Source organism: Nuphar pumila, chromosome 2 (assembly GCF_984573655.1).
Source record: "Nuphar pumila chromosome 2, dmNupPumi1.hap1.1, whole genome shotgun sequence".
Taxonomy (NCBI): Eukaryota; Viridiplantae; Streptophyta; class Magnoliopsida; order Nymphaeales; family Nymphaeaceae; genus Nuphar; species Nuphar pumila.
Genome location: NC_143250.1, coordinates 73,248,369 through 73,301,209, shown reverse-complemented (window position 1 = coordinate 73,301,209; position 52,841 = coordinate 73,248,369). Strand labels below are relative to the sequence as shown.

The 52,841-nt window shown below is 39.0% G+C and overlaps 1 protein-coding gene across 1 annotated transcript; it reads left to right on the top strand.

The window, feature by feature from the left end:
* Window positions 1-7,475: 7,475 nt before the first annotated feature.
* On the top strand, window positions 7,476-21,620 carry LOC149845757 (putative serine/threonine-protein kinase WNK5). The gene is made up of 9 exons (XM_089989295.1): window positions 7,476-7,580; window positions 8,550-8,587; window positions 8,724-8,951; window positions 12,820-13,043; window positions 17,801-17,958; window positions 18,412-18,772; window positions 19,683-19,856; window positions 19,945-20,043; window positions 21,169-21,620. Exons 1-9 carry the CDS (start codon window positions 7,476-7,478, stop codon window positions 21,618-21,620), a joined length of 1,839 nt encoding a protein of 612 aa, XP_089845421.1.
* The last annotated feature ends 31,221 nt before the right edge of the window (window positions 21,621-52,841 follow it).

The window sequence follows — 52,841 nt, the reverse complement described above, 5'->3', positions numbered from 1 at the left end:
AAAGTCATTCTCTCATCTTCTTTCTCTCTCCCCTCTCTCTCTCTCTCTCAAAATAGTGAGACTCCCACCATAGCCGACCTTCCTTCTCTCCACTTTGCTAGTGTGTAGGGTTGGGTACCACGTGGGACTTCATCCTACATGCCCAAGCACGAGGAGATCCCTCCATTGTTCCGGTAGCATCGAGGGTGAGTTTTCTTCCACCTTCCATTTGCAAATCCTTTGTTTTCGTTTCAAAGAAATATATGTGATTGTATCTTCTTCCTTCATGAAACCGGATTTCCCAAATGCATGTGTGTGAGTTGCATGTGTATTAGATTTGTGTGTTATTCCTTATATTCAGTTCATAGCACTTGTGTGAGATGTGTCACATGCACACACTTATGTTTCAAAATATATATATATATATATATATATATATATATATATATATATATATATATATATATATATATATATATATATATATATATATATATGTATTTTGTCAAAACGAGTTTCTCGAATCTAGAGTTGTCAAAGATACCTTCAAAGATTTGATTGTATCTCCCTAGATACTAGTCAAATTTTGGTATTCTTGGACATTCTGTAAAGCTCAGACCTAGTCCTCCAACTTTGTAGCTGAAGACATTTTTAGATTTGGAATGAAAAGTTCTCTAAGAGCTTTGTCAAAAATATAGTTTTTGCATGTATTGGATCTTTCCCGAATCCAGAGTTGCCAGAGACACCTCTAATAAATCGATTGTATCGCTATGGATGCAAGTCATATTTTGGTATTTTTGAACATTCTGGAAATCTCAGACTCAGACCTCTAACTTTATAGTTAAAGGTTTAGCCTGATTCGGTATGCAGGATTTTATAAAATCTCTGTCAAAAATATAGTTTTTGTATGTATTGGATCTTTCCCGAATCCGGAGTTGTCAGAGATACCTCTGATAAATCGACTGTATTGTTCTAGATACAAGTCAGATTTTGGTGTTCTTGAACATTCTAGAAAGCTCAAACTCAGACCTCCAACTTTGTAGTTAAAGGTTTGCCTGATTCGGTACTTAGGATCTTCTAAAATCTCTGGCAAAAATATAGTTTTTGTATGCATTGGATCTTTCTTGATTTTAGAGTTGTCAAAGACACCTTTGATAAACTGATTGTATCTCCTTAGATATAGGTTAGATTTCGATGTGCTTAAACATTTTGGAAAGCCAAGACAGATTCCGCCAACTTTGTGGTTGAATACTTTTCCGGATTCGGTCTGCAGGGTCCTTTAATTCCTTTGTCAAAATGTAGAACATTTAAATTTTTTTTAGTCCTTGTTCAGTCCAGAACGGCTTAGACAATGTCTCATAATTTCAGGATTTCTCCTGACTCCAATAAAAATTTGATTGGTTTAATTATGTAGAGAGCTAAGAGATAACTCTAAAACTTTTGTGTTTAGGGCTAGGGCTGAATCTTTGCCTAAACATCTCAAAAATATCAATCTTTATACTGTTATAGGAAGTCATGATTTTCTTTTAACTTGTTTTAAATCTCTCTCCTTTTGGGGCCGAGTTGGGTGCAGCCCAACTGAGACACCAAGTCGCTGAACTCAAACGTTCTAGTTAAGCTTGTTTATCATCTAATATGATCAAATTGGGATTAGCCAACAAGCGATATTATGCTCGTATTGCTTTGATTTATGTACGCTTACACACTACATGAGAACAATGTGACATAAATGTTATAACGCGAATGAGTACTTTCACTTGCATATCATGTCACCAAACTTGGAGTAATTTCATGAATCATGTTGATAATTCAAGCGTTCTAGCCTTTAATGAATATTTGATTATGTTTCGTATACGTTTGCATTGATCACACGATTCACCTTTAGCACTTGATCTGTCTCATAAGTATAAAGAGGACTCGAGGCACCTTGTAAGGGCGTATTTGTCAATGAGACTTTGTGGAATGCTAAAAACTCTATGGTGAGTTAGTGTGGGCAATAGACCCTCCTTGTGAGTTGAGCTCACTTATGTTAGAAATGTGCAGTAACCCATACTTTCTTTTTTATGAATATCTCATGCAATATAATTCTAGAGAGGTCTTCCTTTGGTTAGATAATTAATAAAATATTCATTGTTGAATGCTAATGGTAATCATGTTAGTCGCTTGATCACGATCACACTGCTTATTTTGATTATGATGCAAGAGTTTCACCTTCCTTGCTCACTTGCTTAAATGATTGATGTACCTGTCTAAGTATGTTGGTGAATGACGATGTCGTTTATTACTTGGCATTGTTCCTTTACTGGTTCTTTACTTGTTGCAATTACACTTATTTAATCACTTCAATTATGTTAACTGTCTCACCACGATGCACATATATGTTCACTTGTACATATGCATTACTTGCGATATCTTACCTGATCTGTTATGATAAATTTGCTTATGTCGTTGCTTTGATTATTTATGTTTTTGGATGGATATCATGTTATAAACACTGTGGTTTTCGCAAATGGATTGTCGTGGTTGATTTCTCACCAGCTCGCAAGAGTACTGACTCCGTTTTATGGGGATACATGTGGTGTTTTCTCGGTGTGCGATGGAGCTCGATGTGCGGCGGAGGGCTGAACCCACACTTCTAGAACATTGAAGATCTTGACAGTTGTTTTGTAAAAAGGAAAATGTTGTATCATCTTGTAAAATGTGATTAATAAAATGTTTCTCCTTGTTGTTTCCTTTGTAACCCACCCAAAGTTTCCAGCAGTTTTTCCTTGTGAGTTTTTTTGCTTTGCGCAATGTTATCAAAAAAAAAAATTATCCTGAAAATCTAAATGATTTTTCAAGCTGAGATTCTAGGGTGTTACAAGTGAATTCTGGGGCGTTACAGCCCCGCCCCGCCTCATCCCCATTTGGACCGGGGACGGAGGGGGGTGGAGGTTAAAATCCATCCCCGTGCGGAGATGGAGGCGGGGGTGGAGGTTCTAATTTTGATACAGGGCGGGGGTGGAGACCTTGTCCCCCGCCCTGGTCCATTGCCATCCCAATCTGCAAGGCCTAAGTCAGAAGGGAAACACGTTTTAGATATTTAATTTTTTTTATTGAAAATAAAGATAGATTTTCTAAATATTTTCCCTCGCTAGCTAACACTCCCGATATGAAATCAGTGGCATTGGCTTCAATCTATGTCACAATGACTTGGGAACTCGAGGATGCAAGAATTGTATTCGACTTGCAAGTTCAAAAGTCAGACACGAGGACACAATTTTTTTTAATGTTTAATCAATAAAAGACTATGTTTTAAATGTTTTAACATTAAAAAACAGCTTTTTATTGAAATAAAATTGATATATAATAAAATTAATTTAAAAAAAAAAAAAACAATTCCATACGTGTTGGTGTCCCAGTTGGCATGTCCAATTGTGTCACCAGGGATACTTAGCCAAAATGGCATGCCCCTGTGACACAGACTTCAACATTAGGGCTTGACTCCGTCCAACTGCAACAGGAAAAACATATTCATGTTTAGGCGTTGATACGAACCCTACAAATGTAGGTAAGAGTGTAAGGAGTCAGGTTTTGGTTTGCACTCAGGTAGAACAAGACCCAGATCTGATTTGAGATGTTAGTCTCGGGTTCAAACTCGGATCCAATCAGACCCACCATAAGAGAAATCATACCTGAATCCTATAAGAATTACATGAACCAAATCCAAACCATACCTGGTAAAATAAAAAAAAGTTATCCTTTTTACATTGAAAAAGAGTGGATCTTTTGTTGGAACTCGAGTCAGTTCTGGGTCTGGTATTAAATTTTACAAACCATATCCGGCGCCATATATTAATCAGACCCTTCGGCTCTGACCTGAATTCTAATCGGACCTTCTTATTTATCACCAAACCCTGATCATATACGGTTTGGTATGGGTCGGGTCAAATTTCACAAACCATACCCAGCTCCATATTAATCAGACCCTTCGGGTAGGACCCAAATTTTAATCCGACCTTCTTATTTATCACCAAACAATAAGAAGAATTCCCTATTTCCCTCAAAACCACTTCCCCTAAATTCCAGTATTTGATTTTTCCCAACTCCTTGCAAATCCCTGCAAATGCAGGGTCCCTCAAAACACAGCCTAAAGGAATCTGAATGATGAAAGCAGAAACGACGTTCACTTGTTGTTTCTATAATATGACAAAATCACAAGCTTAAATTTTTTTTAAAAATATGGGCTTTAAAGGTAGCTTGTTTTATTTAAATATAAAAATAACAAAATTATGTGCAAAGAATTCTTAATTACGATTAGGATCACCAACTTTGTTCAGTTAGCCAAAGACATTTTCTTTATGCTTTAAAAAAAAAGGGACTAGCCAAGGATAGACATGTCAGGGTAACACCTACACCTAAGATTGAGTATAATATCAACCAGTCAAGTGGGGGAAGCATAGATATTTGAAAAATATGGGAACAATAATGGCCCCTTGAAAAATTAGTATGAAAGGATAATAAATCAAAAACAGAAAAAAAAAGAAGCAAGTCTTTTAAACTGTCAAATGCCAACCCATTGTTGAATTATCAAAATGAAGTTCTTGAAAGTTGAGGGAATGAATTAATATATCTTTAAACCACCCTGGTTCTCAAAAACTGATGGCAGTGGACAGAAGGAAAATAACCCTAAAGACAAAACCATTCCTTTTTTGGAAGCTTGTAGATTTTTTTTAATCTTAGGTAGCATCAAGCCTGCAACATCCAGCTGCAAATGTTTTCAAATTGCAACATAGCATTTTTCAACTTGAGAAATAGGGATGACAATGGACCGGGCGGGGGACAAGGTCTCCAGCTTCGCTTCTTCTCAAAATCTGGACTGCCATCCCCGCACGGGTTCGGATTTTAACCTCCATCCATGCCTCCATCCCCGCACGGGTTCGGATTTTAACCTCGATCCAGTGTCATTCTTAAAGAGTATTTTAGCATTTTACCAAGGGGGATCCAAGACGGAGTGGGGTGGGGCAAGGTGTGGTGGAGGAAAGAGTAAGTCCATCCCCACCTCTATCCCCGTTTTATATATGTCCTGTTTCCCCAGTCCAAACGGGATGAGGCGGGGCAAGGCCCCATTTTTTCCTATCCACTGCCATTCCTAGCTGGGAGTTGTGAAAGTCTACAATGTCCAAACCAATGGGTATCAAGATGACTGGTTCGGCCACATGGCCTATCAGTCCCATCGCATTTGATTTTCCTTGTTCTTTTGGATGGAAATTATTTATTTTCATGTTTTCTTGTTCAACTGCAAAAAATGAAGTACCCATTTCAATAAATAATAATTGACTTTATTATATGACAAGGCTGCCCCAAAATGAGTCAATTATTGATGGTGTCCAGAGCCTAGTTTGACCCAGCACAAACCGGGTCCCCTTGATTTTCCCATGTAGCCCTTCACATAATTGGCCAATCAAATGGTGCATTTTACTGGTCACAAATATAAATACATGAAGGTGCCCCCCCCCCCCCCCCCCCCCACCCACCCACCCACCCACCCACCCACCCACACACACTCTCGGTAGGAACAAAAAAATAAGATCTTTTTTTTTACCATGTTTTTTGTTTTAAAAATATATAATCAACTTAACCAAATTTTAAGTCAAGGGGTCTGGCTTAGTAAGATAGGAATTAGGCTGCTGGGCAAGTGGTTTAGGTTTAAATCTCATGTGCATCATCCCTTGCACAGGCCAAAACATGAGGACTCCTTTGGCCCAAGGGGTAAGCTCGCTACCAGGACAATGACTGTAAGTACAGCAGGTAAAGCAAGTGTGGCTAGACCTCTAATTTTGAAGGTGTTTTTTCCATGTAAATATAAAAAAAAAAGACAAATTTGCTTGATATAAAACCAGCTTAAATATATAACCTAGAGAAAAATGCACTAAATGTCATCCATTTGGGAGAAGGTTCTGCTGACCCTTTTTCTATTTTCACTTGTGTCTGGATCAAGTGTCTTGGAACCAAGCCAATGGGTTCGATGAGTTGGCCTTGAGCTCAATATGTTTGCTTCTAGTTGAAGTCAGGGATGTCAATGGATTGAATTTTAATTGATATCGCACCGAATCCAATTGATTTGGTAATTAAGCTGAAATCATATATAATTAGAATCAGATGTGGATATAGTTTTGATTTTTTTGCTACTCAATCGATGGATATGCAGATTTGATGGATATCAGAATTCGGTTACATGCAAAAAATCAGATTTGGTATGAGCTCTTCACCATCTAAATCTGAATCCGAATCAAATTTGTTATCACATCCAATCCTAATGCCAACTGTTTTGAAGAACAGCAGATAAAGACTCATATACAGATCCATGTTCTTAAAACTTATCCGAAATCAATGTGATCCAAATCATCATTAACATGGACTTGAATAAAAAAAAACCATAAAATCCTACGTAAAATCCTATTTCTTGACTGGGAGAGGGATGCACTTGTGATTTGCAAGCACGAAAGTCAACGTGGTCATTTTCTCCATTATTCAAAGCTCGAGGATCATCCAAAACCATGGGCCATATTTGCCATTTATTTTCAACATTTTAATTATTAATTTCTCATCCTGGACTTTGTTTTCCGAATACCTCTCTCTCTCTCTCTCTTTTATATATATATATATATATATATATATATATATATATATATATATATATATATATATATATATATATATATATATATATATATATATATATTTCCCTGCACACAAAGATCTCCACGCATCCCTTCCTCTCTTGTCGCCTGCCCCGTCTCCCACCACCACTAGTTTCTTTTTATTTAGCTTTTGTTTTTCTATATTTTAGTTTTGTTTTCTATTTTGTTCGGTTCATGGGTTCAACGTTTTGTTGATCTTCATGAGTGATAATGTTGATCTTCTTTCGGCTCTTCTTCTTCTTCGTCGTCGTCGCAAATGAAAACGAAAAGGCCTGGCCGCCAATTCTTCAAGTACAGAGCCACCCATCTTAACGTACCCGTCTTTAACGATTAGTTCTCTTCTCGTTTATCGACTCCCCGCAGAAAATAACCGAGGAAACCAAAGAGTTGGCCTACAGAAGAAAGCGCAAAGAAAGAACGAGAGAAGGAAAAGGTAGAAGCGATCTCCGGGTGTGTTTGGATGATAGCTTTTCTCGACTCCAACGATATCTATCTATCTATCTTTCTCTCTCTCTAGTTCGACGACTTCTCTCGCTGCGTGGTGGAGATGGCGCGGATCATGCTGAGTATCGAGTACTCGAGTCTCTTATGGCTCCTCTTCGGCGTCTTCTCCAAGGAGAACCACGATGGGAAGCCTCGGATATAGCACCGACCCTTCCCCTGCTCCCTCCCCTCTTCTCTTCTCATCTTCACATCCTTTCTCACCGGAAAATAAATAAATAAACCAACTCCCTTTGACTCCTCTTTCCTGCTCCGCCTCCTCCGGCGACGACTCTCGGCCCTCTCCGACGGGTGTTGCGTTCGAGTGTCGATATGTTCAACCCAAGACGGTTCTGTGACGACGGTGATGGTGGTGGCGGCGGCGGTTGCAGCGATCTTGGCTATGCCGAGACCGACCCCTCCGAACGGTACGGACGAGTAAGTTCCCTTCTTCCTTATTCAATATGTACACGGAGAGAGAAATCACCTCAGGAGTAGAGACCTAGCCGGGCTGATTCTGCCTGCTGTACTTACCGCCGCTGTTTGCTTGAAATGATGAAAACACCCTTACGAGGCGGTTTTTTTCTTTTATTATTGTGGCCATTTTTATGTTGCGATGAACTTGCTACACGTAGTCTACATAAATGACTCCGATCTTCTGGATGGGATTTGTGAATGTCACCAAGTTAACAAAACGTCACAAGTTCGAAACTTTCAGGCAGCGCCTCTTGCCGAAAGGTCGAAGCTGGGTGTACTTTTCGATGTGCATGGATCTTAAGACCAAGAAAAGGCCGGTCAATGTAAGATCGGTGACGGGGGTTTTCCTCTCCAAGTATCCAAAAAAAATATTGGCCAGATATTGTAAATCTTTGTAAATTTTTTAAGAAGCTTATATTTGATTTGCAAAGGTAGTTTTAGAGTTTTTATATATATAGATATATTTCTCGAGCTTTTTTGAAGAATAAAAAATTGCCAATTTAATCGCGAAATTATCCTCAGCTGGGTTTGTGAAAATAATCACTGAAACCAAGTTTTTAAGGGTATTTTGGGGATGGTTAGTGTGATGGAGAAGAGTGAAGGGTATTTTAGTCAATTTTCAAAACGTCAACGTCACATCTTGATCGGGGTATGCGTCGTAATTTGGCCACTGGAAGAACAATTGAAGCTCTCCATTTTTTTTATTGAGTCATAAAATGACTAAAAACACCGCTGTATTGATACCCTCTGGAAAAGAGTAGTTTTGTCAAACAAAGTCAACAGCCACCCTTGACTCATCCAAAATGACGAGAAAGTCGTTAGACTATCAAATAAAGACATGCGCCCTCCGAATATTGTGTTTGAAATTACAGAATGATTGAGGAAATTTTAGTCATTCAAAGTTCTAATTTTTTTTTCCCTTGAGTGCAGTTCAACGACGTTCTCGGCAAAGGAGCGACGAAGACCGTGTACGTCTTTTCTCTTTTGTCCTTCTTTTTCTTGGTTTTTTCCGGCCTTCTCCGGCGGGGTCTGTGAAGTTCTCCGAGAGGTTTTAGTGTTGTCTGAGTTCTCGTTTTTCTCGTGGGTTTGATCGTCTCCAAACAGGTACAGGGCGTTCGACGAGGTGACGGGGATGGAGGTGGCGTGGAATCAGGTGAGGTTGGCAGACGCGCTGAGGTCTCCGGAGGAGCTGCAGCGTCTCTACTCGGAGGTGCACCTGCTCAGCACCCTCGACCACGACTCCATCATCAAGTTCTACGCCTCCTGGATCGACACCAACTCCCGCACCATCAACTTCATCACCGAGATGTTCACCTCCGGCACCTTACGAGGGTAGGGTTGCCCTACAATCTCTCTCTCATCACGTGATATGTCACAAAAAGAATGGTACTTTTTGGGTATTAGCGCCACTTGGATGGTGAACTTCGTTATCGAAAAGCCATGTGCCTCTCGACGTAATTACATGCGTCACACTCGACAATCTAATGACACCAGAGATTAGAAAAGACACGATACTCCATCACCACCGAACATCTCACTATTTGGTGTTATTGGAAGCCCGAGCTATAGAGTATAAACCACCTTTTTTTCGTATTTTTTTAGATAAAAACATTTTGGATGTGATTTACAAGGTTTGTTTAGTCGAAAATTAGCTTTGAATAATTTTGAGTGTGACGTGTAAGCCGGATTTTTAGGGTTTCAAAATTCAACAGTTTATAATATACTGAACATACTTTTCGATCAAAATAACAACAACAACAACAACTACGCCTTCATCCCAAAACAATTGGGGTCAGCGATATGAACCAAAAAAGAAATTCATTTTGGGTCTTCCACATGAATCCTTTTCCTCCAATCATTTCTATCCAACGCCATGTCCTCGGTGAGGTTCAAAGCATTCATATCCTTTCCTATCATCTCCATCCAAGTCTTCCTAGGCCTACCCCGACCTCTTTTAACTAATATATTTTCCCATTTCTCCAACCTTCTAACTGGAGCATCATTAGGCCTTCGCCGAATATGTCCAAACCACCGTAAACGATTCTCTCTCATCTTATTTTCAATGGGTGCAACACCTACCTTCTTACGTATCTCTTCGTTCCGAATCTTATCTTTTATTGTATTTCCACACATCCATCTAAGCATCCGCATCTCAGCTACACTCATTTTTTGAATATGATGTCTCTTGGCAGCCCAACATTCCGTACCATATAGTAAAGCGGGTCTAATAGTCGTCCTATAAAACTTTCCCTTCAACTGCAATGGCATTCTACGATCGCACAGCACTCCAGTAGCACTTTTCCATTTCATCCACCCAACCTTTATCCTATGATTTACATCTCCATCAATTTCTCCATACTTTTGAATGATGGATCCCAAATATTTGAAATAATCATTCACCGGTATATCTTGCTCACCAAGCTTCACTACACTCCCATCACTACTTCGTTGCTTACTAAACCGACATTCCATATATTCAGTCTTACTCTTACTCAACTTAAAACCTCTAGCTTCCAATGTCTGTCTCCATAATTCTAACTTAGCATTAACCCCAGCTCTAGACTCATCAATCAAAACAATATCATCAGCAAACAACATACACCACGGTACATTTTCTTGAATTGATCTCGTAAGCTCATCCATCACTATCGCAAATAGGAAAGGGCTTAAAGCAGATCCTTGATGTAACCCAACCGTTATCGGAAAATTGGTTGTCACCCCTCCACAAGTGCGGACATTGGTTACTACTCCTTCATACATATCTTTAATTATACTAATGTACTTGAGAGAAACACCTTTCTTCATCATTGTCCACCAGAGAACGTCCCTAAGTACTCTATCGTATGCCTTCTCTAAATCAATAAAAACCATATGCAAATCTTTGTTCCTCTTTCTATATCTTTCAATAAGTTGTCTAAGAAGATGTATAGCTTCCATAGTTGAAAATAACATAGCAAACTCAAAATTTGAAAGAAAAATTTAGCTTCGATCAAAATAACATAACTCAAAATTTAATCTTTAACAAACAAACCATTTTGCTCACATCTATGTGATGAGATTAAGTTCATAAAGCTTTAACCTATGATTTCGAAAAAAATTGTGCTTTTGATACCAAATATTAGCCAAAAGATGCATCCTATTTGAAAGGAAAATAGATCAAACTGAATGTAATGTAGGACTGTCTTGTAGAAGTAGTAATTTTTCTACAATAATAGTATCATCAGAACTAAGTTTAAAATTTCTTGAAATATCTGTTGAAGTGTCTTATCATTTTGAATATATATATATATATATATGTGTGAAAATATTTGCTACTAATGATGGTAAAGAAGTAGTGAACTAAAAATCATAAGTGCAAATTGTATCGACTCAATCTAACCACATAGATGCATTGAGCATGGTTTGTTTGTCAAGGATCAAGTTTTAGATCACGCTTTTCTGATGTAAAAAACATGAATTTTTGAGTTGTAGAATTTTGGCACATTGTGGGTTCATTAATTTTTTAACCCTTTAAAAACCTAATTAATTATCATAATCACATGATTCAAAACACCTTCCCTACTAAACCGACCATCACATCTGTAGCATTTGAAAAAAATTAAACTTAAAAAAAAAAAGAGTGTTTCTACCTTCCCCAAGGAGAGTTGGGATAGTGGGGTGGGGCCTTGGCTGCTAGAGGGACCGTCAAAGTTTGATTTCCATGAGCATCGCCCCTTCTGCACAAACCAACACATAGCATAAGCCGCCCCAGAATAGCGGTCTTAGATTTGGAGTTTTACGCAATTGGCATGATGACCGCAGGTATGGCAGACTGGACCATGTCTTCATGCCAGGTGCGGTTTTTTCGGGTTATAAATTCCAAAAAAAAGTACTTTTACTCATTAGTTACTTACCAGCCAATATATATATATATATATATATATATATATTAGGGCAATAATTTCATAATGCGCTCAACTGCTACCTGAAGTATCAATTTGTCTCTCTTGTTTAACACTTGGCTTAGGATGAAAACCATCACAAAGAATATACTTCGATACATTCATGTGCACTCCTAAAAAAAAGAGCATAATAGTCTCTGGAACCAACCAGTCATGGATGGAGACACACCAACCATTTTTCCAGCCACATGCACGTTGCAACCAAGGAATCGGGTGAACTATCGAAAACCCAATTGAAACCATCCAGAATATCAAATGAAAACCAATACATATATATATAGCAACTTGCATGCAAGTGGTTGCATGGTGGACGAGCAGTACAGTAACGTGCCAAGTGGTTCCTTTGTCACTATTTTATAATCTCTTTTCATGGTTCACAAACGCACACAGAACATGCACTGATGAACATCGGTGTCTGGGATAAGGCATGGAAACGGAGAGCAGATCGGCTCATCATATTGCGTATAACCAATTCTTTGGTGGTATTAATTCCCAACCGCACATTTCAGTTGATGGCAATGTGTGTGAGCCCCACTCTCTCAGTTGCCTGGTTAGATGCACGGTTGAGAATGAGTCTGCTCTCATGGAAATGTCATGTACCTTCACAAGAATAGTTTCATTCAGTTAGCCTGTGAGCACGTAATATGCTTATGAGCAGCGTTGGATACGTATACATGGGAGCAGGTTCAGTGATAGGCAAAAGTAATCGGCCCAATCACTGACAGCCACGCTTTTTTTGCGAGGTAGTCGGTCTGATCACTGTAACATCTATAAATCGGTACTTAAGTGTGATGCTGCACCTGATAGCCCACCATCTTGGTGGGTGATCAGCACACTAAAAGTATGCAATCGCATTGCACCCTTATTATAAGTATGCATCTAATTATAGATAGGGTTACTAAAATATGTTTATTGGTATGAATCAGGATTTTTATAAGTTTTTTTTTTTCAAAAATTTTACCCCACTAATGTGATCTAAACTCATGGTTTTATAGAAACAGTTTCTTGGATCATCCAATTAGGATGTATAAGAAGGATATTTTAAGGGTTAAAAATTAACAGCTTAAAATTTTCATAAATATTCAAGTATAAAAAACCAAATTTTTGATCCGATTAGGATGATCCAACAGTTGATTCCTAGCAAATGGACCAGCCTGATAGATTTGCAAAACAACTTATGAAAATCTCAATTCATACCAGCAAACATATTGGATTGGTAAACATATCAATATTTTTATATATACAATTTCCTGGTTCAGATACCGGCAAAAGTACAAGCGTGTAGATATCAGAGCCATCAAGAACTGGTCCAGGCAGATACTCAAGGGCCTCGTTTACCTCCACAGCCACAACCCTCCCGTGATTCACAGGGACCTCAAGTGTGACAACATCTTTGTCAACGGCCACCTGGGCGAAGTCAAGATTGGAGATCTCGGCCTAGCTGCCATCCTTTGCCAGTCGCAGGCTGCCCACAGTGTCATAGGTGAAATCTCTCTCTCACTCATATTATGCAAGGTGATTGCACTCTTTTAGTGTGCTGCTGCAACTCATCACGCACTATCTTTTTGGATATAGTCTGTTAGCTATTGGGGCTCAACTAGGGATGGAAGGGGACCGAGGGAAAACGGACTAGGGATGGCAGGGGACATGGGGAAAATGGGCCCCGCCCTACCTCTCCTCGCCCAGTTTGAACCGGGGATGAAGGTTAAAATCCATTCCTGTGCGGGATGAAGGCGGAAATGGACTTATGCTTTTCCCCGCCTTGCCCCACCCCACCCCACCCCCCCACCCCCATCCTTCTAAGGGATGACAATAGACCAAAGAGAAACTGGGCCCTGCCTCACCCTGTTTGGACCGGGGATGGAGGACATGAAACAGAGATGAAGACGGGGTGAAGGTTAAAATCCAACCCGGTATGGGGATGGAGGTTCGGGTTTTAAGACGGGGTGGGGGTGAAGACCCTGTCCCCCGCCCCCACCCCTGTCCATTGCCATCCATAGGCTCAACAGAAGATAGTGGTGTGGGGTTCGTTCGGCATCGCCCCTGATGCGGGTGGCCTGCGTCGAGACAAAGAAAACACAGATCACACTGTGTTAAGCAGAACAAAATACAGGGGACACTTTATACCTGATCCGGCCATTGTCGGGCTGTGGTTACCGGAGATGAAGGTCGGCTGGAGCAGAGGAAGGTGATGGCAGTTGAGGACGAAGGGAGTTCTCTGCTCAGCCGGGCTGCAGCCACCACAAGCACAGGCTTCCTTAGGCAGCCGGTGAGTAGACCTATTCCCTGATGGATGTGCATTCACTACACTTCTGTTTCATACATTATCACCTTATGAGGATCGCTCATGATACTTTCTATTTATAGAGCATAGGGTGGGAACGGTTTGCGTAATCGTCCCCCCTTATCCTATGCTAGATTATCGGAATGGATCATCCCTGATGTGGGGATGTATCCACATTGTGGATAACCACCACGTAAATTGTGGTGGTTAATCCAACATTCTCCCACTTGATCCGACAATAAACCTTTTCAGGAATTGTGGTGGTTCTCGTCTGCTCAGAAACAACTGTAGACAGTTGAAAATATGAACAGTAGCACCAGAATCAATCCACCAACTATTTTCAGGAATTTATAATAAATTACATTCATGAAAAACAAATAACAAATTACCTCTCTTTTTCAATCACTTCTTATACTTTATGCAATCTACCTTCCTGTGTCCCTTCTTCTTGCAAAAGAAGCACTTTATGGGAACAAAGTCGAATTGCTTGTCTTGGGATGACTTGTCCTCAGTTGGCTTCTTCTTAGCATTTCTTTTAAATGCATTCTTCTTTGGTCCTACCTTAGAGCCATGAGAAGCCATATGTGCACTTTGCATCTTCTCTCCTTTCAACCTTTCTTCTTCTTCAACACACTTGGACATGAGTTCATTGAATGTTCATTTATCGTAAGAGATTTTGAAAGGTTTATACTCCAAAGGTAAGATGTCAGAATCAAATGCATTAGGAAAGAGTCAGAAATGGTCAGCTTCATGTCATTCAGCTAAGACGCTATGTTTCTTATTTTTAAAATGTGTTGGCAAATATTTTTCCCTCTAAAACATTTTATAGTTATAAGCTTTGACATTAAGCACTGGCTCTGACCTTGTTTGAACTCACAAACTGTGCTTCAATGACATTCAAAAATTCTCTCACTATTCTGCATTGTGGGATAGCACTATGAATATTCTTAGTCACTTTAGATTGCAAAAGCAACAAGCTAAGTCTATTCGAGTGCTCTCACTTTTCAAAAGCAATCTTTTGATCAACAGTTCTTTGATTAGTGAGGACAATGGGTTCATCTATTCTTAGGGCTAGATCTAAATCCATATACCCTAATGTAAAAAGAACAATTTATTTCCAATCACTAAAGTTAGATCCATCAAAAAAAGATATAGAACTTGAGCCATCTAAAATCACAAGACTAGAAACTGCACGATAAAAGACATGCATCAGGAAGCATTCGTACGAGACTAACACTTTAGTTGAAAAAGTAAAAGAATAAAGGCCCTTAATATGCTTATTTTCAGGCAAGTGAAGGAGGTCATCGAAGTCCTACTTTGGTAAGAGCTTCGACACGCGAAACCACTTCGCCTACCAACCATATTCGATAAAACTAAAGTTCTTATGAAGTTAGACCATCGACACAAGGTACCTTTGGATACACATGTGTGATGTATCTCGGCACATTTACCTTATTTTACCCTACTTAAATTTCAAACACGATAAAACTACTTTTGGGTCATTTATCGTTTCATGAATCTAAGTACAACATTAATATTGGCTAAAAAAAACTGTATGATAGTATTAATACTTTTTGACAACATACGTGTATTTAATCACTTTGGTGACATGAATACACTAAATCATCTAACTATCCTTAATGCCAATATTGAATATAATACTTTAAACAAGTTGTAACTTGATGCTTATGCCCATATCCATATCAAAAAATTGGTAAAATGATAAAATTAGACCTTGAAACGTGCATCAATTTATTGAATCGGTTCTCAATCCTTATGAACTGACTATAAAACCTCTGAAGCGATCCAAAAAACTGGATGAAACCGACCATATGACCCATGAACCGGTCCGAAAACTGGATGAACCGGTCATATGACCCCTGAACCGGTCCTAAAACTGAATGAACCGATCAAATGACCCCCGAACCGGTCACAAAACTGGATGAATTGGTCAAATCAAGCTCTCAATCGGTTCAGAATACACCGAACCAGGTCTGTAACACTCTAAACTGGTCTTTGCAGTAGTGAACCAGTCTCAGTTGTCTGAGAACCGGTTCTAGAGAGATCCATATCGGTTCAGAAACAGGTCGAACCGGTTGAACCGGTTCATACCCTGTTACAGTTTATTCAGATCTGGTTCTGTCAGACTGACGGATCCAGAACCATATAATCTGGTTTTAACCGGATTTTGGATCAGTCACTGAAAGAACCGGGTCCGGCTTACCAGGATCCGATCCAGAGAATGTTTTCAGATTCAGGATCTGAGACCCGAAGATCTGAATCCAGATCCGACCCGAATCGATATTATGGGTCAGTACGGGTCTGAACCGCAATCCGATCCAAAAGGACTCAACAGATCGGTTGCGGTTCCAGAGAGATCCAAATGGATCTCTTAGACCCGACCCGAATCCAATCATCATATTGGGTCAAGGTCAAATGAACTTCAGATCCATTACCTGAGAACCGGATCCGATCCAAAGGAGCTTTTATGGATCAGATCATAATATTGACTTGATTCGGATCCAAAGGGTTGCAGATCATGGGTTGAAACAAAGCGGGGGGCCCCACCCAAATCCCAGATCTGATCCATATAAACTTTATGGATCAGATTCAGGTGGGGTGGGTCTGGTTCAGAAATTGAACCCGACCCAAATCGTTTAAAAGAAGCCTTATACGCGAAATAGGGTTTTTCAAACCCTATTTGCATTTTCTTCTCTAGTCGCAGAGGGGAATGGTTGTCGTCAGCCCCGGCGGTCCGGCAATCCCACGATTGTCGGCGATCCGTAAGGCAACCGGTGGAGTTCCACCACTATCAGTGACCTGATGGTCACTTTCTTTCGATGATGGAAAAAAAAACCAACCAGTGATGCCGGTTGTCGAGCTCCGGCGACTTGATAGTCGCCGAAGGAAGCGGAGTCGACTCTGCAACACCCAGATGGAGATGGAGGCCACGGGTAGCCGACACACCCTGCTCGATTGAAAACCCCCAAAATTTGAGGTAAGCCTTGTTTTTTTTTGTTTGTCGCCCAACAGCGACCAGCTGCAGCATCGCCTCATGGCGACCTGTATTGCCGGATGACCAGAGCACACCCTGCGCAACGGATGCGGGGTGTGGGCCCATAACCCAATGTGGGGTTCGTCCGACGTCGTTGTCTCCCCTGATGCCAGTGGCCTGCGCTGAGACAAAGAAAACACAAAGCACACTATGTTAAGCAGAACAAAATACAAGGGACGCTTTATACCTGATCCGACAATTGTCTGATTGTGGTTATCGAAGATGGAGGTCGGCTGGAGGAGAGGAAGGTGATGGCAGTTGAGGACGAAGGGAGTTCTCTGCTCAATCGGGCTGCAGCTACCACAAGCGCAGGCTTCCTTAAGCAGCCGATGAGTAGACCTATTCCCTGTTGGATGCGCATTCACTACATTTATGTTTCATACCTTATCACCTTATGAGGGTCGCTCATGATACCTTTTATTTATAGAGCATAGGGTGGGAACGGTTTGTGTAATTATTTTTCCTTATCCTATGTTGGTTTATCGGAATGGATCATGGTGGTTAATCCAAAAGGTGGGTGATCAAGTGCAGAGGCACACTTAGAATGTACAATCACCTAATCTCAATTCCTCTCTCTTTCTATCTCTTTCTATCCCTCTATCTCTCTCTCACTGCTGTGATTTCTGATTGTTGTACCGAATTCAATTTGATTATGTTGAGAGCAGTTCTAATCATATTATATCTTACTGTTTTATGAGTTATATTCAATCTCCACGACACATCTCACTTGATAGAGATATATGTGGCCCCACCCACACAGCTATCAAGTTAGATGTGTGGTGGGGATTAAATGCAACTGATGATCGTTTATATGCAATATTGCCAACTTTGTTCCAGAAGAAACAAACATGATCAAATATCTCTCTCGTAATAACACAACTAATTTGTGCTGTGTCTCTAGGGACACCGGAATTTATGGCTCCGGAGCTCTACAAAGAAGAATACAATGAGTTGGTGGACATATATTCGTTTGGCATGTGTGTACTGGAGATGCTCACTTCCGATTACCCCTACAGCGAGTGCGCCAACCCTGCTCAGATCTACAAGAAGGTCACCTCGGTAAGATATCTTTTTCATTTTCCAAAAAAAAGGGCCATATTCGATATCACCAAAAGCTGGTGATGCTGAATCTGAACCGTGCACGTATCCTACATTGTGGACCCCACATTAGGAAATTGACAGTTTCTGTCAAGATGTGGGGATCAAATTCACTATCACCAAAAATTGATCAGTACCACCGCGGGGTCATGACCAGCGTGGCCCGTGTGGGTGGTTGTAAGGGTGCTGAGATGAAGGCACCCGATCAAATCCCACTGGCGCACAGTTGTGCCCGTACCTTTCGGAGGTAAGCCGAGTAAGGCAGGGTGGTCGTGGGACTTCACCGGGGTTTACTGCACTTCGGCCAGGTTCCTCGTCATAAAAAAAAATGATGTGGTTGGGTATGATTGGATCTTCTCTCGTGAATCACTGATACCTTTGTCCCTGACCGTGATGGGTCATGTGGTCATCCAGGGGAAGAAACCGGACGCATACTATATTATAAAGGACCCGGAAGCCAGAAGGTTTGTGGGGAGGTGCCTGGAGAGTGCTCCTAACAGGGTGCCAGCAGAGGAACTGCTGCTCGATCCTTTCCTCCTTTCGGACGACGAAGGGGTGCCGGAGTATTCATCAGCGAGGCCTCCTTCCGACAAGCCACCGTCTGCGAGTCCGCGCTTGGCCCCAACTCCGGTGCCCGAGAAATCAATGCATGCACCGATCCTGCCTAAGACGAAGCCACACCATGCGAACCCTGCGAGCACTGATATGACGATCACCGGAAAACGGAACCCCGACGACACCATCTTCCTCAAGGTCCAGATTGCTGATAAAGATGGTAAGAAACGATTGTTTTAACTACCTGTACATTATACCCACTTTCGTCTTCTTTCCATATTCCAAAATGAAAAAAAAAATGATAAGTGTATTTTTCAAAAGTATCCAATAAACCACGAAGGGTTCATTCTCAAAAAAGAAAAAAAGAAAAAGAAAAGAAAAACAAAAAGAGAACAGTTGAGGACATACACAGCTGAATAATAACTCATAAGGCTGTTAATGGGTCGGATCCTTGTCTGTAAGGATCCTGTAATATAATTTAGATCAGGCCAAGTAGGAGCTAAAGCAAGTAACAAATCTTGGTATTAGAATGTTCTAGGCATGAGAAAATCTTGCGATAAGTTGTAAATATTTGTTGTCCGGCTAAAATCGTCGAAAATGACCACATATGTATGAATTTTAAAATATATAAAAATTACTTTGTTTTCAAAATATCACCTATTCTTTAAAATATGATGATATTACTACTTTTTAAATGGTTTACATTTAGCCCAAATTAAAAAAGCTTGAAGAGAATTTTAGAATATAAAAATTGAGAAAGTGTTAGCATTGTGATTAGAAAAAGATACTTCGAAATAGGCTTATTCTGATTTTAACAAGACTTTCATTGTTTTCCGAAAATATTGCAATGCAATCACAATAGTTTCAAGATATCACAAAATTTGTAACTATAATCTAAAGTTAATTCATGAGGTTGGCCATTTTTGTATGCAATTTAGTTTGTCAAAAAGCATGCTCTATGCGCGTACATTGCTTTCATTTCATAGAATTATACCAAACCGTATGCTTGCACCTAATTCCCCATCAAAATGCCATCTCTTGTGAATCACTTAATCATTTAATTGTGTAATCATGTGATCACAATTGCTATTAGCAGTTAAAATATTCTTTTGTGCACGAAATGGATGCAGGTTGCGTAAGAAATGTGCATTTCCGGTTCGATATAGTGACGGATACTCCCATGGAGGTGGCTGTGGAGATGGTGAAGGAGCTTGAGATTTCAGACCGGGAGCCATTGGACATAGCACGAGTCATCGAGGCTGAAATCTCTGCCTTGGTTCCCGATTGGATGGACGATGCGCCCTGCCAGAGACCACGAAAGCTTGAACTTGGAAGATCAAGATTCTGCCATTGATCTTGATTATGATTCACCTTCTTTCTCTGATTTCCAAGGCCATCGCCTTGTTTTTTATCAGTTGCCGAGGCAGATCATTCCCGATCGACGACAATCAGGAGGAAAAGATGAGAAAACTCTGGTTGATTGGTTACAAGGTATATACATCCTGATGAAATTAGCAAGATCACGATTTTCAGCTGGATCATCAAGCAGCATAAGATGGTAGTGAATTAGCCATTGATGTCATGTATTTGATGATGCATGTCTCCAACATGATATGGTAGCTATTCAATTGGGCTCATAGCATATCAACCGACTGTGTGTCAATGCAGATAGCTACCTTCATTTTTCTATCAGAAATCATGCATCTTTGATCAGATACATGATGTTGGTCGGCCTTCATCTTAAGGGTCTTGTGCTAGAATATCTTACATTTGCTCAGTATGGGCACATTAGCTATATATATATAATGATAATGAAGAATTTAAAGAGAAGAAAATTGAACAAGACGGCTTTAACGTGGTTCGGTCCTTATGACCCATGTCCACGATCTGAAAAATCTCTCTCTACGTTATATTATTCATCAGCTCACTCATAATTTGTATATAGGTTGAGGTAAGCAAGAACAACGGCAAAATTTTAACAAAGTGAGGACGATAATCCTTGATTATCGTCATTTTCATATTCGGCAGGCCTTCCATTTCATCACTACATTCATGCAATGCGAGGTTGCCTTTGAGGTAGCCTTAGACGTTTTTTATTTCCTTATCTTGAGAAGTCCACACGTTGGCACTTGCACTTGGAGTTTCCTTGGATATTCGATTCTTACTTTGTGCAGCTGATTTGATTTGGTTTCCTTCAATGGCAAGATGACTGTGTGATTCATTCTTTCCCTGTACCTGTTCAATGAGGCTGTTTCTATTGTGAGTGCTTGCCATAGTGAATTCGTTCTTACCCTGTGCCAGCTTTCCTTGAGTAAAGCTCTGTGCTGATTCATTCTTACCTTTGCTTGAGACTGTGTGCATGCTTCTTTCCATCGAGGTGTCGAACCGTGGTGCTGATCTGAATCTGAAGTAATCTTAATTAGAATTGAGTGGTAATGGAAGTTATTCATCATTGTAAGCTAGTTTAGTATACAATGTTGATGATGATCTCCCAGTGCTTCTTCTTAAGTTGTCCATCTATATATACTCGTACTTGCTACATTGTATGCTTGGATGCAGTTTGTGGTGACAAATAAACAGTGGGAGTTCTTATGTTGTATTTAATCATCCATGCAGATGAATCATGCATTGATGATGATGATGATAAGATCTTCCAGGGATCCACTTTCTCTGGCCACTATTCTAACTGGACCCATGTCTCTAGCAACAATGACAATGCTGGCATTTGCAATGGGGAAGGAGAGTACGGTGGACCCGGGCATGTCCATCCATTTGGAAACCATGAGCTGCCTGCTCATGGCCGGACAAGTAAGTCTTCAAGGTTCTGTCCATTGGCCACGGACACACAAAGTCCATCCATTAGGACAGCCTTCGGCAATTGCCAGTTGTCGAAGATGCGCTTGTCGGTCAATTTTCGGAGCCAGCTTTCTCACAAGTCATTGATAGAGGAGGTGAGGAAGCTTCGGTTGTTCAAGACTGTTGGAGCAGTTGAACGCATTGGTTTTCAGGAGCCAAGTAGCTCTTCTGGTGAATGTGAATGGGCTCTTGCTGGAAAGTGCCGGAGGTAGAGAGTGAATTGATTCCCTATTTTATATGTAGTATTTGGTTGTGAGTTTTGAGTAATTTTGAAGTGTTTGTATAGAATATTTTTATGTACAAACGATTAATATATGTGTACAGAGCTGTCCTTTCATTGCTTGTATTGTCATAACAACTTCATTTCCTAATCATTTTCTTTATTCTTCAAAAACTACATTCATTTTTCTTCTTCTAGCTTTTTTTTGGGCTAAGCCAAAGGAAAACTGATGCAAACAGATGTTTAGAGTTCAGAAGCGGAGTTGGATTCCAATCCAACTCTCCAGACCCGATCCGGGCATTGCTACTTGAGGTGATCCACCTACTTGCAAGATATCCCTTGTCTTAGTGGATCCATAATTTAGTCGATGCTTGCCTTGATCCTTCGCTTGATTCGATTACGCTCTTCAGGGAATCACATTTTGGACATTTTGTTGTCAATCCTTATTTTATGTAATTTTTATTTTATTTTTATTTTTTTATGTGCCATATTCTACGGATCTGGAGAGTTCTAGTGCCCTTTAAGATTGTTTTGCGGCACTAGAGGGTGTATGGGATACTCAGGGTAGTTTTTTTTTTCTGATTTAAAAACCCAATATCGTGAAGGGTTTTTTGAGCAAAAATATCATTTGAATCTTGAATCTTATCCAAGATCCAATTCAACCCAAACCCTAATTGACGCCACTTTGGGTTGGACATATATAACCCTTTTTTTTAATCAGTTTGACTATAGAAGGTTAAAAGGGTTGTTGGAGCAGCAATGATGCCCATTTTCAAAAGAAGCTCATGTATTGAGCAAGTGGGCAGCGACTTAGAGAAACCCACCTCTCTTTGTGAGTGATTGGGGCAAATTGGCAGCATGATCATTACACCATCTGGAAGGCTTAAGACCCTCATGGGGGTCGACCATGAAGGGGGTCTTCTTGTTTTTGAGAAAAAAAATCAGCAAAGAAAAGAGGTGCAAGTTTCTTTGGGGAAAGAAACTCGAGTTTGGAGGAGTGACATTGTTAGTGTGTGGTTAGGCTAGTGGTTGATTGTGGCAGCACTACCTTAAAGGTGTTGGAGGTTGGAAGGTTGGCAACGGGCTGTTGTGCAAGGGCATGAGACGGTGGTTGCTGTCCAGCAACACTCCCTCTTGGCCATCCGACTATTGTGCTTGGTTTTGTTCCTCTCTACTCATTTTTTTTGCTAATTGCTAAGATCTTTGTTCATCGATTGCAAACTGCAAAACCAATTGATTGTTGTTCATGTACTAAGTGGTTACAAGTTTTTTTATGATATTTAAGGTGATTTTTAGCCATGTTTTGATTCTGAGCATAAGGTTTTATTCATTTTGTTTTCTATTAAAAAATTGGATTCTTGGTTCTGGAGTTGTCAGAGACAACTTCAAAGAATCGATTGTATCTGCTAAGATATTGGTTCGATTCTGGTGTTCTTGGGCTTCTTCGATAAGACACAGACCTACAACATTTCTGTTGAGGTCGAGACCTGATTCAGCCGGCAAGGTTCTGAAAATTCCCTATCAAGCAGTTGGTCAGATAGAATCTGTCAGACCTTGTCCCGTCCAAAACACTGTGAATAATGTTTTATATTTTGAGAAATTTTCACGATCTTCTCCATGAAAATCTGATTTGTTTGATTCTGTAGAAAGATAAGACAAAGATCTAAATTTTTTATGTTTTACATTTTAATCGATTTAGCCTGTAAGTAGTCCGAAAAAATCTATTTTTTTGTACTTGTCTTAGGTCTAAATATAATATTCACTGTTATAGCATTCTGTGTATGGCTTCTTAATTTTCAAATATTTAAATATGTATGGTGTGAAATCAAAATCCGAAAGTTAGTCTAGTTAGCTCACATTCATCCACATAATAGTGAAGTTCAGAGTTTCTTCTGAAAGCTTTATCTGAGTGCATGAATCCAGAGTGATTCATGCAGCCAACTAGAACCCATTTATCAGGTTAGGCTAGTTAACAATTAGCTCGTCAAGGATTTTTAAAATTTAGTAGAAGCATGTAGGATTGCTCAAAAAAATTGAGCTATAGCTTTCTAGAAAGGTATGAGTTTGACCTTCAGTTCATCTGTTGGGATTTTTCGCAAACTTCACTGTCTGAGGGGTCAAAAACCTCTCCGAACAGGCTGTGCACCAAACCTAGAGAGTCTGTCACAGATTTGACTATCAGTCTCAGTTCTGTGTCCGTGGAGCAGACATTTCTGCCCCGAATCCAGTGATTTTGGATTCGTTGAAAAGGTGTGTGAGTCACACACAACTTTTTTTTGGATCACCTCTATCGAAACAGAGTGCACGGGTCCCAAAAAGCCTATTTTCAGAATCCTGTTTGGACTCATCTTAGTAAAAAAGCTTCCACGCGTATTGAGATCCGTTTGGATCTTGGATCGTGGATCGGTGCTTACCAAGTCCACATCAAAAACTGAGTTATCTTCTACCTCAGCTGAAACTAATGTGAACCTAGCTAGCCCTAATGCAAGATTTCATTGATAAAACCCATGAGATCCACCATGACTCCCAACAGTACCCCTGCTCCAACCTTGTCGTAAAAGATGCATGTATGCTACAAGGATAAGGGTCAATCACGGTGACTCTTTAACAATGATACAAAATCTCGTCAGTGTTGATCAAGCAATAACGTCAAGATTTGTGTCCTCACTAATTGATAGATAATAGGAGGGGCATAAATATATCATCATCATTACTCTACTACAGCCATGAATGTCGTTGTTATAGCTTCAGCAATAATGACGATATTTATGTTCCCACAAATTCCTTGCACCTACACACATCTCACTGTTAAAGACCTATGTATATTGATGAGGTTTTTTGTCTGTTAGGTATTGCGTTAAAACACATTAACGGATATATTTAATGGTCAGAAGATCTCAACGTTATTGATCAATAATGGCGAGATCTAGCTCTCGCCGTTATAGGGTTACTATATAACGGTGACAGTTATGTCACCATTATAGAGTGAGGTCAAAGCCCCATTTGACCAACATTTGGGAAAAAAATTTAAGAAGGGGGGCCTGATGGGGGCCTCCCTCTCTTTCTCTTTCTCTTTCTCTTTCTCTTTCTCTTAGAGCACTCTGCTCGCTCATCTCTCCCTGCAGTCTCATCTCTCAATCCCTGCTCACTTCGGCGTGTCCCTCTCTCATCGTTGCTCACTCTGGTGACCTCCTTCCTGGCTCCCTCCCTCTCTTTTTCTCGTTGCTCAATCTGGCAACCCCCTGCCCGAAGGACCCTCTCTCTCTCCTCATCTCTTTTAGCATTTAGGTGTCTCCTCCATTCATCAACGTGCTGGAAGCCCTCTCTCTATCCCCATAGAGCCAATTGATGTGGAATCCCTCTCGCTCCACCCTTCTTTCCCTCTCGCTCCACCCTTCTTTTGAGGATGCCAGAAGCTCGAGGTCAGGCATTAGGAGAAGGTCCTCAAGCATAGCCTACCCATCTTGAACGACACTAAGAGCGGATTCAAACTTAGCGTAGATAGTTTGTTTGATTTCCCTCTTTCTTGATCTTCTGCTGATCTAAATTCTTGATTTTGTAATGGTTTGATGAGATTCTCGTGTGTTATTTAATATGGGTGATCATGATTTTCATTTTTTGCATTTTAAAATTGAATTTTTTATGGATTCTTTAAACTTGGATGTTGGGTTTACTTTTTGAGTCAGGCGTTGTTATGATCTGAGTGGTTAAACTGAAGTATTATAAAAAATATTGAACTAAGCATGCCCTGCTACATTATGATATTCCATTGCCAATAAAACTACAAAATGAATAACAAAAGCAAGAGATATAACATACCTAAGCAGCAAAGTCATCCATTGAATAGACAAATTTTGAATACAAATGAGGATGAGCTATTGGTGGTCTTAGATTGTGGAGCATGTACTATAGGCAATAAGTCGCTCCCATGATAATCCTCATTCTTGCACTCTAATCCAAGTGTTCAACTTCTTTAACATTTTGACCACTCTTTGGAAGACATAGTTGTAGTTGATGCTACTACTATTTCAACTCCACTTGATAGTGTTCCTTTAAATATTGTGCAATCGAGCAAAGTATCAGTGATATTGCTAATGTTTTCACATGCAGTTTCTAGTTCGGCCCACTTGAGCTTTCTCTAAACTTTGCATACAATCAATCAGTTCTTGTAAAATAGGCCTGCCACCTGCTTATTAAATTATGCTTGTTATGGATTTGATTTTAACTTTTTGAAGATAAATTGAATTATAGAATTTGCATGCTATATTGACTTTGGTTATAGTTTCTTTTTTTATTTGCACTTTATGAATCCCTGATAGAATCATAAGCTTGAAACAACTACTTGAAGTTAAAACACTTCGTTCTTATCCATCTTTTCTTGTGTTACCTCATGTATTTGGAAAACAATTGGATATTTGCAAGGGATTTTGTGTCACTTAAGAACTAGAGTGTGTATTTCAAAATTATGACACAGTTGAGATTTCATCATATAATGATGAATATTTGTGTAGGTTGTGTAGAGTGAATATGTAGACTCATTAAATGCACATTTACTACTACCTGAAATAAAAGCAATGTTGTTAACCAACTTATGCAGAGGATGCAAGCATTTCAACTTGCATTCTAGGTACTCTACATAGAGTTTCATTGTCTTGTCCTAATTATTCTTGCCAAAAAACATGAACCTGATTTTTCTAATATGTCTAATTGGACAAGTTGTTCTTTCATTTGTTGGTTGGTAGGAAGAGAGAATAATCTTTAGTGCCTATCCTGTTTGTTCTCTCATTCATAAACAATTACTAAAAATCTCCATTTTTTTTATTCCACAAGTCTTGCAATGGAAAATAAAACTAAAACAAGGGATCTCTCTCTCTCTCTCTCTCTCTCTCTATCTATCTATCTATATATATATATATATATATATATATATATGGGGATAAAAGTTTGCTACAATCTTTGTACATGTAAATGACTTAACAAACTGTGTTTTTTTCTTTTTTTGTATAAATGACCCCATGGATGTAACCTACATGCTAATTTTTAGTGAAAACCATCTTTTGACCCCATAGATATAACCTACATGCTAATTAGGTTCTGAAATATATTTTTTGAAATGAATGCTTATGTGCATATCTGCTTATGTTTTGAATGGGGATTAAACTTAGTTTAGAATTTTTATGATTTGTTACTCTTGGATGAATTTGGTTGATCTTTTGATGTGTGTCCTTAGTAGGTCACGTGTGTTATTTTAGAATTTGTAAACACTGCAGCATGTCTTCATCACAAGCGGAAAAGGAAGACCCTATGTTGACAAAAAATCCTAATTAGTTGGAAGACTCATAGCTAGATTGAAAAATTATATAAATGCAATTGAACATCTACCTATTGCAAAGTTGACAATACATCTAGGGTCACAAAGAAAGTGTAATGTAAGTGTGATCATGCATATATTTCAGGGTAAATTAACATTAAAATATGCATGATTTCATGAAAAACTGTTTTAAAAAACCCAATTTTAAGTTAGTTTCGAGTAAAAGTGCTAAAATGATTTAAAATTAGAAAATGCTTGAAAAAGTAGCTTTATTTTGCATTTTAGTACATATTTGAATGTGTGTATTTACGTAGTAGTTTTAGTTTTTAATAAAAATAAAAATAATAATAATAATAAGTAGAATTAGATTAGAGTAGTTTAGTTTAGTTTTGAGGTTTTTAGCAAATAAAACTTCTTTAAACAGTTTTTAGATTTTTTTTAAAAATAAAACAAACCGGTTTACACGATTTGTGCTTTTAAAATCCGAAAATGGGGAAAAATCAGATTGTCTCCCCATTTGCGCCTGAGCTCTCCCTTTCCCCTCTTTTCCCTCCTTTCCCTCTCTTCCCTCTCTTCTCCCCCTTCTCCACCACCGGCTCTTCTAACCCTTCCTTCCCCTTCTCCCTATTTCTCTGTTGATCCTCCAGCCGGTGGTGGCTATTCAGTCCGGCGACGGCATGAGCGGTAGAAACCGCCCTCTTCTCTAACCCCTCTACTTCACGGATAGCACAGGAGTGGAGCTGAAGCGCATACGTGACACGGAAGGGTGCAAGAGTAGAAGCTTCTTTTTACTTTTCAGTTTAGAATTAGGAATTTGATTCTGGGTTTGTAAATATTGCTTTTTATGCCCTCTGCGAAGGGTATTCATTTGTTGTAATAGTTAGTTGTTTTTACTTCTCTTATACATTTTACATTTTATAATTCGGCAATAAAGAATAGTTTAGATATGTGTGCTTGAATACAAAATATTCTCATTCCCTGAGTTCGACCCGGTCTCATCCACTAGTGAGAACCGGTTTTTATTATTTGATGTCTGGTTTTCACATGTTTTACATACAAAAATCTTTTCAAAATTACAACGATTGCAAATAGACATCAAATTTTTGGCGTCGTTGCCGGGGAACGGCGTAATACTAGTATTCACTTTATTGCTTAGTGTTGTTTGCATTTAGGAGTAGAACCACGTGTGTGCATATCGTAGAGACGAGCTTACTTTTCTGCACAACCCACCTACTAGGATCCCCTTAGAGGTGACTGTGTACGATTGGTACAATACACATAGATTTCATACTTTCTTTGCATAATCCCTGCTATGTGTAACTGTGTGGTGTTTGTTTAGTTTCTGTTGTTTTTAGTTTACTCGCTTTGTGGTTTGCGTGGTTTGACCGCTTAGTGCGTTAGTTAGGTAGAAAACCCAAAGTTAGGACGTGTGCTACACCGGTCTACTCTAAGGTGTATGCAATAGCTGACGATCATCATTTGATCCATCCTTTGACGGAGTACTTCATGCCAAATACGTATACTCCTGCCTCCTGCATCACGAGACCTGATGTAGGAGCGAGCCATTTTGAGATTAAGGCCAGTGTGATTCAAATGCTACCTTCATTTTATTGCCTTAGCAATGAGGACCCATATCGTCATCTCGACGAATTCTTAGAGATTTGCTCGACTGTGCGAATCAACAACTTTGGAGATGATGATATGATGTTAACTTTGTTTTTGTTCTCTCTCAAAGATAAAACCAAGCACTGGCTAAAATCTCTTGAGACAGTTCGTATTACTACTCGGGAAGGAATGCAGCGTGAATTCCTCAAAAAGTACTTCCCAATTGGTAAAACTAATCAGTTTCGTAAAGCTATAACCAGTTTTTCTCAAATTGAGGGAGAACAGTTTCACGAGTCTTGGGAGAGATTGAAAGATCTTCTTTGCAAGTGTTCCCATCACCAAGTGCCTCGCCGGCAACTGGTGCAGTATTTCTATGACGGGCTTACTGAGAAGCACCGTAAAATGGTTGATTCGTCTTGTGGGGGCACTTTTATGCTCAAGAGTGAGGATGAGGCGTGGTATCTATTTGAGACCTTGAGTGAAAACACGATGCATCATGCTTTGTCTTCACGGCTCAATAGGACTACACCTGTGTCTAGTGGTCCTAGGAAAGTAGGGATTTTCGAAGTAGGGTCCGAGTTAGATTTGCATACCAAGGTCGATCTGTTGTCTAGGAAATTAGATCAACTCCTAGCCAATTCTTCGAGAAGTCCAATAGGAAAAGTGTGCGAGCTATGTGCTAGCCCTGCACATTGTGTTTCGGATTGTCCGGCAGCGCCGCTATATCCTGAATTCGTTCAGGAGTAGGTGAATGCTACCCAAGGTTTCGCTAGACCCATGCCTAATTCATTTACACCATCATATAACCCAGGTTGGCAAAACCAGTCCATTTCCTCATCCCATCAGCCATCCCAGACGCAGTATAGACACAGTAACCCTTCACAAGGTTACTCGCATCCCATTTTTCCACAGGTTTATCCTCAGTCTAGTTTACTTTCTTCTCAAGAGCCCATTTCGAGTCTATCATTCCAGGAGAAGATGTTAGAGGCCTTTTCTGATATCAAGGTCACTCTTTGCTCTCATACGCAGTCAATAGCCAAGCTAGAGACTCAAATGGGACAGTTAGCTCAGATATTGAGTAGACAAAGTCAGGGGAACCTTCATAGTCAGTCTGTTGTCACATCCAAGGGAGAGGAGCTCAGATCATTTGACTTGCAACCTACTGCTTCACATCATGCGCAAGTCAAATCTGTTACATCCCTTCAAAGCGGGAAGGCGTATCATCCCATTCAGGAATTGACTCATGAGCCTCATATCATTTCTACTGACGAGTCGATTTCCATTATACCTCAGCATAAGGGGCAAGACCATCAGTTGTTACATTCTTCACATATTCATAAAGCCCCGTTCTCTCAACCTTTAGGATCACTGATTCCTTTTAGTAAGCAAGAGGTACAGATGCATAAGGTGCTTGACCAAGTCAAGCCAGATCATATTCACCACTTGTCTGAAGTTGCATTCATTGATAGTCGGTCGGTCTTAGACTCTCATTGCCTGACTAATCTCTCAGATGAGACTAATTTTTGTTCTTCATGTCGAGAGAGTCATGATACCACATTTAGAGGTAGAAGGGATGGAAACACAGTGCGTAGTGTCACAGATGACACTCTTTTCTTCATAGAGTCTGATTGAGCCTGACTTCATGTCCATTGATCTTATGGACGATGAAGGTTATTTCAGAGATCCGTCTGGCTGGGGACGTCAAACTTAGCGCTTTATGGGAGGCAACCCATATTTTGTACAGTATTATATTCGTTTTTAGGATTTGTAGATTTTATTTGATTTTATTTTTCATTTTCTATCTCTTTCTCTGAGTTTCATGTTTTGTCATGTATATATTGCATTCATAGAACATGCATTTTTAATTCATGTAAAGTTGTTTCTACTCTTTTCCCTCATTTATTTCCTCTTATGTGCATTCACGTAGTTTCATATAAGCATGGGGGAGTGCCACTGGGACAATGTCATTCAAGCATGGGGGAGGGTGTAGTTTGCACACCTTGATATTTCTGTTTACGTTCTTGCACATGTTTACACATCTCTCATGAAAAGTAGGTTTTTAAAGAAAGAGTTTGAACTTATATGAATGTTATTTCAAATCTGATGTTTTTAGAGGATTTTTAAGACCCATGAATTTTTTTTTCTGACATGGATTTAAAAATTATGGTTGTTTATGTGGATTTCGAAGAAATGATGATAGATACATGTTAGAAGTTTGTTTTGAATCACAAATATGAATATGCACAGTTCTATTTTTGAAAAATAAGCAAATGAACAAAAGCAAAAAAAAAAATGAGCTCAAAAGTGAGAAAAAGGAGCATGCGTTAGGTTGTTTGAATAATTTCACAATCCTTAGTAGATGGGACTTAGATGTAAGTTGAAACTTTTGGATTCCATTTCGAAAAGGAGAGTGGAAAACTTCGTGATCCTAAGTAGCTGAGAATAGATATAAGTTGAAGTGTTTGTCTCTCACGTTGCAAAAGTGAATGAAGGAAGTCACTTTTATGTCTTAGTTGATATCTTTTGGTATGCATTGAAAAAGTATAGAAGATATTGACATTGCACAAGGCATAAAAGCAGACCACACGCAAGCTATAAGAGAAAAATGAATGCGCAAAAAGAAAAAAAAGAAAAAAGAAAAAGAAGAAAAAAGAAAAAGAAAAAGCGTTAAAAAAAAGAGCTTAAAAAGAAAAAAAGTTTAATGCTTAGAAGTGTGAGTGAGAAAACCTGTGCAGAAAACATATGAGTGAGGATAAGTAAATAATAATATGTTTTTATTGGATTTTCTAAGAATAAAACATAAATAATTGTGATATTTAGAAAAGTGAAAAAAAAAATTCTGTGGTGGTATATAAAAAAACTCTAATTATATTATGATTTTGAAATAACAGGAAATATTGGTGAAAATAAAGTCTTTGATTACTTACTACTTATGAGGTTGTGTAATATTTTGCATACATGACAGAGATGTTTGTGGGTAGCATCATTGCAAACCCTCACGAGACCTTACTCGTCCACTGGGGTAACCCAAGGGTTGAAAGGGCTTGTTGCATGAGCTAAATGCAACCGTGATTCCTACGAAAGTGAGTTAGATGATAGTTTTCATTTCATGCATTTTTCTAGTTTGCTCGAGGACTAGCAAAACATAAGCATGGGGGTATTTGATCATGCATATATTTCAGAGTCAATTAACATTAAAATATGCATGATTTCATGAAAAATGTTTTAAAAAACCCAATTTTATGTTAGTTTTGAGTAAAAGTGCTAAAATGATTTAAAATTAGAAATTGCTTGAAAAAGTAGCTTTATTTTTCATTTTAGTACACATTTTAATGTGTGTATTTACGTAGTAGTTTTAGTTTTTAAAAATAATAATAATAATAATAATAATAATAAGTAGAATTAGATTAGAGTAGTTTAGTTTAGTTTAGTTTTAAGGTTTTTAGCAAATAAAACTTCTTTAAACAGTTTTTAGATTTTTGAAAAAAATAAAACAAACCGGTTTACACGGTTTGTGCTTTTAAAAACCAAAAATGGGGAAAAATCATATCGTCTCCCCATTTGCGTCTGAGCTCTTCCTTTCCCCTTCTTTTCCCTCTCTTCCCTCTCTTCTCCCCCTTCTCCACCACCGGCTCTTCTAACCCTTCCTTCCCCTTCTCCCTATTTCTCTGTTGATCCTCCAGTCGGTGGTGGCTATTCAGTCCGGCGACGGCGTGAGCGGTGGAAACCGCCCTCTTCTCTAACCCCTCTACTTAATGGATAACACAGGAGTGGAGCTGAAGCGCATACGTGACATGGAAGGGTGCAAGAGTAGAAGCTTCCTTTTACTTTTCAGTTTAGAATTAGGAATTTGATTCTGGGTTTGTAAATATTTCTTTTTACGCCCTCTGCGAAGGGTATTCATTTGTTGTAATAGTTAGTTGTTTTTACTTCTCTTATACATTTTACATTTTATAATTCGGCAATAAAGAATAGTTTAGATATGTGTGCTTGAATACGAAATATTCTCGTTCCCTGAGTTCGACCCGATCTCATCCACTAGTGAGAACCGGTTTTAATTATTTGATGTTTGGTTTTCACATGTTTTACATATAAAAATCTTTTCAAAATTACAATGAATGCAAATACACATCAAAGTGCATGTGTTATTACTCTATTTTCTGCCTTTGTGTTCCTTTTTCCTCTTGAAAACAAGTTCAAAAATGTATATGACCCTTGTTTATATTTCATAATTCTGTGTTTTTTAAACATCAATAGTGTGTGGAGAAGCAACTTCAGCTATCATACCCAAGGGTATAAAAAGGTTTCTACAAGCATTACCAGAAGTTTCAAAATCATGATGTAGCAGAACAACATCCTCCTGAAGGAGTCAACTATGAAGTGTGGAAAGGGATTTGCATGTTTTTCATCAAAGACTATTGGACGATAAATATTGAATGTGTTTTTATAAGTAAATAAATGTTCAAACTTTTATATTTTCGTCTACTAATTAATCTTTTTTTGTTAACAGTGGGCATCGGAAAAAAAATCAATGAATAAAGTAAAATAGACAGTCCAACATACTAGTGGATCATCTTCGTACCTCTAGAGGCATCATACGATGATAAGTTTCTTATTCTCTAAGTTTATTTTTTTATATAGTATAGTATTAAATATATTTGATCTAATAAATTCTTAATTTGTTATTTACAAACTGAAATAGATGGGCAGGAACCTACGATGAGCGTGTTTTACAAAGAGATGTACACTCATTCAGATCGCACAACATTCATCTATAGCGAAGTAGAAGATACCTTTGTAAGTAACTCACACTTTATAGTGTCATGTTTATTCATTCTATTTTATACATTATCATTAGTTACTGATAACTAATTTTTAACGTGCAGACGAAGCTGTAATATGTGAAGATTGAAAATTCAACATCTTTTTTATAAGAAAGTCTATCGATGATGCAATGAGACATCTTTGCCAAGGTCCTTAAAGAGCAGTACAGACATGTGAGGGGAATGGGTGTATTTTTCCTCCATCCAAACCATCATACTCCAGTCAAACATGAATTTTTCAGCTATCTACTCAGTTGGAAATGACGTAGACAATGGTCCAACAATTAAGAGATAAAATGGCACAAGAGAGATAAGCAACTAGGAAGCTTAGAAAGGAGATATATACCTTCATAGATGCGCAAAGACAAAACCCCCCATCTGTAAACACCCCGAATTTTCCACCCTTGCTCACAAACCTTTTCTGCTTTGCCATTAGGACCCGCTCTCTAAATCCTTCAGGGAACCAGTTGGTCGATACCTGAGTCAGGGCTATTTAGAGCCCAAATTTTTCTCTAAATTCAAATATTTCAAAATTCAATCTCCCTTTTGGCTCAATTTCAATTGTCAATTTTTGCCTTCGAACAAAAATATTCAATTCTTTGTCTCTGTTAGGGGCTCGAGACTTCAAATCCCTCATCCAGGGTTTGCTTTTTGCATATCATTGCATGTCATCGCACATCATTGCATGCCATTTCATGTCATTTCATTGCATTGCATATCATTTTCGAGATCCAGCACTCTGATTTTTTAAAATCTTTAATCCAGATTTGATTTTAAAACCTTTCTTTCAAAATCAATTTCAAAAACCTGAGGTTGAGATCAATATTTGCCATTTATCAACCCACAAGATCTTATATTCTTTTATTTCAAAACATTTTCTTTAGAAAGCGATCTGGATTCATTTTAAAAACAATTTTTAACTTATCTCAACTCTCAAATGAGACCCATCTAGGTGGTGTCGCTTCTAGATTCCTTCATTTCTCAAATTTCTCAAATTTTAGAGTTTTATTTGAACTAGTACTCTGTCTGTTTACTTTTTAAAACCTCTTCAAAACTCTATTTTGGTTTTAAGCCAGAGGTGGTCTTATCCATCATCAATTTCTTTCATTTTGGCCTAAAATTTTAGAGTTTTAGTTAGACTAGGACTCTGTCTCAGAGTTTCAGTCGGATTAGGACTCTATCCTGATTTCATCCTTTATCCTTGTTTTTCACCTGTTTTCAAAAACCTTCTCATCTGACTTTTAAAAAGGCCAAAATTTTAAAGTTTTAAAATTCTAGGACTCTATCTCGGAGCTCCAGTCAGAGTAGGACTCTCCCTATCATCTCTATTTTCACCTGTTTTCAAGAAAATCTTTCAAAATCTCCTGAGAGAAGTCAAAATCTAGAGTTTTAGTCTGACCGGGACTTTGTTCGAGAGTTTAAGTTGGATTAGGACTCTAACTCTGACTTTATTTTTTAGAAAATCTTTCACAAACCTCTTCATTTATTTTTCAAAAATTTAATTTTTAAAATTTCAGGACTTCGTTCTAGAGTTTCAAAAATTTAGGACCCTGTCCCAGAGTTCCAATTGGTTCAGAACTCTACTCTGATTTTATTGTTTACTCCCAAACCTACTCATACGGTCTGTGCTCTATGCGCTAGCCTGACACATGTTGTTACTGAGTGTTCTTCGACATCTTAGTCCCCTAAATTTGTTCAAGAACAAGTTCAGGCTACTCAGAGATTTGCCAAACCCATAAACAATCCATTTTCTTATACTTATAATCCAGGTTGATGAAATCATCCTAATTTCTAGTGGAAGAACCCACAAGCTTCGGTTTTTGTCCCTCCAACCTAGCAGGTTAGGCCTAATGCATTTACTTAGACCTATCAGAGGCCAAGCTATTCCCAGTCTTCACCTATGTTCTCCACAGTCTCCCCTCAGGAGACCACCTTATAATTGCCCTTTGAGGAAAGACTTCTTCAGGTATTTCAGGAAGTGAAAACCTCCAATCAAAATGCTTTTAAGAAGTATAGTCAAGTGCTAAACACCCACACGCAATCGATAACCAAATTAGAGACATAGATGAGACAGTTAGCAAAGGCATTAACTAGGAAGAATGTGGGTAGTCTACCAAGTCAACCTGTCATGAACCCCAAGGGCAAGGATTCCGTGTCTTCTAGCCTGTGTATGACAGACCTTCACCAGCAACAGGCTAAGGTAGTTATAGCCCTTAGGAGTAGACAAGAATATTAGTCAATCCCGAGAGAGATGATGAATGAGTCAGGAAAGACCATGTTTTCTACTTCGGCTCAGTCGTCTACCCTAGAGAAAGGCAAAGATAGAGGTGAGACTCCTCAAAAAGAAGAGGATCCCCCAGCATATGTTCATAAACCACCCTATCCCAAAGCCTTGGAATCTTCAGGAGGCATTAGCAAACAAGGGGTTAAGATGCAAGATATGCTTGAAGTTTTCAAGCAAGTGCAAATCAACCTTCCTCTGCTTGATGTCATTCAGCAAGTGCCTGCATACGCCAAGTTTTTTAGGGAACTTTGCATGCAAAAGCTTAAATCAAGAGGCAAGGTTCCTACCAAGGTTCTTCTGATAGTGCAGGTGAGTTCAGTGCTTCAGCACCAAACTCCATCTAAACTCAAGGACCCTGGGACTCCAATTATCTCATGTGTTATATGAAACAGAATTGGGAGAGCATTGTTAGATCTTGGGGTGAGTGTGAATATCTTACCATGGTATTTCTATGATTCATTTAGATTGGAAGAGATGAAGTTGACTCCTATGACCTTACAGCTGGCAGATCATTCTGTCAAGGTTTCAAGAGGAATCTTGGAGGACGTGTTGGCCAAGGTAGATGAGTTTTATGTTTCAGTCGACTTCATTATCTTGGATATGGAAGGCATGGACAGCCAGCGTAAGACTCTGATCATTTTGGCAGACCATTTTTTGTTGCAGACAATGCATGTATCAATTGTTGTACTGAAGCAATGGATATCTCATTTGGCAACAGAAAAGTAAGATTGAATATCTTTAATGCTGCCATGGGACCCACTAGGGATGAGGCTTTCTTCTATGTGGATATTGTTTAGGATTTGATGGAAGAAGACGCTGACTTGCTGAGTAGAGATCCACTAGATATGTATTGTATAGTAGGAGATAGCTTAGAGGGGGATTTTGTAGATGTGTTTTCAATTGTGTTGAGTACCCTTCCTTGGAGAGGAGGATTTGATCCTCTCTCCGCATTAGTTGAAACACCAGTCAAGTCTTCGATTGATTGTCTTCCAGAGCTTGAGTTGAAGCCCTTACCAGCTTCACTCAAATATGCATATATCGGAGACAACTAAACATTGTCAGTTATCATCTCTATAAACCTCACTGAGAATCAAGAGAATAGATTGATTGAGGTTTTGCAAGAGCACAAGGCAGTGATAGGTTGTGCAGTGGTAGATTTGAGAGGGATAGACCCATCTTTTTGCATGCACAGGATTTATTGTGAAGAAGGATTTAAGCATGTGCAAGACATGCAGAGGAGATTGAATTCCAACATGAAGGAAGTGGTCAAGAAAGAGGTGGTCAAGTGGATTGATGCAGGGATAATTTACCCCATCTCAGATAGTCAGTGGGTGAGTCAAGTTCAGGTGGTCCCTAAGAAGTCTGGACTCACAGTAGTTGAGAATGAAAAAGGGGAGAGTATTCCTATGAGGACCACGACAGGGTGGAGAATCTGCATTGATTATAGAAAGCTTAATGCAACAACATGGAAGGACCACTTTCTGTTGCCATTCATTGATCAGATCCTAGAGAGACTCGTTGAGCAGAGCTACTTTTGTTTTTTGAATGGCTATTCAAGATACAACCAAGTATAAGTACACCCTGATGACCAAGAGAAGATGAGATTTACATGTCCTTATGGCACCTTTGCTTTCTGGTGTATGCTATTTGGGCTTTGTAATGCTCGACTACATTTTATTTGTGCATAATGGCGATCTTCTCAGACATAGTGGATGATGTTATGGAGATCTTTATGGACAACTTTTTAGTCTATGGCTCTTCTTTTGATGATTGTCTTCATAAATTGACCAGAGTGTTATGGAGATGAATCTTGTTCTAAGCTGAGAAAAGTGTCACTTTATAGTTCATGAGGGGATTATGCTCGGGCATATTGTGTCCAAAAGAGGGATTGAGGTGGACTGAGCCAAGGTGGAGTCGATCTCATGATTGACCCCACCAACCACTGTGAGGTAGGTGCATTCGTTTCTAGGACATGCATGATTTTATCGATGGTTTATTAAAGACTTTAACAAAATTTTAATATCGTTGTGTGCTTTATTGACTAAAGATCAGCCTTTTGATTTTGATGAGGAGTGCAAAAGCACATTTAAAGCACTTAAGGATGCATCGACTACTGCACCGATTTTGAGGTCTCCTAATTGGACATTCCCATTTAAAATCATGTATGATGCATCTGATTATGTCATAGGAGCCATTCTAGGATAGTGGATTGATAGAAAACCCCATGTGATTTACTACGCGAGCAGGACTCTTTCTGATGCTCAAATGAATTACACCACGACAGAGAAAGAGTTGCTTATTATAGTTTTTACATTGGACAAATTCAGGTTCTACTTACTTGGTTCTAAGGTGGTTGTCTATTCTGACCATACTGCATTGAAATATCTGTTAAGCAAGAAAGACACCAAACCTAGGCTCACTCGGTGGGTCTTGCTACTATAGAAGTTCAATCTCGAGATTTGAGACAAGAAGGTTAGTGAGAACGTAGTAGTTGATCATCTTTCTAGGTTGATTGTGGATTCCACAATAGATCAAAGACTAATCAACAATTCTTTTCTAGATGAGCAAATCATGGCAGTCGGATCTGCACAGATGTCATGGTTTGCTGATATCGTGAACTATTTGGTGACCAAAAAATCATCTGCACATTGGGGTAAGCATGAGAGAGATTGATTCTTAGCGCAGGTTAAGCACTATAATTGGGATGAACTAGAGTTGTTCAAATATTATGCAGATCAGGTGATAAGGAGGTGTGTCCTGAAAGAGGAGTATGAGTTCATTCTCAATTTTTGTCATACTCTGGCTTGTGGAGTGCATTTTAATAGTAGAAAGACTGCAACCACGGTTCTGCAATCTAGTTTTTATTGGCCTACCCTTCACAATGATACACATGAATTTTGTAAGCATTGCATTCGATGCCAACAGTCAGGGAACATGTCCAAGAGGGACATGATGCCCTTACTCTCCATACTTGTAGTAGAGATATTTGATGTTTAGGGCATTAATTTTATGGGCTTATTTCCACTATTGTTGGAAAATGTATATATTCTTGTGGCAACTTATTATGCTTCCAAGTGGGTCGAAGTAGTGGCAACCAAGAAAAATTATCATAAAGTAGTGTTGAACTTCATTAAGCACAAAATCTTTAGTCGGTTTGGTGTGCCACGGGCAATGATTAGTGATGGTAGCAAGCACTTCAAGAATGTGTTGGTTGTCTCTCTTTTGAGAATGTATTTTGTGCATCACAAGTTCACCAACCCTTATTATCCTCATACTAGTGGACAAATAGAGGTATCAAATATGCTAAGGTGTATATAGTGTAGTTTTGGTTTTGCAGGTAGTTTCTCTATGGCGTGCTACTGAACAAGGAGGAAAGCGGGCTAAGGTGGATATCATTTGGAGTTTATGGGTCATGCACAAGCGTAGACCCGAGTTTAGATTAGGATTTACTTTTGCTTTGTGTCTTTTTATTTGCATTATAATCCAGAGATAGTGTAATTTTTCTTTTTCTTTGAGGTATTAATAAAGTGAGTTTTTAAGTGAAATTGTGTGCCTTAACCCCATTCTCTAAGGAGACGATCTGACTTGCCACTCTACACGAGTGCAAAAACTAGTTTAAAAATTATTATTCAGTGCACATTTTTTGTTTAAAATTATCCATTTGCAAAATCACATTAGTTACCAATGGTTCTAATTTTAATGATTTTTTCTCTCCCATTGTCTCCATAGACAAAAGATCCATGACCTGCATTATAAAATATTTGAAATATGATTTGTCCCCGGTCATATGTGTTGAGCAACTACTATCCAAGATTAAAACAACATCTTTAACTTTTGTTCCAAGACATACCCATAAAAGGAGAACATTCGTGTACAAGCTTTGGGTACCCAAATAAGTTTGGGTCCATCACAGTTAGTCCATAACTTAATTTGGTCCTTAGGAATCCACATAGTTTTTACCTTGTGCTTATTCTTTCGAAACCCATAAGACTTATAACCATGACATTTTTTTCCACAATAATTGCACGTGATAAATGAATAACTAGACAACTAAATTTTATCAAAAACATTTTTAGAGGAGTCATCCTTTAGAATATAGCATATTCCTTCTCTTCAAAATACTCCCTTTGTGAGCCAAGCATAACATTAAGTATTTCACTTCAAAAAATTTTACAAGAGAATTGTTTAAATCAATTGTTTTCTTTTCAAGCAACCCATTTTTTACACACATTTTTTTTCTCACTTATTAAATCATTTATGAAATTTTGCATGGACACATTTAGCTTAGTTAAGCTCTTAGCATTTTTCTTAAAGTTTTTTTTTTCTTTTTTAACTTAAATAAAGTTTTCTAGCAATTCATCAAATGCTTCTAAAAGTTCACCAAAAAGAGAATAAAGAGTAGTCATGATTATATACCTCATCATGTCTGTTCTCGTTGACCACAAAGCATATATTTGCAAGTTTGTTGTAAGACCCACAATTTTTCAGACAACTTCTGAATAAAATTCACGAGGCATTTTCAGGTGAAAATAACATCTATACTCAAAATGTGAATCGAACTGATTCCTGTGAGCCAGATATACTTAGGGTATTTGTATCTTCGCGAATACATGCTCAAACTGTCAGGAAATCATAACTTCCTCCCTTGATAAAATCAAGAGATTTGTACGAGCCAACTTTCTTAGTTAAGTCATTACGAAGAGAATGACGTACTCAGAATTTTTCAAGAAAAAAATTACCAAAAACCTGAAATTTTTGCGGGAGCCATGAAAATGTTGGTGGGACCCACAGAAATATTCCTTACAAAATATCTGGTGGGACCCACAAAATATTCCATAGAATTTCTATGTGGGCCCCACAGCAAAAGGAACCTCTTGGAATTCTTCAGAAAGAAAGGGCAAGAAAGGGAAAGAAAGCATTAGATTTTTCTAGAAAAATCTAAAAAAACGAGGTTGCTTAGGGGCTAAGCAACCTTGGCTATAAATAGAGGAGAGCCCTCTTTGAAAAAATCGCCAACCTCCTCTCTCTCTTGCCTTCTCTCTCTCCTAAACCTCCCCTAGTGAGCCCACTTGGTCTGAGCCTGCCTGACCTGACTTGAGCATGCCTGATCTGGTCCTAGCCTGCCTGACCTGGTTTGAGCTCAACTGGCCTAGTCCAAACCTAGTTGACTTGAACCTAGTTGGGTTTGAAGTCAAAGTCAAAGTTCTTTTTGGTCCCAAACCTTGGTTTCATTTTCTGAACCCAGACCCAGCCAACTTGGGCTAAAGTCTGAACCTGCTGAACCCAGTTGACTTGGACCGAACTCAGTTTGGTTCAAACCACTTAGGTTGAGTAGCTTGATCCTCTCTTCTTCTTTCTCAACTAGGTTGACCTCATCTGACCTAGTCTGACCTCTTGAAGGAAGGTTCAAGCTCAGTTCGAAGCAGTCGGAGTATCTCGGAGTCGTTTCTTTCGCGATTTGAAGTAAGCTCGCTTCGTTGATCCATCTCTCTCAAGTATTTGCTTGTTTGTATATAACATATAATTTCTGAAGTAGTATCGGATCTTAGTTCTTGGTTGAGCCCTCTAAGACACTTCGGTGTTCATGCGCTCGCCTCGTAACTATCGTTAGATATATATGTTCGAATACGCAGTATATGTGTTCTTAAAAACGATATCTCACCCTAGTTTTTGGTTGAGCCCTCTAGGACACTTCGATGTTCACTCACTCGCCTAATAACTAGCATTGGATACTGGTCTTGGTGTATATCGTCTGGAAATGGCCATCGCATCTTATATCGCCAAGGCTCGTGTAATTTTCCATTTGTCATCACATCGTACAATGTCAAGGGTCCCTGCTTTCTGCAATTTCTAATTATGCATTTAAATTATGTCGTCGCGTTGAATGATGTCAAGGCTCCTGCTTTCTGCAAATATATATATATATATATATATATATATATATATATATATATATATATATATATATATATATATATATATATATATATATATATATAATTTCATTCGGTTACACATCCTGAACAAAATGTATATGCATTTCCTTTATGTCGTCGCCATATAAAGCACAGGCTTTTGCTTATATTACATATATGGTGCATAAGTGAGTGTTCAAATGAAGATCAACTCCAAATCGCCAATGCGATTCCATTACCGCTTTTCGACCAAGATTGTGTTTGACGAATGAAGCCCCTATTGGAAAGGCTTCGCCTTTGCGTAAAATTGCTTTTTCGTAAAGATTAAGTCATTTACGTACGGCCTAGATATGACACAAGGTTCCAATCAACCTTGATAGATGCAAAGTACGCACAACGGTGCGCATCCATTTCCTGAGTTAAAGCATAGCGATTTTTCCATCAAAGAGGGGAAGTGCTGCTAGAAATTTTAAAAAGATGCTCACCGAGCTTAAAAGAAACGCACGCTTCCTCAGTTAAAGAGAGGGAGTACTGCAAAATTTTCTGAAGAAGCTCAACCAAGCTCAGAAAGAGCAGAGCATGTTACTCCATCATGCATAGGATGTGTTGCCCATATGCCCTCAGTACCTTCTCCAACGTAGAAAGGTTTGTCGCACTCCTGTCGTTGAAGCATAGGAAGCGTTGGGAAAATGGTTGGCAGAAGAGCTGCTGGAACCAATTGAATGGCACGAAGATGCCTTGTTATTGGAACGATGCGAGAATGGCTCATCTCTATATTGCCTGTAAGGGCACCTTACTCGTAAGGGTTGCTGCGTCAGAGTAGAGGTTGCACCTTGACGAGGCTAAGTGCTCATTGTGATGATATACGCCGAGCAGTCGATCCATTGAGATCATGTCATATGCATGCTCATTGAGAGACTGATATACAACTAGACTCGTAAGGGCCGCAGAGCCAGAGTACGTTGTCCACCCGAAAGAGGTGAGATGCTCATGATGGCCGCAGTGCTGAGAGCAGAGTCAAGCATGCATATGAATAAAATGAAAAGACCCTATGGTTGACGACTGTGTTAGGGGCACACTAAATGGGGTCAAGTACATACTCCTCAACGGCTGCCCTGTAGGCATGCATTAATAGCTTGTCAGACCGGCAGACCCCTTTAGAACTTTTCACAGAAGAAGACGGTGATGGTGCAGCCTTGAGTGACATATATTACCCTCAAACCTGATAGAGTTCATGATGGCCTCTGTCACTTAGAGGTATGGAGGTCGTGGTTATTCTTAAATATCTAAGGATTGAACCCAACTACTGCAGTAGCAGGATGCATCCAATACCTAGTAGGGACTTCTTATGGTATAAAATGTACCATTCTACTAGGGGGATGGGGTCAACAGGCCTCTTGGGTATCTAAAAATACATAGAATAATCAACTCTTAGATCATCACGTTGATGCTCAGATATACCTCCATTAAGCCCAGTGGGACGGGTTAATTATCGAAATAAAGCATTAGCTTAGGTTCAACGATGCTTGAATGTATGAGTGGATGGACGTTGTTGAGTCAGTTCAGCATAACCTTTATGAAGGTGTTATGATTGGTATACAATTGGACCGACTGAGCAAAGACCTATATTGTACCTACACGATTAAGCAAAGCTCGAGGAGCTATCCTTAGACTCGTGGGATACAGATGTGCTAAGTATAACGACTTGAGCTAGACATCCCTTCGAGACTCGGAAGAAGTCAATGTTAAGTCATGGAGACTTTAGCAAGAGATTCAAATCACAACCCTGAAGAGGCTTGTGCTAAGTCATGAAGACTTGAGCAGATGTTCAACTCATAGCCCTAAGGAGGCTCTTGTGATATATGCTAAGTAATGGAGACTTGAGCGTCGTTATTGCGAACTGCGACCCTAAGTGGTCAACGTATTTACTTGAGTTGAATAGATGTGTGATTGCTTGCTTACCAGACAATCAGTGGTTCTAACCCCGTTTTATGGGAATTTCAGGTGTTGGACCTCGTTGTGATATGCGGAGCAAGGCAGCATCGAGTTCAAGGGTTTATCTAGACAGAGTTATACTGCTTCCTTTTTATTGAACCTATACTTATTTTCCAAGCAGTGATGTTGTAATAAACATATGGTTTTTGATAAAATTGAACACTTTGGTAGTCAATGAGTTGCTTGGCCACATACTTGTAATATGCCCAGAGTTTTCTAAAACTGATGAATCATTATCGTCTGATTTCGCCGCTAAAAGTTTTTCTAAGTTTCGCTATAAAGAAAAAAATAATCATAAAAATTTTAACTTAGCTTTGTTTTGGAAATCTGGGGCGTTACAGAATTGGTATCAGAGCATGTGTCTGAGAAACCTGGTTCAAGATTCGTCTTGTTTGCGGTATCGCATTGTAAGTATAAATTTTATATTTTTTCTGATATTGGGTGCATCTTTGTATAGATGGCAACTCACAACTCGTGCGGATACTGCTATCGTTGCGAGATCATGCACGGTGGGTGGGTATGCCCGATGGAAGTCCAGGACTACCAGTACTGTGGCGAAGATGGGCATTCTGCCAACGAATGTCAAATAAGGTATATTGTCGATATGAGTCAGCGAGGGTCGCTTGGTCTCAAGGATGAGACCTTGCGCATTAGTGGATCACATCACACAAGTGTTGGGAGTAACCATACCCCATCGACTTCAGATGAATTGTCATATCTGGTGGAGTTTGACTTGAACTTCCTTGCGGGATTCAATCGCTTGCAAGGCTATCAATAGGCATCACATACGCCTAGCTTACACTGCAAGGATAAGGGATACAACTTCTTCTATAATCCCATTTGGATTTTGGATTCCCCGAGTCATAGTGCTATTGTATGGGAGAATAGAGCGGCATCACAAATGCTGAGCCTCGATGGCCAAGGACAAGGATACAACCCTTATTATCCCATTATGATCTCGGACTCCTTGAGTCATAATGCCACTGTATGGAAAAGTGGATCGACATCACTGATCTATCCACAGGATTCACTCGAGAGTGCGAAAGTGTTGCCCGAGTGTAAACACCCCAAATTTTCATTCACCTCTCCAGCATTTCCACCAAGCATCATCATCCAGCCTTTGAAATCGCCAGAGAGCAAAATGGTCATTTTCAGAACCTGGACCTTACAGAAGTCTAAATTGCATCTGCAACTCTCAAAATTTCTCTATTTTCAGCTCAGATGTTCAAAATTTTATTCCTGACAGAAGACAAGAATCTCCAAGTCTTGGTTCAAGATTATATTGCATAAGACATGGCATTGCATATCATTGCATGAGCATCTCATATCACTGCACTGCACAGCATGTCATTTCGAGGTCCAGAACTCTTGATTTCAAAATTTTCAATCCAGATTATAATTTCAACTATTTTTAAAATCGATTTCAAAACCCTGGGTCTTCAAAATTATCAATTCTTCCCATTTTACCCCCAGGACTCTGAAGTTCAAAATATTTTCTCAGGAAAACGATCTATATAGTTTTCGATATGGATTTCATCCACCTTATCTCAGATTTTTCCCTTTTGACAATTTCAAATATCGTCCTTTTACAAAATTGCCCTACAGGGGCCAACTCTTTTCAAAATTTCTGTTTTGCCAATTAGTCCAAATTTTTATGAAAATTCCAAAAAGAGGTTTTCTATCTTGTCTTTATTTCAATAAAGAAGCAATGTGGGACCCACACTGAGGTGGTGTCACATAGGCTTTTCTTTTAAAAAATCTGAATTCTGAAAAATCCAAAAATATAGGAGCCTGGATTGGCGCCACTTGTCCTTTTCTCTCTCCTCCCATTTACCTGCCAAGTGTCAGCGTGGGGTTCACCTAGAGGTGGTGCCACATGTCATTTTCTCTCTCCTTCCATCCTCTGACACGTGTCAGTGTGGGGGCCATCTTAAGATGCCGCCACATGTCATTAGACATCCTCTTCATTTTATGCCATGTGTTAGTGTCCACCATCTTCACCCTATGCCATGTGTCGGTCCAAGGTCACCAGGAGATGCCACGTGTCATGTGCTGCCTTGTCCAGAAAAAGTAGAGTTGTCTTCTTCTGAGGTGGAGCCATCTGAGGTATTCTCTCCTGCAGCAGACACGTGTCATTCTCTGCTCTTCTCAGAAAAAGCAAGTGACACATGTCACTCCCTGCTTTTCTCAGAAAAAGCAAGTGACAGGTGTCACTCCCTTCTTTTCTCAGAAAAAGCAAGTGGCACATGTCACCCTCTGCTCTTCTCAGAAAAAGCAAGGGACACGTGTCTCTCTCTGCTTTCTTCAGAAAAAGCAAGTGACACATGTCACTTTCTGCCTCCTTCAGAAAAAACAACAATTCAAATATTCAAACTCCAGGATGAGGTGGCGCAAATCCTAAAGTCTCCTCCCTAAATTCATTTTTTGATATGGTGCCACGTGTCCCTTTCCCTCCTTTTCCTCCTTCTTGCCACATGTCATTGTAGGAGTCACCCTGAGGTAGTGCCACATGGCAGTCTCTCCTTTCCTCTAGAAAAAGCAGAAATTTAAATTCCAAACTCTCTCTGAGGTGGCACCATCTGAATCCTCTGCCTTTTCTTCTGACACATGTCAATGTAGATGCTCTGAGGTGGCACCACATGTCAGTCTCTCCTTTCATCAGAAAAAGTAGAATTCAAACCCCTCTGAGGTGGCATCTTCTGCTTCCTCTGCTCCTACCTTCTGACACATGGCAGTGTGGAGCCACTGTGAGGTGGTGCCACATGGCAATCTCTCCTTCTTCCAGGAAACCCAAGCTTTGAATTTCAAACTCCAAGAGGACATCCTCTGAGGTGGCGCCATTTGGGAGACTCCTGCAGAGAAAATCAAGCAAGCTTTTTGAAAAATTCCAAATTCCCCTGCTGAGGTGTCTCACTCACAAAATTCTCATTTTTATTTTCTCAAAAAATCAAAATGGCATGCCCTGAGATGGCGCCACATGGAAGGTCCAGATTCACTGTGTTTGAATTTTGAAAATCTCTAAAATTTCTACAAATACCTTAGCCCATGCCCAGCTCAGGGAGAGCCCTGTTTGAGAATTGAACTTCAGAATTCCATTTTTTTTCTTTCTTGGTTTCCTCTGGATTCACGCCCCTCTGGAGCCCATTATCAAGGTAGCCACTCACTTTGGGAGTTCCAAAACCGCTAGAGAACACAAGGTAAGCCTCCATTCCTATTGATTTCACCATGATAATTCCTTTGGTTTGATTTGTGTTGTCGTTTGAAGAAAGAGCTCATCTGAGGGATGGATTGAGCTATTCTCATAAAATGACATATATCAAAAAAATATAATTATGCTTTCTTGATGATTTTTAGCATTCATGCATTTAGCTAGATTTAATTTGTATTTTATTTCGTTAATTTAGCATGCTTCATGAGTTAATTAGGATTAATTTAGCATTTATTTCAATTCTGCTCAGTTTCAGTAGTTCTCTATTTTTATCAGTCAGTCCACACGTCATTTCATGCATTTAATTTTTGTTAAAATTTTTAAAAAAATCGTGGAATGCGATCTTAGGTGTCCCTAAAAATATTCTAAAAATTCGGATGCATTTAAATTCGTTTACTGTGGTAAATGTTCAAAAAGGTGAGTCGGGTTTTATTACCCGGGATGCATTATAAAATGTCTTTTCCGACTTGTAAAATCGAGATCTCCCTCATGGGAGATCCAATTTTCGATCCGAAAGATTTTCAGAGCTCGGAAGGATGTCTAGTTTTTAAATTGATTTTCTCAAAGTTTTTTAAATTTGTATAATGTCTGACAAAAATCCGAGAGTTTGGGACACGTGTCAGAGCCTGGTTTGGGCCTCTCAGACTTTGGATCGACTTAAGGCTATGGGTTCTCTTTGGGTATTGCTCCAAATCCGAATCTGTAAAAAGTGAGTGTTATGTCCGATATGTCCTCTATTGGCATCTGAAATCCCTTGATTTTTAAAACAGTTGTAATATCTGTTTCGGATTTTTCTTGTCAGTCCTCTGTTTTGTCATATTTGTCTGTTTTGTTATTTTAGGCATGAAAAGTTATATTTTTATCTGTGTTTCTGTTGATCAAATGTCAAACTCATGAACATAAAAGTTGTCCCTGTAGGTGTCGTGAGTAGCTCTGTTAAATATCAGAAATTTCCATGGTTGTTTTCTAATTTTGTAGCATTTTATATTAGATTAGGTTGATTTTTACCTTCGTCAAAACCAAATCCCTGTTACCAAAATCACCATGGCTCAAATCCCGAGGCTGTAAAAACTAAAAATGTTCCATTTCGGGTTCTTTAGCAGTCTGCAAAATATCAGAAGTTTTTATGGTGTAAATTTTGCATTATCATGTTAAGCATTGTATTTGGTTCGGTCCATGGGCGAAATCCATCATTTTTAGGACTTTCTTAAAATTTTAGTATTCCAATCATATCATTTCGTGATTTTTAGCATTCTAGGCTGTTTATCAGAGTAGGTAGATGCTTCATACCGAATTTGGTGCAATTTAGAATTCATTTGAGGCTTGATTTAGACACATCATCAAAACAGGGCCCTGCGGGACCCGAATCCAAGCTAAAAACAAGCGAAATTCATTATTTTGGATAAGTTGCAAAATGTTAAATTCTGATTTTATAGTCCTAATGTGTTTAGCAGCATGTCATAATGTCTCATACTGCATTTCACCATCATTTGTTTCAATTTGAATTTCAAAATCTCAATTTTTACCAAAATTTCCTTCAAAAACCCTAATTTTTAAAGGTATAACTTTAATATTAGGGGTATTTTGGTCATTTTGACCCCAATTCCGAATTTCAAACTATTTTCTACTGAATTTCTTGCATTTTCATCATTTCAAATATCAAGAAAGCATGATAATAGGGTTTATATCCAATTAAATCCAATAATTTCAGAATATTATTGGAAAATCTTGGAAAAACCCACATATTTGAGCTAACCCTATTTCAAGTTTGGCAGGGACATTCAAAAGAAAGAGTTGAAGTCTGCAATTCCCTTTATTTCATTTATTTAGTGATGTAATAATGTAAATTTTGGAATAAGAGATTTAATTTTCTGCTTAGACTAGGATGCATATCATATAGTTTAAATTTATGCAATATCCTGCTTATATGATTCATGCATTTTTATTTCAAAAGCACTATGGATGTTTACGAATGGCACGTGCACCAACTCTTAGGGAGTTGATGAACTCGGTGGAATCCATATTTACGGCCCTAGTCGGAATATGGACGAGACCCAGATCCATCATCTTTCTACGAGTCACATTGAGCCTACACTCTTAGGCTATCTTAAAATGCACATCATATTTCCAATATTTACAAAGTATTGTGCATTAAATCAACTAAACTCTGAACATATTCATGGCCACAGTTAGAATATGTGAAGGATTTATTTTGACTTAATACACATTTTCCAACAAATTTCTTAGAAAGTCTTTCAAAGTGCACTCATTCACTCATATCATTTGCATCATGAAATCATTGATTTTCCCATGATTTTCTTAAGAAAATTTCATTCTCAAGAAATTGATTTCTCAAAAAAACTCTGTGGATCTTTTAAAATCAGTTTTCCAAGCCAAGTCTTTTCACAGTTTTTCATGGAAAAGGTTATTTTCTCAAGATTTTTCAAAAGAAGTCTCTCACCTTTCTCAAAGATCAAAATCGATTTCCAAGTATTTCAAGGGTAAGATTCCAAGGATTTCAAGTTCCCAAGTTCATTTTTCTTCTCCAATGAGTTTTCCTATAAATTTTTCATCCTTTTCCTAAGAAAATTCTCAAAGTCTGAGTTTTCCTGAGAAGTGTTTCCCTTTTCAAATGTTCACCTTTTTCTCAAGAATCACTTCTATTTTCTCAGGATTTTCATCCATTCATGATTTTCCCACATCTTTATGAACTTTCTCATGATTTCAAAACCTCTTTCATATGAGTTTTCCTGAGAAATTGATTTCCATCATTTGCCTTAGAACTATTTCCAACTCCAAAACTTTTTCTGAGCATACATCATGTCTTTCCAAGTTACATTTTACAAAACTTCATAGCACATGCCTGAATTCTCTGTGCATTTAGGATAGAACACGATTTTGATGATTTAACTAAGTCAAGCACAATTTTGGTCCTTGGTTCGATTACCCCTGTTAAAGGCGGCAGGAACGGTCGAACCTCGTACCGACAGGTCGAGCCCCATCCCATGGATTTTCCCGCAATTTTAAAACGGAGGCGAGTATTTCAAAACATTTTCCAAAATCCGGTCAAGTTTAAAGCGTGAAAGTGTTTCCCTCTCTCTTCCACAAGGGAAGACGAGGAAAAATTTCACGACGATAACAGGTTTGGCGACCGTGATGGGACCTGTCCTTGTCTGATCAAAATTATGCTTGACTTGGTTCAATTATTGAAATTATGTTCACAAAATGTCAGCTCTTTTACTTTTGCTATCATGCGAACCTAGGAGCCTAGATTCTGACCTAGCTGACATTGATTGCATATAGACTAGGCATGGTTTGGTAGGACCAGATTGAGGAAATATTTTCATGTTCACATAGACTTAGGTCTAAATACAATTCTCCTCAATTTAGGATCTGAATGCAAACAATGTATGCTTCTTCAAAGTTTTCAAAATCTATCTCTCTAGGATTTAGAGCCATCTATTTCTTGCATGTGATCATTTTTCAAAATCTCCATTACCTATCATTAATCGGTCTTCACGTTGTTGGGCTCTCTCCCAGAACCCTAATTCGGGACAGAGCCTCACAACTGGGCCACTTATTTGGGTTAACGCCCCCCTACCACGTACCGCGGGCCACAGTCCGAAGTATATCGGTAGGCGCTCAAGGATGTTGGAAAACTTTACCTTAGAACCGGAGTTGAGATTATATGCCACGTACCTCGGATTTCAATTCGAGTATATCGGCATAACTAGATTGGACAAAGATGATCTGAACCTAGAGTTAGGGTCCTACAGCTGTTTTCATAGTGATGCATCTAGAGTCAGCCTTTTAGGGAGTGCTGAATGTGCATAAATGTTTGTACAGGATGTGATTGTATGTGTTATTTCCTCAATTCTTTATACTTCCCAATGTTTTCCAACTTATTAGGCCTTTTTCAAGATATCCTTATTTTCCATGAGATCTTTTTCTCAAACCCTGGATGATTTTCGCAAATATCCAATTTCTTTCAAAACTCCAGGCGATTTTTCATTCTACCTTTCTACTGGATCTCGAATTTCCAGCTGCATTTTTATCCTGCCTGCAATTTTCAAAAATCATATGTTTTCTCTCATTGGATTTTCAACCCTTTTGTCTATTTGCAAAATTCTTCATCTTATTTTCCTCGTGCATACCTTGATTATTGTGGTGGAAATTGTTTACCCACTTGCCTTCTCCTTATTCTAAATCTGTTTGCGGATTGTTTTCCAAGAGATATCTCTTTCCTTCAAAAAATGGTATTTTCCTCGTGGTTGACGACCTCGCCTAGGTAACAAGGCACATTCTCCATTGTTCATTTCTCTTGCAAAAGGATGACAACACAATTGTCGTAATCCTTACGACGACTCAATCCCTAGTAATGGGATAATCTTCCAATGGTCTACCATATTTTTCTCAAAATCCAAAATTTTTCCTCAAAATCTGATCCTGTCTTTGCCCCGCAGAGTCCTGCAAAGAAAGATAACACAAGAAAGCATCCATAGCATTTGATGGTTCAGACAAGGTCCGGAAGGAAAACATCATTGCAGCATATCAGCTACTCCTCAGCTTCAGAAGGAGAGATGAATTCGCCAAGGTTAGACAAAGACCAAGAGCAGCCAGAAGATGACAGTATCGACCCTCAGATGTACGCGATGTTTCAAAAAATGATGAAGAGGATGATGAGTGAGCAGGCTGGCACCAGCTCAGACAAAAATCCATTCAGTAAGAGAATTATAGATCCTGTGGCCAAGAGGTCAACCAAGTCCTCCGAGGGGAATGTTCAAGATACTTTAGACGAATATGATACCGATGAAGAATATGAGGTGCCTCCGGCATTTCAGAAACGTGGCCAAAGGAGGAGCCACAAACCAAGAAGTCAAGTTGCAGAAGAGCCCCTGCAAGCACAATTCAATGAAATGGCCAGAGTGGTTAAAGATCTGCAAGCCCACGACAAGGGTAAGAAAGTTTTCACTAGCGAGGACTTCTATGATGGTCTAGAAGGAGACGAAGATCTGGAAAATCTGCCTCGTAAATTCATCAAGTTTGATGGTTCTGGCGACCCGAAAGCACATCTTGCCATGTTCTTCGCTGAATGCTCTAGGTTCAAGAGAGACAATAGAGCATTGTTCTTATGCTTTCCCCGCAGCCTAGAAGGAGTCGCGACCAAATGGTACGCGAAACATATCAATCCTATAGAACTGAAAGAGTTCGACAAAGTCGTGAATTTATTCATTGAGCAATTTCTGTTCAATACTGAAGCGCTCCCAACATTGAGCCATTTCTGCGACCTGAGGCAGAATGAAAATGAAAAGGCAAGGGACTTCATTCGCAGATGGAGAGAGACCTGCAACAAAATGAGGGATCCTATATCAGAAAGGCATGCTCTATCGCTGATCCTCAATAATTTTTCGCAACCTCTGAGAGGTTTAATTTTTACCTCACCCTCCAAATCTTTTGTTGAACTCATTGAGCGAGCAAAATGGCTCGAGCTGAGCGTGGAGAATGGAGTCTGTGAAGGCTTCACATTTTCCAAGAATAACCCTCAAGGTGAACAAAAGAAGGCTTACTTCACTTTTGCGGCAAAATCTTTCAATAATAGCAAAGGCAACAAGAATGATCATGGCAATAATTTGGAGAGAATCAAAAAGCAAAGAGGGAAGGACATCAACGGTGATAAACCTCTTCAATCCAGCCCTCAACATCAAAAGAAAGATCAGGGAAAATCAAAGCGCAAGGACTGAAGAACTGATCGAGAATTCACCCCTCTGGATCAGACACTCGGGAGTATCCTCGAGTATATGCTTGAGAAAGACCTTGTCCGGTTGCCTAAAGCCGTTGATCCTCCAGCAATTATGGGCAGATTCAAAGAACAATTTTGTAAATTTCATTGAGCAGTAGGGCACGATACAGAAAACTGCTTCGTCCTTAAAAACATTGTTCAAGACTGCATTAACAAGAAGCTCCTCGTTGAAGATGAAAAGGAGGACTAGTCATCCTGACTAAGCTTTTTCCACAATCATTCCAGAAGCTGACAATGTCGGCACTTTCCCATTTCCCATCTTGCTTTTTCAA

Bases quoted from the DNA above. Each gene is read 5' to 3' on its own strand.
- LOC149845757 (XM_089989295.1), top strand. From the start codon at position 7,476: ATGTTCAACCCAAGACGGTTCTGTGACGACGGTGATGGTGGTGGCGGC. The intron at 17,959-18,411 runs GTAAGATATCTT...GTGGTCATCCAG, and splicing joins TCTACAAGAAGGTCACCTCG to GGGAAGAAACCGGACGCATA. The intron at 20,044-21,168 runs GTATATACATCC...TCATCCATGCAG, and splicing joins TCTGGTTGATTGGTTACAAG to ATGAATCATGCATTGATGAT.